Source organism: Lepidothrix coronata, unplaced genomic scaffold, assembly GCF_001604755.1.
Source record: "Lepidothrix coronata isolate B3197 unplaced genomic scaffold, Lepidothrix_coronata-1.0 Scaffold133, whole genome shotgun sequence".
NCBI lineage: Eukaryota > Metazoa > Chordata > Aves > Passeriformes > Pipridae > Lepidothrix > Lepidothrix coronata.
This window is the reverse complement of record NW_016690313.1, coordinates 461,810-533,898: the sequence shown is the minus strand read 5'-3', so window position 1 is coordinate 533,898 and position 72,089 is coordinate 461,810. Positions and strand designations below refer to the sequence as shown.

At 40.9% G+C, this 72,089-nt stretch overlaps 1 protein-coding gene across 1 annotated transcript; it reads left to right on the top strand.

The window, feature by feature from the left end:
* The first annotated feature begins 54,199 nt into the window (after positions 1-54,199).
* On the top strand, positions 54,200-69,162 carry RCN1 (reticulocalbin 1). Its single transcript, XM_017827033.1, has 6 exons — positions 54,200-54,417; positions 59,176-59,369; positions 60,909-61,087; positions 61,629-61,689; positions 64,631-64,830; positions 65,728-69,162. The coding sequence occupies exons 1-6, from the start codon at positions 54,200-54,202 to the stop codon at positions 65,833-65,835; spliced, it is 960 nt and encodes a 319-aa protein (XP_017682522.1). The 3' UTR covers positions 65,836-69,162.
* Positions 69,163-72,089: the final 2,927 nt, after the last annotated feature.

Below are 72,089 nucleotides of genomic sequence, written 5' to 3'. Positions count from 1 at the left end.
GCAAATCCCTCAAAATGGGCCCTTACCTTCCTTTTGAGGAAGAGATGGAGGGTTCCCTCATCCTTATACCCAGTAGCTAATAGAAGCACATCAGCTTCTGAGGGAAAAGACCATTTTCAGGGGTCCTTACTTCTATTTAAAGTGAAACACAGCAACAGGTGACAGAACAGGAATAAATGACAGCTTTGAGGAAGGCCTATGGGGTTGGACATAGCAATGTGTTACTGTGGCTTCGTGGCTCCTGGACCACAGCCAGCCTGGGTTTCATCTGGGACACAGACTCTGCCCCTAGAGAAGCCTCATATGCCAAAAGGGCTGTGTGAATATCTCACAAATCACCACAGAGCCAACCTCCTTGGAGGATGCGCTCTTTATTTTCAGCATGTTGTCTTTCCTGACTACCCGATATATTCAGGGGAGCTGTGCCAATTCATTTGTTACAATCAGAAGTATAAAGCAGCATTATTAAAAGATATATTTTAGGATGTTTATTCTATTGTTTTTAAGCATCCTCTGGAGATGTGAAAACATGGCTAGAAAAATAACTTCGATGAGCTGCCCCATTTCAACACTGGAGTTTTGCCTTGCATTTTAATGTGTATATTTTCATGCCTCAGCTACACTAACTATACTCCTTTCCTGTTTCTATTTATTTTGGAAGCAATATATGTTTACTAAATCAGTTGAAAAATGTTAATGATCAGTTCATAGAATACTAATGTGGATTCAAATTACTTTCACATGAATCAAGACAAATTAAAAAATACTGTTTGATCATAGACTGCTTCAAATCCATGTCACAAGAATTCTAGTATCTTGAAATAAAGATTTCTTTTTTTTTTCATTTGGTTAAGATCTCATTAGATATTAAACTGATCAAAAAGGTGTGGGGACAAGAACACATGGATTATCCATGGTTCATGTAACGAAGAGAATGGATAAACCCTCAGTGTGTGTGTAAGTGTGGTAAGGGGGAGGGTATCAAAACCAGTTGCACCACAAGCAACGTCTCTTCCATGTGCCTGAAAAGGAAGAAAGAGACATGTAAGTGCAAGCAAGAGTTGTGACATGGATACAAGCCAGCCCTGACTGGTAGCATATTATTCAGCCCTGAGAAATAGATGTGAAACCTGAAGACTGGTAACCTACATGGACAGTGGGTCAAAAGGTTTCCAACAGAAATTTTTATTGCATCTCATCAAATTCACTGAAACTGAGGCACACTCCGAAGATGAACCAATTCCGGTGACACTTCAGCTCGATCTTGTCTTGACCTGAAACATGGTTGTGTTTCAGAACTGCCTTTCAAGTGTGTCTTACAGTCTAAAGGTAGGAGCTTCCAAACTATGAAATTCCTACAGGTTTTAGTGGAGGAGAATAACCCAATTTAGTGACCTCCACTGGGGAGAAGCAGACGACTCAGATGTTGCAGCACACGTGCTGTTTGGGAGCGGTGTGCTAGCTAGGAGCATATGCTGTGCCCAGCGGCCATACCTACTCACAGGTGACAAGGAACACACAACCTCTGGCAAACCAGGCTTCATAGTTCTGCTGCTCACAGAAAGCCTTTCCCCCCCACCCCCATCTGTAAAAATCTGCCTTTTTCCAGGCTCCCAGAAGTTGTGAGTTAACCTCTTAGTGCTTTGTCACACAGGAATACACGTGCAAAACGCTTCTTACATGGATGCATCATGATAATGCGCACGGTGGCTTTGCTGAGCGGGTCAAACTAGCGTCACTGAACAAATCAATATTGGAGGGGAAAACCAGCCTTGCTAGGTAAATTGCAGCTGTACCAGGGCGCCTTCTAGACCCCAGTGCAGTGAAGATGCACAGGCAGAGCAGCCTGTACTGTAGTACAGGCCAGTACTGGGCACAATGATCTCCTTTTCCCTGGTAGAAAGCAGAAGTTTACAGTAATGACACTAATCATTGCATAGACCTTGTATGCTGACCCATGAGGGGCTAGTGGTTGCTAAGAACTTATCTCTGCTCACCTTTTCCTTATTCATGAAGGGTAAAAACATTTCCTTAGCCATGGTTGTCGTGAATTGGCTTTTAGGAATGTAAGGCAGGATGCTGGGCTGGGTTTGCCTCCTCCACTATAATTTTGCAGAGGCCGGGTAGAACATTCAGCTGTTTCTTTACTTTTTAATTTTCTTCCTTTTTTTTAATATACAAAAATTTACTTTATCGTGGATATTTTATGCGTGACAATTAAGACTCATCTAGGAAAATATCGGAAGGAATAAGCTCTCCAACCTACTCTATTTCATTCAAGACAATTTTATCTAACCGATTTTTAACAAATTTAAAACATTGCCCACATCTACTCTAGCTATGAGGCACTGGTAATCAAGTCAAGCACCATTGACTATGAGAATAGTGAACTGTATAAAATGACTTCTCAGCATTATGTAGTGTCAGAGCACGATTTAAATAACACGTTCATTATTCAAGGTCTCATAATTTGTACATATAGAAATAGATACAGGGAGCTGAAAGAGGCTTTCAAGCTTTCAACAGTTAAATAAATAAGCAACCTGTGTCATTACAACTATACTGTACGTTCTTTAAATACCTGATAGGTTGTTGGAAAGCCTTTTTAAAATGAAATGCAATAATACAAAGTGCTAATTTAAGATGAGAGATGCATATACAGTAGTGACGGCTGTTACATGTTGACGTTGCTTTTAAAGGAATGAACAGAAGATTTGAGAGCAACTGTGCTTTCTGAGTAGGAATCTCAGACATTATTATTATGTTGATGTACAAAAGGGTTCTTACAATTGCAATTACAGGAATCTAATATTAAAGTCATGCTCTTTTCTGTAATTTTAGTGGATGTTGGTGTTTGTTCCTGTGCAAGATGGAATTTATTGTGGAGGTTATTGTCTGGATTTTCATATGCATTTAGAAGATTTCAAAGTAAAATTGTTGCAGTCACATTCTACCTGACACTTCTGGTAGAAGCATAGTTGAAGAAGAGTATTCTACAGTTTTTTTAATAGTACTCAAACCCAGTCTCAGAGAATTTCCTGTAGCTCAATAATTTCATGTTATACTTAGATGAATGAGATTTACAAAATATAAATATGATGTGCCTATTTATATGGAGGTAAAATTTATAGATATATTAATCTGAGCTGTTTATAAGCAATTTTAAAATAAATTTACCAGTTTAGTACTGTCTTGTGTATTTTGTAAAAGACCAATAAATTTGACAAAAACTATTTCTTCACTATGAGGACAGTAAAACAATTGAGCAGGTTGCCCACTCCAGAAGAAGGGTGGCTGCCCCATCCCTGGAAGTGTTCAAGGCCAGGCTGGATGCAGCTTTAAGGAACCTGATCTAGTGGAAGTTGTCCCTGACAAGATGAACTAGATGATCTTTAAAGTCCCTTCCAACACAAACATAGCTATAAGTCTGTGATTCTATTTAACAAAGACAAAACAAATGACAAAAAGACAAACACAAAAGAAAAAACAACCAAGTTTCACCCATCAATTCTCGCCAAAGCAAAAGAATTTCATAAATCTTTCCTACACCTGACACTTGCCCACTTGGGCCCTGTTGTCTTTGCCTGCTGAATTTAAATTGTGAGAGAGAGATGAATTTATGCCATGCTGTTAAGCATTAAGTATCTCAGCAGAAAACATTTTTCCTCCTTTTCTGAGAAGGTCTGTGTCTCTAGACAGAGCAGGGCAGACAGCTGTGTTCCCCTCCTTTCCGAGGAACAGATGAGAAACACTGTCCTCTTCTGACTGGCACTGGAGTAAGCCTTTCTTTTGGAGACCTGGCATTTCTGAGGCATTTCTGAGCTTACCATTCACTCACTGTTGACCTCACAAAGCAGCCTTCCCAAAGGAAAATGCTATTTCCCTCACCTCAGAACACATAGGGGGGTCCATGTGTTCCTCTTTCTGAGTAGTCCTCCCCAGACATCCATTGAGCACTAGGCAAGGATTGAAAGTATTCTTGATGCCTTATAAAGCTTCACTTTACCATTTGCCATCTTCATTGATACTACAAGCCTTGTCCTTTGTCTTTCAGTCCCAGACATGAATATGTGGGCTGCCCAAATCACTCCCTGTGTTTCAACAAATTCTATTGCCTTGTTCAGTCCATAAAACAGCCAGACAGCTGGAATCTCTCCACTGCCCTTTCCTAACTTTCTTCCTGACTTTTATTTCACCATAGCACATAGAATTTGCTCCATAGCATTATTACCACACCATGTCCTATATTGAAAGCATCTTCTCTTTCTTAATACTTCTCAATGTTAGCAAGCTAGTGAAGCTTTAATCCAGTTTTTAGGCATTTCTACCACTGGTTCATGTCAAAACCTCATGTAGAATTTTTCTTCCACACTGATCACTTCTCCATACACAATCCTTCCTCAATACTTGTTCATGACTAAGAGGGAGATATTTCGTATTTACCAATGGATAAGAGCACACACAAACTCTCATCTACTCCAGCAGGTCTTGCAGTATCTTGCTTATATATGGTTGTTTTACTTCAGCATCTCAAAACATTGTTTGCCAAACATAGATCCTTCACAGTACGTCCTAATCCCCCCTGGGAATTCCTGGTGCAATTTAGCTGCACATTTGGATGCTGTGCACCTTCCTTTGTACACCCCGATTTCCTCTAGTAGAAAAACTGTCTCTGTGTAGGGAGGATGCTACTGTATTTTCCACAAAGTTCCGCAGACTGAATGGTCAGGAGATCATGACTCCAGACATGCTGTGGAAATAAGTTTCCCTATAGGGCACCAGCAAGTACCTTAGTGCTGGTGTAAACTGGCTTTACTGAGGTCAGCTGACCTGCAGAAAGTTGCAGTGGATTTGACATTTAGCATCATCTGGCTATTAAAAAAACCCACCAGGCCACGTCATTCATTCGGTGAGCATATCCCGCATCCCTGTGTTTCTTCTGCTGTCTGTGATGCTCTTTTGGGTAGCTAGCTCTGTACATGAACCTATCCCTGTAGGTCAGGCTCAGATCCATCCTTGCCCCGTGCCCTGTCTTTGAGCTATTAGTAGGAGATTCTTAGAGGACAAGAATAAGAAACAGGACAAATCAGAAATCCCTGTGCATCTCTCAGCTTCCAGCAATCAGCTGCTCGGAGGACCTTGAACCGGAGTTTGCCACAGTACCATCATGTTAATAGTCCCCCATGGACCTATCGTCAGCAATACATCTTATTTTTTTGAACTTGTAGCATCCTGTGGAATGAGTTCCACAAAATAATTATGCCCTGCATGACGAAAGTTTGTTTTAAATTCCCTGTGTGATTACAACATTGGAACTCCCTTAGGTCCTGTATTGTCAGAAACAATGCATTAGTCACTCCCTAATCGCTTTCTCCATGACACTCATTACTGTGCACATCTCTGTCTTTTTTCCCTTAGTGGATCCTCTGAAGGGTCTAGTTTGTTTACTCTATCTGCTATATTTCTCTGTGCCTTTCTATCCCTTTGAAACACAGAAATCAACCAAATAAAGGATGCAAGATAAGGCACATTAGATATGTCTGTGACATAGATTTTAACAGTTTGATTTGACTTGCCTTGGTTGTGACTAAATGGTAGTTAGCAAGTAGACCACCAGCACAAAAATCCAAACAACAATTAAAATAGCATTGGCTAACAAATGGTAGTAGCAATAAACAGATTAGTTCCTCAAGGAATAATGTGAAACAAAACAATAAAATAAACAGGTGGAATAAAAAAATAATCACAAGATAATTTCCAAAACTAAACAGCCAGTTCTTATCCCCAACATCTAGTGAAAGCTCCTTTGCTCGGGGAGGAAATTCCTGAGGTTTACCACTTCAGGGGAATGAAAAATAAAGGGAAATACAGAGTTGACTCTCGAGGTCTCTGTGATACAGCAGACAATTGCATCTGCTCTGCTATTGACCCTTTGAACAGGGTTTCAGAAAATCCATGCATTTAAGAAACACTACATGACAGCTTATTACTTCCTAGAACTGTCACATCTCTGGCTGCAAGTGACTCAGCTGAACAAATATCAGCTCATACATTATCATGTATCTGTGAGCAACAAGATTGGTTTTCTTATGCATGGTCAGCACAACACTTTTTCTCTTCTGAAGGAAAAAAAAAAAAAGAGATATTTAGGCTGAACATCTCAGTATTTTCATAAAACGCCTCTCGAAGCAGCTGCATCTCTGGACAATTTCAAAGCACCTGGATAAGAATTTGGGTTCCTCAGCAGTGCTTGCTTTGTACTGGCAAACTCTGACATTCCTCTCTAATGCCATTTCTCTCTGCCATCTCTTCCCTAAGACAAAGAATGTTTGCAGTCACAATTAGCCAAGGGGAGGCAAAATCCCAGCAAGGATTCGACAGCCTGTGACTGGTTCAGTCCCTTCACAAGCTGAATCTCACACAGCCTATGTGACCATTGCAACCTGCCTTGTTCTCACATGCTTTTCTCTTACTCTTTTCTCCCTGGTGAAACAAAAATTTCTCATTAAAAAAAAAAAAGGCTTAAAAAAAGGCTTTTATACAGCAGCCAGTAACCAATTTAACAGCCAGTAATTGAGGTAACATCACTGGGATCTGGAATGGCCTTCTAACTAAGAATTAGTACCCTTAATGACCTATGGAGTTAAGCAACCAAGCCCTTGTCTGGTGCACAGACCCTGTGCAGGTGACAGAGATCCAGACAAGCTGTCAATAGTTATGCAAGAACATACTCCCACATAACCTGCCCAGCTTAACAGAAAGCATTGCTCTTTTCTTTGATCTTTTAAGTCAGTGTATATTTGGATATTCTTCGAGGAAACACGAATATGCCAAGTCTCCTCTGTTATCATTAAGAAAACATTAAGCAGGTTAAGCAGGTGCCTCTTGTTCTGCTGGCTTTACTAATCTAAAGGTTCATCTGTCAATTGACAGGCAGCTATCGCAAAATCCACGAAATATGTGTGTGAAAACAACTTCTCTCCCTATGCTTCCAAATAGAGATGCTGTTACTTATTTGTTACTTGATCAGTGTTTCAGATTCCTTCTCGAGCAATAGAGAACTTGCACTTCACCCCAGTGAATATCCACCCCATGGCAGATGCAAACCCCAAGTGTTGCCATTTCCTAAGGGCAAAATGCACAGCTGTAAACCTGACTGGACTCCAGGGCCCTCCTGCTATCTGGGCTACCTCAGGTTCATGTTAAGGGTCCAAACCAAGAAGAATGACTTGCTATCTATAGAAGGCATCCAGCCAGAGCTTTAGGTTGGAAAAGACCTCTAAGATTGAGTCCAGCTGTTAACCCAACACTGATAATTCCACCACTAAACCATGTCCTTAAGTGCCACATCCACATGTCTTTGAAGTACCTCCAGGGATGGTGACTCCACCACTGCCCTGGGCAGCCTCTTCCAATGCTTGATAACCTTTTGGTGCAGAATTTTTTTCCTGATATCCAGTCTAAAACTCCCCTGGTGTAACTTCAGGCTCCTTCCTCTTGTCCTATTGCTTGTTACTTTGGAAAAAAGACTGACGTGGAAGAAGACATCTCTTCCCTGGTGGGAATTTTAAAGAGACTTTTACGGAATTCATTCACAGAGTGTGGTGGAAGAAGGCAAAGAAAGATTGCATAAACCAGTCTTCATGCTGACTTGTGGCACGGAATATACAGTGATGCAGGGAAGGAGGAGAAAAAAAATTCTGCTAACCATCTGAATTTAGGTGGTCAGGGAAAGGGCTTAAATACAATCTCCAAATGGCAAAGGTGGAAAAAGCAGCTTTTCACCTGGACAAAATGAAAGAGCTGCAGACACAGAGAAATTCACAGAGTGGGGAAGGACCATTTGGATTAGGAACTGTGGCTAAGGTGACTCTTTGGAGAAGTTATCATAGGTTAGAATAAAAAGAAATGTTGAAAAATGAGAGCATAATGCCTAGTCAGTAGATGGGAAGCATATTTTTTTAAAAAAAAGCTGACAGAATTTTTTTATTTGTCAAAAATTCAGTTGTAAAAAATAATTTCATTTATATTTTGAGTTCATATTTTTAAAAGATTTTGCATCACATTCTGTTAAAGAACAACACTACTCAAAATATGTAGGAGTAAAACATATTAAAAACTGACAAAAGCATTGTTATTGGTCATCATATCTGAATATGGGTGTATCAAATAGTATTTCCAGTGTTTCTATTATTTTTTTAAAAAATGCCTTTTGACTACATTCAGAATAGGAATTATGAAAATATATTTGTCTGTCCAGGAGAGAAAATACTTCAAGTATTTTAAACTGGCTATTTTATAGATATGTAAAGGAAAAAATTTCATCAAATAACCATTGGAGGGATTGTGAATGGTCAACTATAATGTGCTATTTGAATCAGCTTGTAAAATGAAGTAATATTTTAAAAAATTTTAATACAGGCAGACACAAAGTCAGATATGTCAGAAGAGAGAATGTAGGTCAGACTAACAACACAGAATACCATATCCTGAAATGCAGTGACACTGAAAAGGACTTCAGAAAATCAATTTACCATGAATTCCCTATGCAATCTATGGGCTAAGGTTAATGCAATACTTGCATGATTATGCAGGAGACCATGATATTACAGGTATGTATCACTGATGGGACCAGCATGGCTATGTCCAGTTCTGGTATCCAATTTTCAAATAATGATGATTCTGGAATACTGCAAGGGAATCAAGAATGAGTCACTAAATAATTTGAAATTGTGGAAGCCTTACCTGTGCATAACATACTGCAGATGGCCACCCCCAGGAAAAGGGCAGGGATAACTCACCACAGGGTCAGTGAAGTGCCGGGAAGGGAAAGCCCTGACAACAGTGGACTTGCAATTAGGGAGCAAAACCACTGAAGTAAGTAATTAAGAAAGAGAAGGCAGACAAATTCAGGTTGGAAAAAAATCGTGTGTTCTTTTAAAAAGTAAAGTAAGGATTAGGTTAAAATTAAGTGCTTGAGAGCACTGGATATAATAAGCTGATGTCTTTTCAGTAAGAATGAGTGCCCTTATAAAAGATACAGTGCAGCTTGTCTGGGACCTGGGGCTGAAATCACATGACTGGCATGATACAAGAAATAACACTAGATGTCCTTAATAACCATAAAGCCTCAAAATCATAACACATTCACTAGAGTATGAATATTTTGACACAAAGAGGAAGGAGAAATCAAGGAAAAATAAACATTATGTTTACGTGGTCAGCTGTTTACCAGTTAGCTTTCAAAGCAGAGGAACCCCCAGCAGGTGAAACCAAAACAAAAATACACATGCTACTGTCTTTAAAAATGCAAGATAGAAACTGGGAAAAAAGGTCTGGGAAAAAAAATATTTTTTGACTATTTGCTTGTGAAAAAAGCAAGACTTTCTTACATGAGGTAAGAAAGAGGCACATAGCCAAGAAGCAGAAGGACTGAAGGAGGAACAAATGAGTATTTAAGGATGATATGTTCAAAGATCCCAAATATTTTATTTACACCTGTATTCAAAAGAGGATTTTAAGCTGTCATTTCAGCACATTATTCTCCCATGTAAGGAAAATAAATCAATATTAAAGACTGTTACCAAGGCAGTAAGTGCTACAACATTTGCATTTAGGAGCAACAGATCTCCAGAACTGGCTTGTGTGCATGCAAATATTTTCAAGGAAGTGTTGAAGGAACTAATTAAAAACCCCTACATCCTTGCTCATTACCATCAGCTGCTGGAAAGCTTAGCTTTAACAAACATGTTGAGCCAGCCTTGAAAATTTCAGCCTAGTAAACTCTACCACCAGGAAAACAAAACTCTTAAAACAAAAATAAAGTATGAAAAGAACCAGACTGTCATTATATAAAAGAGAGAGAATAGTGCAGAGTTTTTAAAAAGAAAACGAGGCTCAGAATGTAACCAACTGCCTCAAGTACAAGCATATCTGATTAATCTACTGCTCTTTCTAAAAACAGCTGATAGCCCTCATCACAAAAAGTGACAAAGGGAACAAAACCAACTTGGGAAGTAAAAATCACCAAAGAAGAAGAAGAAGAAAAGGCTTTCAACTGCTTTGACAATGAGGTGACTCAGAGAACTGTGTTAGGTACAGCGCTGTTTAATATGTTAGCAAACAGGGGAAGGGGCTTAAAAATCCAGCTGATAACACTGGAATTTGATACAATTATTGAGGCTTGTCCAATATTATGAGAATATTAGGAACCACTTCAGAAGGACCAAATAAACTAACTAAATAGGCAAAGCGATGGCAAACGAAGGTCACAGGAGAGAGAGACGTGAATGCATATTAGAAAGAATTTCTCCCATGCATCTGTGCTAAAAGGCCAGCACTGCCACCGCCTTCGAGCTCACACAAAACCGTGTTTGTGGGCAGTGCTATTGACAGGGCTGGAGGAGCTCCGGTAGGAAACGAAATGCTTGTCTGGATCGGGACCTCCACTGAATCTGTGACCGTTGTGGGGGGAGGTGGGATGGAGTAAAACCGTGGGCAGCTGGCCGACAATCTGTCCATGTGCAAGAGCAGGCAAAGAAATAAAGCAAAGCAAAACATGTTCCTTCTGCTTCACCATAAACAACTCGGCCACGAAAAGAAAGACGAGGTGCAGACTAAGCTAGGAAAAAGGGAGGCCATTACAATTTCATTTTGTAAAGGAGTGATTTGGCCTTTCTGCCCAGCATAGCCCAAGGAATTGCAGAAATGAAATGGGTCCCAGAAGAGGCCACAGAAATGATTATCTTGCTGAGGAGAGAGCAGAGGGAGGCTCACCCCCGGTGACGCATCCGTCCGCTCCCTGCAAGAGCCGAGCTGGGATCGGGAGACCCCGGTAAGGAGCTGGAGCAAACTACCTGGGGAATTACCCCGGGGACCCGGGAGGGGTCGGAGGAGGTGCGTGGTGGAGTCACGTTTTCCTGCAGTGCTCCCAGCCCCTGTGGAGAGGGCTTGCCCCAGGGAGACTGCAAGCCCTCACGACCCCAGAATGGGCATCAGGACCGCACTGTGAGGACCACAGCTCAGAGAGCTGGGCTGGCACGGGTGTCTCCATCCCCTCATGCAAGAAAGACCTGCCAGCACAGGAGATTTTGAAGCCAGGGTAAGGGCTAAATGCCTTAAGCACTCCACTGCTGTAGCCGAACTCTAGAGTTTCTGGAATAATATTGGCTTCATTTATGTGAAAAGGAGGGGCTTTGTGCAAACCTGGATGTCTGACTACACAGCAAGTTTTAAGACTAAACAAAAAAGATTCTATCTTCATAATGGAAAAAATAACATTTTATCATAACTAAGTTTCTGAAGATATCAGTGACAAACCACAAATTGCTCAGTATTTTCTGCTATAACAAGCAGATACAGAACAGAATAGGAAAATATCTGCGTGTTTCACATTACGCTTTTATGTACTGTGCGCTGAGCTCGCCCAAGAGCTAAACAGCATTTGATTTGTGCCTAACAATAAATAGAAAAAGGATTGCCAATTAAGAATGTGGGGCAGCTATTTTTAACGAAATGTTTTTAAACTTTTGGCTAAGTACGAGAGAAAGGCAGTGCCATCTGTCGGGGAAACGCGGCCGGTTCAGGGACCGCGCGGGCTCGGCGCTGCTGCGCCTTGGGGAGAACAAAAGCCCGCTCAGGCTCAGGGACAAGCCTGGCTTGACGCGGGATAAACTTTTACTGACGAACAGAAAGAAGGGGTAAAACAATCTGGATGGATTCAACGCCGGGCTGTGCAAACCAGCAGCTATCAGGTGTATTTAGCACCGTCGCGCTCCTTCTCAGCAGCAGTTTCAGAGGCGCGGAGGCCGGACGTGGGACACGGGGTGATGGAGCGAGGAGGGCAGGAGAAGCCACATCAGGGTAAATTCCACCCCACTTTGGCCACTGCAGCAGCCACGGAAACGTTCCTTCCTTGCCGTTTCATGAGTCAGCACTTCCAGCGTCAAGACTTTACACTCAAATTGAAACATGCATGGGAGGAAGATAATCCGAGCTCCACAAATGGATAATATGGCAAGCTTAGGTGGTTTGTCAAGGATTGGGGCTCGGGCAATTTTTACTCAGCATTTCCATACTGCTAGTGGTTTCACTTTAAATATGCAGCAGTCGAATGTTTGTAGCCAAATGCAGGTTTCAATAGTTGCACTGAATTTGAAAGCCAATGTATTTAACATTTAAATACACTGCATGCACCTTATGAATTATTTACTTACAGCAGCCTTTCCGGAGATGTAGGGATATTCTCACACCCACACATGCATAGCAGCACAAACACATCTATGTACATCAGCTGAGTCTTCCAGCTAATCATGCTTTTCTGTAGCTATTTAGCATGCTGCTATTTTCATTTACAGGTCAGGGTGGGTAGTGGATATCAAATATGGACATTTTTTTGCCCAGTGAGGGACTGACACATCGGCTAGAATCACGTTGATGGTTATTCAACAGAACTGCAGTAGCCGCTATTTTTGCTCCATTCCCACAGCAGCAATAAAACAGTAGCACAAAACAGAAAGTGACACACCAGATACATTGAACAGCAGCTGCCCTTAAAATCCGAGCAGTCCCCATGGACTGATTTGCCTTTTGCAAACGTTACCTTTTTTTTTTTTTCCCCCACCCCTACTAAGGGGGTGCAATTAAAGAAAAAGAGGGGGGAAAATGGGATCATACGAGCAGTAAGAGCAAAGAGTAAACAGTGAGACCAAAAATAAATGATCGTGCTCTGGGAGATGTATGGTGCTTTATTTAGTAAAAAATTGTCATGAATAGCAGGTGGACAGATTCCTGCTGCACTGTCCAGTCCTTGCCTTGATTAGTAAAAAAATTCATTTTGTAGTTGATACCAAAGTAAGAAGTTGTCTATGAAAGCCACGTAAATAGTGAAAGCACACATCAAATGTGCCCTTGGACAGGATTAATGTACAGACAACATTTTGGAAAAGCATATTTTTCTTTCTTAAACAGATAAGTGTATTTTGAACAGGAAATATTTTGTACTTTGAAGCAGGAAGACTTATTTTTATGGTGTTCCATGCTGCCTTGTTTTAGGTATTGCACATCCTAAGATATGGAATGAAAAAAGCACTTCTCTGGTGCCAAAGGGGAGCAGGACTTGAAAGAACACAAAAGTACCACTTAACTTGTAAGAGGTGCACTCTGAATTTTTTTTTTCCAGCTGAACTCTGTAAGTGTGCAAAATCTGAGAAACAGAATATTAATCTTTGATGAAGCAAACCTAAAACTGTATAGGCTTGGATTGCAGTTATAATGATATTGTATTCAAATGCCAGGGCTCCCTTCTGAATAAATTCCCTTAAAGTATTCTGTAGAGCAATATTCCATGGGGAGACTGAACTAACCTCCGCTTTCAAACTCAAGATGATACACAGGCCAACCAGAACTAGAACTGAAGCTAAAAATATTCAAAGGCCCTATCACTGCATAGCTTGTGATAGTAGTCTTTTTTCCATAACATATGTTCACAGATATGTCATCATCATCTGTTGTCAGACTACTGGCAAATAAAGACTTGCAAATTTTCCTGCATTTTTCACATCTCTGCTTGTTCCAGCAATAACATTGCCTGCTTGCCTTTTATTCACCATGTCTGGCATGTTCTAGTAATTCTCTGTCACACTAAGATCTTGTGCCCTCAATATTTGTTTGCTTGGCTTTTTAAAATAGATGTACAGCAATTTCTCTTATTTCTGCCTCCCCCCTTAATATCTACATTACATTTATTTCTTCTGATTTAGGTAGGACAGGAATCCATTTCTATATCCTGCACACACCCTCAACAGTTTAAGACTCGAGTCATCCTTTTATTTAATATCAACAAACAAACCAGCCAAATTTGATCCTGGATGAAAACACAACTATTAGCATAGTAAAGCTCAGCTAAAAAGACCTGTCCCCAGTACTTCTAGCCATGGGATCTGGAAATACTTCCAAGCTGCTATGACTGTTCTGCCTGCATGTCAGGATGAGCCCCAAGACTTAATCTTCTTTTATTCTTTGATTTTCACTGGGAGAAGGCCAAGGTGTGCAGGTTAGGAACATGCCAGAGCATGCTGTAAAAGGTCTGGATGATCTGAACAATAAGGCACTGGGACTGCAGGGCACAGGCACAGAGTATGATACGGATTTTGCTATTTGCAGCACTGAAATGGGGCCTTTTTTTCCCAAAATGTAGGAATTTTCAGTACAGAAAATTAATTTCCAAAGGGTGAGAGCAAGTGAGTATTAACTAACATTAGTGGCTGGTACCCACTGCTAGAATTCTGTCATCATACCCAATAAGCCACAGTTTTTCTCCACAAGCTATTATTCTATGTACTCAGGCCTAGAACAGCAAGGAAGGTAAATAAATATGTGCAGAACTTCACATCTCAAGGGGATGACCCCAGAGAGTAAAGACAGAACTGTAGTAAGATGTGTACTGTCAATGTTCACAATGCTCAAAGCCATCCACTACTAAATTCCATTTACTTAGGGAAGATACACCAACCATGCAGATTTTAAGGCTATGAGTTAGTTTCCCTGATGCTGATGGGAATTTTAACCTTAGTCAAGGAAGTGTCTGGGCCTGAAGGAGCCTGAAGACACCAATAATCACTAGCAGGTGATGAGTGTCTGTGTTGAATGATCCCATTTAAAATCCTGCCAGGCATCTATTTGCCTCTTCAGCTCCTTAGTTACTTTTGTGTATCTGGCCTTTGTTATTTGGAGAGTCTTTGGTTTATTCTTCTTTCTATAGTCTTTTGTCTTTGAAGGATTGATTTATTGCTATCTGATATGAGCTACATAATCCAACAAAAATGCCTTGTCTGAACAGTTTATAGTTCTGCTTAAGATTTATGTTTCATCCATCCTTCCTTTTTCTTCTTTACGATTTTAAAGGTTTGCCTATTCAGAAATAAAATCCTCTTCTAGGAAAGGAAATTAACCTAAAGTCTGATTCACTTTAAAATCTGAGATAGCTCAATTTAGGATGTGCTTTTTGTAACATAAAAACCATACACATTCCCTGCTATCCGTGTTCCCCAGTACATTTTTCCTAATGCACTTGAATTGTTCCTACCTCTAACTCCAGCTCTTCCTCAGAAATTTCTCATTTTTCTCCAAACTTTTCTTTTTGTTGTTTCACCTGATTTAAAACACTGTGGCCAACACAGTTTTTACTGGTTTCACCTTGTCTTCAACTTTGTCTTGAATCTCTTCCACACCTTGGGATGACTGTTCTATCTTCAGCCCGTGCATAATTGTTTCCTTAATTATTTAATCTCTTACCCACCATCTTTCACTCATCCTGAAATCCCTTTCTTCAATTCCCTCCTAATAACGGATTCTGCATTAAAATCCTCATGAAAGCAAATGTTGGGAAAGCTCCTGTAACAAGATTGTTTCTGATGCAATAATGAATGCTGCAGATTAACATAAATAGCTATTTTACTTCTCAGTAAATGATTCTATTAGAACATCATAAACATTCTGCAAGGCACCTCATTGGTGCACCCTGAAGGGTGCACCTTGCTACCAAATGCAAGATATGGACAGTCCTGAGACCAGCAGTTTTATGCCCACTTGTGTGGGCAATTCAGTCTCCCAGTTGTGGAATTGCCTGGGGAAACCATAAACTCTGTAGCTCAGTGAGCTGCAAGGGTGGGAACTCCAACCAAGGACTTATCACCTCCTTCCAAAATTGCACACTGCCTAAACTGTTACCTTGGTTTGGAGCCCTCAGACTGCTGGAGAGTTGTAACACCTTCACAGCACCATTGTACCAAGGACTGGGATCAAGAACAGAACATAGTCCTCTGGATCTGAGTGTTCAGGAATCAAAGAGGCTGTGGGGGGAGAGTGGGAGAGAGAAAAGGGGACATGGCCTGGGCTTCTCTTCTACAAAAGTTCTGGTCTCAGCTGTTGTGTCTGGAAGGATTTTGCTCTGGAAGACAGTGACATTAGTGCTCTGATAATCCAAAGTATTTTTCAGCATCCTCCAGTTTGTGGATACACTCCTAAGTTAATACATAAGAATGCAGTTTTCACACCAACGAAACTCACAGTCAAAGTGAGAATCCTGTGGAAATTAAAAGCTTCTGAAAAATCAGGTGCCCTTTATATGGACCCCTTGACTCGTGTTTAGCAATGCTTTTCTTGCCTCAGCTGCTCTTCCTCAAAGGTGTCAGAAGTTCTGCAGCCTCTACGCACCTCAGCAGAAGGCACAGGGTGCTCAATGTCTCTTAATGATCAACCCACTAATTTTGATGCCATTGACCTCTGCAGCAGTGCTTACTATACACAAAATATGATAATATTAAACATTTTAAAAAGGAGGGTTTTTTATGTTTCATTTCAAACCAAGTATTTCTGATTAAGGGAGTCAGTTCAATTCCTACCACAGTTTGCATCTAAACCTTTTTAAGGGTTGTAATAATCTTCTATACCTAAAAAAAAGAGCGATGACTAACATTAGGTGTGCAAGCAAATATTTTTAGCCCCAGAGCACAAACAAGGGTGGGCAGGTAGGCTTTGTTGCTCTCAGCTAAGCTACATATGGGATTTCTGATGTGATCATTCACATTTACTATGACTGTCAATCCAACATCTGCTGTTGCCATATTGGACTGTGAATATTTCAGATCAACAACTGAAATCCAGATGTGCTTGTGTCATGAGCTCTATGCACTCTACTTGAAATGATTTGTCTTCAAAAACAGAATTACGGATGCACTCACGCTTGCAGCAGTATCCTGAAATGTTCCTCGTGCACAGCAGAGCTTTTGTGGGAGAACTCAGACACCTGGGTCCCAACTCTCTGACACTCTGGGCAAGAGGCGTGTGCAGACGGGACTCCCTCCCTTCTCGGTGCAACAGCTGGAGGTAGAAGACAAACCAGCATCACATTCTGTGCCATTATTATCCCCATTTCTAATTTAATTCTTTTGCACTAACACCCCCCCCCCCAAATTTTACTGTGCAGTCTCCCTTCTAAGGATAGCGTAACATATGGTCTCAAAATCAACAAAAGCCATGCTTGTTTTTTTCCTCATGTCTCTCTGCACAACTGAGTAATTTCAAAAAGAAAAGGGTTGTTACAAGCAGTACATTTGTGACCCTGTCTTGTCTCTTTTTGACTGCTCGAGTTGAGGATTTCCATCCTGGTTGCTGGCTTCACCTGCCTTCCCTTTTGTAGGGGGACTGGAGGAATGAGAGCTGTAGGAGAGTTGGAGGGTTGGTGAGCTGTAAGGAGGAAAAGAGGCAGGATGGGCACGTCACATAACCCGGGGGTACGGCTATGAGAATTTTTCAGACTGACTTTATTATGAGAACCAAGGGGTTAATTTAAACACGGGGAATTCTGCATGTATCTAATACTTCAACATCCTGCCCCAAAACAATGGATATTTCTTGTTACGGCAGAGGAAGGCTATTGTTAAGGCTTAATTCATATCAGAATGTCTTCAGACCAAATATGAGTTTTTTTCTGTTTTCTCCTCTCACCAAGCCTGGGTACTAACTGGTGCTAGAGGTGGGGTTCACATACACACATGAAGAGCCACACACCAAACTCTTCGTCTGTATGGGAATCAAACATGGAGGCCTGGAGAGCGGCCCTCAACTTCCAAGCAAAAAACATTCACGGATTTGACCAACTCTGGAGTTTAAAGTATTGCTGCTTTCAAAGGAGTACAGAGGACTGCTCATTTCCCTGTGGTAAAACACGCAGAACTGCTCTCTGTCCACCATTAGCATGGTCCAATGTGGCTTTCAAACTCCCTGTGACATGGTGGGGAAGCACAGGAGTGCACACAGCTACACAGCATCTCTCAGGGCAGCTGTGCACAGCCTTGCTCGTGGCTGCAGAGAAACATATACCCCCAGGACAGAGAATGGACTCACTCTGGCTAGAGCCACACTTCAGGACTGTGCCACAGAGCTGAAAAACACTGCACTGGGGAGAGTAAAAAGACAGGAAAGAGGTACAGGGAAGTGTACAGGGAACTTACATTTACCCATCTGAGCTACTAATGCAGTTTATTTTCCTAATTCTGCTCGTTAACAAATTTATTGGATCACTTAGTTCAGATGTGTGTAACTTCGGAAGCATGTTCCTTGTTGTTTGTACATGGCACTTCTCATCTTCTAAGCAGAATTTATATTTTTAGACACAAGCCAAAGCAAAGGTGCTTTTAATGAAACAATTACAACCGAGCAGGAGTATTCTGACAAAAAAAAAACCTCACTGGAAAATACTGATTCATGGAAGCCTGCCTTTGCTTTTTTTTTTTTTTTTGTTAGGAAGAAGGTCAGAGAAATATTTTTCAGAACTTTAACTTTTTGTAAGAAAAAGCTGTAGAGAATAAACACATTACTGCATTCACCTGAGACACAGGAGACCCAGATTCAACTTAGAGCTTTACCTGATTTAATTTTGGCCTCAGCAAATCCCCGGTGAATGTTTCAGTCAAGTGCATACATCTCAGCCTCTGGTATCAGCCCAGGGAATTTATGGAGTCTGGGAGTGTAAAATGTTCCCTGGATACTCCTCAAGAAGGCATGACAATGGCAGGAGTGGAACCCAGACCTGCAAAAACGCTGGGAAAGAAAAACACGTGCAAAAACAAACTTGCCCAAATGAAATGAAAAAAAATCTCAATTTACAACATGTCAGTCAGAAAATGTGCTAAAACAGTAAGAAGCTGAGCTCCTCTACCATAAAACCTGGGAAAATTGAATGTCTTCCATGAGGACTGAAATCCCCATTTTTGGTGATAAATATGCTTTAAACCATCCTCTTGAAACCATCCTCTTGAAAAAATTCTGATATCCTTAAGTCAGAGGAAAATTCCCAGTGACTTTATTAAGAATTTTGTCTTGATGAATAGAGATTTTGGAGTTCAGGAGGTGGCCCTGAAATTTCAGGGTCAGATCTTCAGCAGTGCGACTGAACACAAAACAACCAAGCTCAAAAGAGTCACCCAGGGCTCTGAAATCCTTCTCCTCCCCCTAAGGCATCGTGCAGCAACGTACAAGTCACGAGTGTGATGCGCAATTTGCCTTCTATTTGCCAAGTTCTGGATTCCTTTTCTGATCCAGACTACTGTGCTATCACACTGAATGCCACTGCAGGCTCAGGAAGTGCCATAAGATGCAACAAGTCCATGGTTTCTCAGACTCTGCATTTCCCACGCTGCTTGGATTTACTTGTCACTATTTTCCTGCTTGATAACTGCAGGGATGAGAATATCAGGAGTGGCAGTCTAATCAGTGACCACTCTGGGCATTCAACCTGTCAGAGCTGAAAACTCATGAATGAGCTGCAGTGGGTCAGTGATGTGCTCACACATCAACCAGAGCAGGAGGCTCCTCTACAATAAGGCTCTTCCTCATCATATATCCAAAACAGGAATGGAAGCCATAAAATAAAATAAATTAAAAGAACCCAAGCCAAAACCAAGCAAGGATCAAAAATCACACAATAAAGATCTATTTTCAGCATAGAGAAAACATAAAAAACTATTTGCTTGTCCTTTAGACACAGTATCAGACAGGTGTTGCGCTAAAGATGACTTTTTTTTTTTGCAGAGTCATAGCAGAGATCTGACCCTTTCTCATACACCGAATTCAAACATCAGATGTGCACAAATCCTTATAAATCTCATAAATATAGATATTTATATTTATATAATTTTTTTTATATGTATCTCAATCAAACCCCACAAGTACAAGTAAATGAATTCAAATGTACTCATTGCTCAATTAAATCTCATCCAGAGATGGGTCTGGGCAGCCATGGCCCCAGTTCAACAAACCACTTAAGCATATGCTTAAAACAAGCTCTGGATCAATTCCCAGTGAGGATTAATGCATATTCGTAAATGCTTCGGTCCTTTAGAGACCACAGAATGAAACATTGCTGGAAAAGCCTTAAAAAGTAAAAGCACAATTTTAGTTGCTTGTTTTTAAATTAGCTTCAGCCACACTGAATATTCCAGACTCAGCAAACTCTCCACAGACAAATGTTTATTTTCATTCTATAGCACCTTGTGCAATGAAATTAAAATTTCAGAATGCAGCGCAGGGCGGCCAGAGGGAAGGATGAGGACAGAAGGTGGAGGTTAATGCAGAAGGACTGTCTGAGCTTTCCAAGTACATTGTAATAGAAAGCACATGAAAAGGATGGCTAAGCTGGTAAATAATGATAGATCAATCTACTGCTATTTCTGTGGCTCTGCAAGATGTACATGTCCTGACACTCCTCCTTATGTATTAAATTGAGAATGTGAATTGATATAAAGTGAAATGTTTTCTTTCCCTCAAGCTCCTTCTGTGCCTAGATGGACTGATGTTCACACTCCACTTTTTTCCTTTGGTTAACCAAAGAAATAAATTCTTGATTAGACCCACATTATTCATGTTTTGCTGAGAATTTTTTGCCTACACATACAAGTCCTGCTGGGGTAAGCCAGCAGAGACCTATTGACTTAGTGTCGTAGCAAATTACATGGCCTCATAGTCAGATGAAATATTAACTCAAGGGACTGATATTTTCACTGGATCAAAGACCAACTAATGAGAAACAGAGTACTGGTTTTCAAAGAGGGTTTAAAAAGTTAGAACAAAACACAGATCATTTAATATACTGCAAAAGTTGCAGTAACTTCCTGACAGTTTGCTTGCCTACAAACCTCTTAGCCCTGATTTATTAACATTAGCTGCTGTGCCAAGTTCATGTCATAAAGGATAGATGCTGTGTGCCCACGCTCTGCTTGGAACTGCATAAACATGATCATCAACTAGATTTGACATCATAATCAAAACAATGAAAACAAGCTAAAGGTGGCAGGCAATATCCAAGAAACTATATTAAGAAGCTCTGTCTACATTATGAAAAATAAAATTTGTCTCCAATGATGGAGGGAAGGACCTGTTTTTTAAAGGAATTCAGGTGCTTAAAGGAGCAGATGGGTGCACAGTGGGATTTTTAGAAGCTCTTTGATGGCAACTCCCACTGAAATCACTGTGTATTAGGCAGCTAGGTATTTCGGAAAATTCACATTACCTGCATCTTTAAGCACCTAAATACCTTTAAATATTTGGCCCAAAGACAGCTTACTGTAACGTCATAGGAAACAGAATAGTCCCTGCTCAAGGGAAAATAGTTTATTGTATGGTCAATTAATTTTCAAGCAAGAGAAATCCATGTAAGCAATTTGTAAGAGAAATTAGGCCAGAACTCCTGAGCTATGACTTCTGAGTGGTATTTTGTAATTGAAATAAGAGATATGGCACACAAAGAAACCTTGGACATTTTTTTATTTTCAAGATTATAACAGCAATGGTACGTGTACGGATAAGCTGCTCCTCTTAAACTGGAGCCCATCCGGAATGTTTGGGCCTCAATCCCATCGAAGAGCAAAAGATAAATGTGGTACCTTGGTGCTTGTGAAGGGAGTCAGGGGCTGGTAAGTGCGAGGGCTACAGGAGGGACACACACCCTGCAGGGAAGGCAGGCAGATGGACGTAGGCGTCATTTGTCTCTTTGGTCTGGGAGAAAGACATCAGCAGCTGCAGCTTTTTGTCCCAAGGAAGCCCTGGAATTCCAAATGGGAACCTGTAAGATTTTTTGGGACACTTATGGCCAACATTGTGAGGGGAAGAGGGCACTGCAGGTGTCATGGAGGTGAGACACTGCACCTAGACTGGCTCACTGCCATTTAGTTTTCTAATTCCACTGGTCCAAGAACAAAGCAAAGAGATCTAAGATAGCAAGTCCTGCACGTATCCTTTCACTCCTGCTTCAGGAGCGGGAGCCATAAGTAAAGAAGCCCTTCTACTTGCTTGCTTCTGGCTACTGTCTTGCATCCAGGCTTTGCCCTGTTAGCCTGAGGTCTAGGAAAGCAAACAAGTTTCTTGGCTTACCTTTTACAGAAGAGTAAAATAACAGCTCTAGTGCTGCATCATGCCACCTTTCAGTGGCAGAAGAGGATTTCTCCTTCATCACCAATCTGTGTATCCCATCCAAGTCACTTCATTTAATGTGGAAAAAACAAGCAGTGACAGAACAGGGCCCTCAGAGTAAGGCTCCCAGCATAATGCAGCCACAAGAATTTAACAAGTGGGATTTACTTAACTGGTCACTAAGTGTTAGGATTGCTTTAAAGATATATTGCTGAAAGTGTTTCTCTGGCTATAAAGAAACAGAACCAAGGGAGCAGAGAAAATGCCTGGCAAGCAAACTCTCTCCCTTTTGTTTAATAGCTCTCTTCAGATTTGTAAGCCCAGAAAAAGCTTCATTAAAGTTAATGGACAAATCTTCCAGGGAAAAAAATTAAGTACTTAAATGTTACTAGTTTGGGTCTGAGCACACAAAATTTCTCTTTGTTGCTGGGCTCACCCCAAGATAGCAATCTTCAGACAGAATTACATAAATATTGACAGCTTTCAGACTGGCTTTTTGTCTCAGACCTTATAAGTGACTGGCAGAGTTCACGGGCCAGGTTCACAAGCCTTGTAAGTGGGCACAGCTTCACTGAAGTCAGTGGGAAGCCTGCACACATTACAGGAACCTTCCATAAATAGAACAGAGCTGTGTCCATTTGTACCAGAAACGACTGCAAATTACTGCCAGAAACATTACAGAGTACATTTTTCACTCCGTAGACTTCAGGCAAACCATTCCTGATGACACTGTATGAAAACACCACTCCCGAGTCACTTCCTCAGCTATTGCCATGGCACCCTTTCCCTTAACATTTAAAACCTCTCTAACACACCAATGCCAATTGCTATCAACCTTGCTACACCTCCAGTGTGCTACTATGCTTACTTTTCAATAGGTGACTCAGGCACAGATTGTGACCTTCACCAGGACCCAGTGAGTTGATGGGGAGACACAGCAAGGTGCTGGGACAAAGAAAGGTGAATATAATCCCTTATATAATGGATTTAACACTCAGTCTTTACTCACATCAGGCATTTCGCAGAAGAAATGCTTTAAATAGCTTCTTTATCCACTCACAGTACAGGAAGAAGTAAACTTACCCTGCTGTATGCTTCTAAAAGGCAAAATTAAAAAAAGCTTGGTTAACAATACATGCTGCCATTTTATATCTTAGATGAGATTTTAAATGGGTAGCCATTAACAAAAAAGGCTGTGGAACTTCCACCCTAAACCAGGCAAAACTGCGACTAAGAATGGGATGCTGCACAGAGACAACTGTGTTCTAGTACCACACCTGAGGTGAGACATAGCAAACATAATCTGCAGTTCCCATTTGGGTGTTGAAAAGTGTAAAAACAACATTTGAGATGTCCTGTTCTTGCCAGACATGAATGATGCAATCAAAGATAAAGTATCCTGCTGTGAAGCCTGCAGCTCATACAGGGAGCAGAATGTAACAGAGACCACTTACACAACACGAGACTTCTGACTGCCCTTGGAACAAGGTTGGCAGAGACCCCTCTGGATGAACAAGGAGGAGTCATTTCCCATTAATAGACCGTTCCTAAAATTTTTACGTACTATCTCACTGATATTATTGTTTATAATATCAGTGTGATATTGTTATCTGCTGTTTGTTCAAATGAATACAGTTAAAAATAGAATAATGGATGGGGTTTGATGTATAAGTGACTTGTTTAGGCAATTTTCAGTAGCACATGAGTAAAATGCATTGTGTCGTGGCTTCTTTAGGCAGAGTCAAGTGCAATAGCAGAAAAATCAGTAAAATACTCCAAAGAGATTTTAAAATTCGGAGAGAATTTTGAGGGATCTCTTGGCAGCACTGTCAGGCTGCTCATGAAAACACACATTTTAATACAGACTGTCAGCTCTCCAGCTATAAAGCAGACGCCAAAAAATATGGGTCTGAGGATCCTCCTGTAAAAGCCAGAAGACTGAACACTCATGTAGTCACAAGGAAAACTGATAAGGCTATCTTTGACAGAAAAAAAATTAAAATTCTGGGAGGTCCAACTTGACAAACCTCATGTTTTTCCCATCAAAATTAAGGGGCAGAAATCCAATACTTCACTATGCAAACTTATGAGTCCAGACTGACAGCACTATGTACTGTACAGAACAGAATGGGGTGCACAGGGACCTGATGTTTGTGCCTTTGCATTTTGACCCACAGCATCTGATGAGGATTCTGCAAAGCTATTCTAATTTACTGCCCAAAACACACTGGCCTGAAGAAAGTTGAGTGAATACCTGCTTTTCAAAGCTGAGCTTCACATTTTAGGCACAATGTATCCCCAATGCATAATCTAGTTTATGCAGATTCCAGCTTTTTCATGTTTTACTTTCAAATCCAAAAACTTATTAACACTGACTTATCCTAAGTTTTAACAAAATGTCCATCTTGATGACACTGTAATCCCTGAAATAAAATGCCATAAGGCTTCAGAGCTCCCAACAGTTTTAAAATATGGAGACAAGTAGTACATATTAGCCCGTGATACACACAGGGAAAGATTATTAGCTAATAACAACTTTCCCTCTCTGTTCCAGCTCATGACTTTACTCCTTATGCACAGTCATGGCTGCTGCAACTTTCGTGTTTGATGTTCCTGCAACTTTCAAGCTGCACACTTCTCCTGCATGTCTTCACCTGAGAAGCAGCCCCATTTCACACCTCCCACTCTCCAAAAAGTTCTATCTTCAGGTATTTTTCACCACTCACTAGTTTTCAGTCCTCTTTGGATTAGACACCACAAAACTACTTCCCGGATGAATCCGTCATCTGTAATTTTGTATTGAGCTTATTTTGGATTGAGAGCACCCTGGGGTAGGGACAGCTTTTTGTTCTGTTTGTACAGCACCTCCCATAAGGGCTTTCATAACTGAAATAATAAATATGTAACCTCTGTGTCATTAATGAGAGTCATTGGCAAAAGGAGGAAATGAGTAAGTGCTAATACCCATGACGTTAATCTGTGCAATGTGCTGCTTCTTAAAACCACGGTGAGCCAATAGAGTAATTAAAACTGATCAGTGCAATTGTTTCAACATTAATGCAGAACTCAAGATCAGAAACTGAGCAGCTGCAGGGATTGCTGGAAAGTCGGTGTAAGTATCACCATCCTTGCCCGTAGGTGAAGAGCTGAGAGTGAAGATTAATACTCTGATTCACAGCATGGTAAAAGTACTTTACTCCAGCATTTTCCAGTGGACTTCTCTGCAAAGCTACCATAACTAAAATGAACTTGAAAAGGTGTTCTTTAAGAACTCTGTAGTAAAAGCGAGATGGGAAGGATTTTACTGCTTTTTCCAAAGTATGCTAGTATCACTTGACAATTTTTTGTCACATTGATTCAAATTCACTTTTTCCCCTGAGAAGTATAAGAATTCATCAGCTTTCCCTGTCTGATTTCTGCTGTCAAACACATCAGGAAGCATGTACCTCTCCATAATTCAAATTCTTTCCTGCCCACCTTAATTGTGTGTCTCTTTTCTGGATGTAACATAGCAAGAATGGGCTGTCTCGAAGGGAGACTTCCCCTGGATGTCCTTATAAGGCAGGTGTACATGATCGCTGAAGGATAAATCCTACGCATAATTCTTCTGTCATCAGTTTACTTTACGTCTCCATGCTTCATGACAGCCATTTTGATGGCCTTGTCTACAGGGAATATTCCCATGAACTTCCTCAGACTCTGCAAGGAGTGAAAGCAAATTGGTACCTCCAAGTATAAGTCATTCCAGCTGTTTCAGAAGAAAGGAAAATGGTAAATTCATGCTCTTCAGAAGCAATAAAACAGATCCTGATTTAGCTAATTGTCTTAACAGGAGCTGGGGAACTCAACAGTTTCTGTGGAAGCCAGCTAAGGTCTCACCTATTTCCATTCACCTTTAACAACTTGCAGTCAGCTGATAAGTTGCTCTGTTGATAACAAGAGGTTGTTGTGACAGACAGTAATTGCTAGAAAAGAGTAGATGATCATGTCTGTGCTTCAGGATTCACAGAGCTCTAACAGGCTGTAGATTCTGGGGTTTGCATGTGTGTGGATTTTTGGTTATACTGACTGTCCCCAGTGTTATGCAGAAGGCATTTGGGTCTCCAAATGCTATTTGTGCTACATCTTCAGGGATTAGGGCTTGGCAGCCCTGCATCCCTACCCTTTTAACTCCAAATGTCACACATTGCTAAGGAAGATCTTTAAAAATACCTAAAATTTGTTTTGCAGCACTGGATTCCTTCAACACAGTAGCTTTTTGAAATACCTTCACCCTGATACACTGAGGGTTATAAACAGTACTAGACGTAAGGAGAAAAAAAAAAACCAGAAAAAAAAGTAACATAAAAATACTGAACAAAAAGAAAAGAGAGAAGGATGACAAGATAAGTAAGACAAGCCAACTGTAGTGAAGAAAAATTTTCTTACGCTGATACTTTGGGGACTTCTGCAAAGAGTTCATAACTCAGTGGTGTGAGAATATGTCAAGGTTATTGAACCCAAGGCATAGGTTGCTAACTAACTGTTGCTTACTTTGCTTGACCTTTGAGTCTGCTTACCCAGCTTCCCCAGGACTTTGTGGAGTGTACAAAATGCATCCTTTACACTAGATGGCCAGTAATTTGGGCTAAATTCCCATTGTTTACTGTGCAGCCAAAGAGCTGTCCCCTTGTTCTGCTCCCACATTTAAACCAACCCAAGAAGCATCATCTCTAAACTGAAAACGTATGGATGCCTCAGAATAAAGTTATATACAGTTACACATACAAAGGAGGTGCTAAGCTTGTTTCTTTCCATGCAGAATAAACATGGTGGAGGGGAATATATGCATGTGTGTGTGGTGGTGGGGAAAATACAAAGCTCTGTCATCAAATATCTTAACTGTCAATCCTTTCAATAGGAAAAAAAATAAAAAAAGGAAAGAAAGCACGTGACAAAAGTATTTTCATTCTTTTCCCATTCTCTCAACATTTCAGAATATCTACAGTGGAGATTTATCATCTTTTAAAAGAAGAAACTTCCTAAGACATCTGATTCTATGAGGCCTTTTCAGGCTTATTAAACATACTCCCCCACAAAACCCCCCCCACAAAAACAACATCCCAAAACCTGGAAGAACAGCACCAGTAGCTGTGGCTTGAGAGATGCTACTTTTGCCTTTCTTTTCCTTGCAGTGTTTAGACAGATCCAACCTTGAAATAATCCTGCCATTGCCTACTGCTGGCTGGAGCCCCTTTTGTTAAAGTCAGAGAGAATCAGAATAAGGTTTGCAAAAACCTGAGAATAAAAATAAAACAATCACCCAGCAAACAGAGTAAAAAGAAATTGTAAGCAAGTATTTGTATCAGTAAACTTGAAAACCATCATCTGCTGTCTTCGCTTAATGTCAATAGTTACTGATGTCTGCTCTCATAAATATCATCTTGTAACTGGCTTTTCATCCCTTTCCACGCTTGCCACCCCTCCTCTTCAACATAAACTCAGTGGTAATATACGGAAAAACTGAGCTCTGTAAGTAAATTCCAGTCTGTATTGGCAAATCTCAACAGATTTCCACATAGTGCTGGCAATTTACACTCATAGCTAATTTGACCCATTAAAGAAGTTATTCTGGTCAATGAATTAGTTTGTTTACCAGTAAAATGAAGTAGTAACTGTGAACTAAAGTGCTATTTGAATATTCCTTATTTACAGACTCTGGTTCAGCAAAGCTCACACTGTGGCTACATTTGATTAGGATTGATTCTGCTGTGCAACTTGAGCACAGGTTATTTGATCAGTATCTAACTAAAATAACACATTTTATTAATAAACTGTAATACTGAACTCTACCTCTGTTCCTCCAACTCTTTCAGAAAAAAAAATAAAATCCATAAATATACAAACATTGTTCATATGCCTGAAGGCCAAGTGAATATACTTAGTGCTAGTTGAAATAAGACAGTTGACTGCTGCTGAAATCTTACTGAAGTAGCTTGCAAAAGGCCTGAGGAACAGAACACAATAAGCGTTCAAAAACATCTCACAATGTAATAATCAATGTGTAATATGAGCTAGGGGTTAGTTAAATAAAATGTGAGAGCTGTATTAATGAACCCTTTTGCTGTCCAACACAGCATTTCATTTTCTTTCATAGGCTGCATAATGCAGGGCTTGGGAATAAATTATAGATGAAACCCCCATCATATGTTTATAAATACACTAACATTAGCATTTTACTTCCTCATAAATCTGCACCAAACATTCAGGCACAAGATAGAAAGCCCTGTAAAACAATGATATATTCTCTGCTTGCAAGACTTGCCTAGTGGCCCATTCATTTTTACCGCTGTTCTTCAAACATTACTTTCTTCACTCATGCCCCCTCATTTAAAATCCATTTTAATTTAAAGATGTTCGATGCAGTCCTAGTGGTACATTTACTCATCCTGGTTATACATCATGGAGCAGGGAAAAGAAAATTGTTTAATCTAGAGATACGGTTCACTGTGGTCACCACTGAACAGTGGAGTAATTACCAGATCAGCTCTGCTAAAAATGCACTCAGGGTGTTCTGTGACCTATCATCTTCTAATCTGCATAGTGAAGTATAGCTTCATAACTATAAATTGCTGACTTAATTAAAACCAGGACCTTTCTGTCATTTAATTACAGGGAGAAAGGTTATTGCTTAAATGCAATTTTCCAAATGTGATTTCTTAACAGTTATTAACTGCTTCACCATCATTTATTGTTTCAGATTTTTCAATTTGAAAATAGTCCCTGTGACAGAAGTAATGACTTCATGAAAAACTCAATCTAGATGGAGCTGAGCAGACCCATTTGTTTCTCGTAAGTGGAGCAGACAGAAAACTTGAAAATGTCACAGGAGGATCCTGTGATTGCTCCACTTTACAGGAGTAATTAAAAACCAAGAGGTTGTATTAAAGGTGAAGAGAGGGGGTTTATGACAATCTCAAGGTTTTTCCCCTTACCAAAATATTGTGCTTGCCTTTTCAACTCTATTAGGAAAGATTTGGATTAATAATTGATAGTTTATCCCAATCCAATACACAATGCCAATACACTAAGACAAGCCACTTCGTTCTGCAGCTTTTCTATTCATCTTCCGAGAGTCACCTTAATTTGAAGAAAAATAAGTTCCACATAATTTCCCTCTGCATATAAAGCTTTTCCCTTCTAAGAACTATTGTTTTCATGAAGTAAGTGCATCTTAACTAAAATTTGAATAATGGCTGTCTAAAATAGACCTTCTCATTCAAGAATTAATTTGATTCTGCTAAGCCACTTTTATATCAGTTTGAGTCCAGTGAGAAAAAAAGTCAGCATCAAGACCTCCATTGCAGAGTTCTCCATGAAATTCTACTTGAAGGACAAACCTGGCCCTTTTAACTCAGAGGAACAGCTAAAGCCTATACAGCAGATACAAGGTAAGGTCCCTCAAAAAAAAAAAAAAAAAAAAAAGAAAAAAAAAAAAAAAAAAAAAAAAAAAAAAAAAAAAAAAAAAAAAAAAAAAAAGGAAAAAGAAACACAGATGCTTGCTGTTGCCAGGACGACAATTCCTTGCTCCCCATAAGAACACATTTTTAATGTGAATTTTCCTTGAATCCCCTTTTGTCTAATTAACAGCCCTTCCAAGATGCAGGTGAATGTTACATGAAAGAGGTTTTGCAGATCAAGGGAAGCTTATTGTTCAAGAATACCATAGGAAGCTAAGAAGCTTTCTACCAGCCAGTCATATATTTATTCCTTTGCCCTTGTGGTGAGACTCTACATTCACATAAAGCTTCACTGGCATCACTGGCAGGGGCTTTAAGGTATTGGAGGAGCTGGTAATGGATACAATAGGCAGCACTATGGATCCATCCATTTCAAACATCTTTTTGATCCCATAAGTGTACCATAGTCTTCAACTCATTCATCCTCCAACACCCTCATTAGTAAGGGGAGAGCTGCTACCCCCAGGTCACTGGAGCTGAGGGACAGAGGCCACATCACTGTGGTCCAGAACCTTCAGCTCGGGGTCAGGGCCTGGAGAACAGAGAACCTCTTCTTTCCTGAACAAACAAGCCACGGGGATTCATTGTATGTCCAGTTTTCTGAGGCATTCAGCTGTATATGAACTATGAAACTAGAACCCGAAACTTAGTGGGGACTGTTACTTACTAGGTAATTCTGCTGAGCAGTTTGCAAATGTTCACTGTAGGCACAGCACCGGCTGCATTGCATGAGCCATGTGGCAGTGTTTGCTCTCCCTGCAGCAACACAGCTGAATATTGCCCATTCAGAATTTGCTCTGCTTTTACTATTAAGGCAACACCCAAAATATTTTCAAACCATGTGTCACCTCTGTTCCAAACTCCATTGCTAAGTGGAATACGAGCTTTTGACTCTTTTTTTCCCCCCCTTCCATTTCTTATTGTGAGGACAAATCACGCTTTTGGTTAGTCACCAAACATATGTGCTATTGGTTTTGTTCCCTGACTGGTAGACTTGCATAACTTAGCAATGGAATCAAAACTGTAAACAGACAACATATGTGCATGTACGATGTGCAGTTTGCTTTCAGCTAATGATCAAGCACTCTGGGTTACAGTTTGCCCTTGGCAAGTATCTGTACCAGCATAGCTGGAATCCTTACATGTTTACACTCCACACTGGCAGGGGAGTGGCAGTGTGGCACAGGAAATGGCACGAGGGAACATGAATTATCTATTTTCGAACTCTCTGGAGATGCCCTTCACGCGAATAAAAACTACAGAGAACAAAAATGCAAGAGAGAGAGAAAGAAATGGAAGAGTTTAGCAGAAAATGGGAAAGATAAAATGCAGCAACCATAGAAAGAGAACAGAAAAAGAGACAGTGGATACAGCTGCATTCCCTGGAATGAAAATACAGCAGCTCTGAGCAGAAAGCATCAGGTATAGGCAGTCTTGACAAAGACTCCGGACTATCTTACCAGGCCAAACCAATATCTTAGTGATATATACTGTGGCCCTACCTGTTTATTTAGAAAGCAGTGTTAATGCCAGTTCCATGGAATTACATGGTAGGGTTAATAAATTACATGATTTTTGTGACCTTTTCCTTATACAGAGGAAACCCTCCCTTTTTGCCAAGAGATCTGTCAGAGTGCAAAAGTATCTCCTAAAGAAAACCATACACCTTCTTTCCCCATTTCAAATTAAGCTAGAAATTGTACTCTAAGGACACCAGTGCACTAGAGGAGTTTGGTAACAATTTCCAGTCTCAGTTCTACACTCAAAACACTTCTGTGTCCTTCTCCAATGCCAATAGCTACCCTGCAGGTGGAGGAAGGAAAGCCTGTGCCTGACACAGCAGACTTCCTGCTGGGTTGTGTCCTGTGCAAGTTGCAGCAGAGCTCCTTACTATCACATCCATGCTGGGTGTGAGTTTTCATAAAGCTCTTATATTTGTACAGAACTCCTAGGGAACAGACATTCCCTAAAAGGGCCCAAAAAATGCTTACAGAATATAATGATGAGTATCTTTTGTCTCCAACCTTTCTCAAATACTTTTTTATCTCTGATGCCATTGTAGGTGGGACTAATCCAAGAATCAGAGAAAAGTTCCTAATAGTAGAGGCCAGGTCCCCTCCAAAGGAGAGAGAATATTCCAGGCTTTGATCACTCTTACCCAAGTTTAACTCACATTCAAAAGGAAATAAACCTAATAAATTCAATGTGGCATTTTTTTATTTCCCCTTGCAGCTGCTGAGGCTCACAAGGCAATAGGGCACATACCACAGTTCAGAGAATTAGAAGAATGTGCTGAGGATAGTGAGAGTTACTTCACATATACTTTTTGTGAGCCCACTAACATCAAAGCTGTTTCTTCTTTAACACCTGACAGATTCTCATAGATTTTTGTAAAGTAGAGACTCTTTCAGTGAACACTAAAATAGTAGCGGATGCCCTCAGGTCAGTAAAATTCATTGTTTTACCTCGGATATGTTGGGGGCCAGTTGCCTGCTCTGAAGCAAACTTGTCATGCTCACATATTCAGAAATATGCAGTCCTATTTCACAGGCAGAACTGGCTTGATCACGTGAAACAAGACCCACTGTCTGTGGGGTCTGACAAAGCACGTGCTTACAAAAATCATCATGCCATGCCTTATGAGCTTTCCATGCTTTCCTATGAATTACAAAAACATGTACTCTCAGAGAAGCAACACACGAATTTCAAAGAACACCATTACAACAGGACATAATGGCCATGCAGGTTAATAGCCTGAAAATATAGAAGGAGCCCTTTTTGTAATTTCCTATATTTTGTTCATTTGATTAATTGAGCCCATTCGATTTCCATTTAAGACTATTAAGAAGTCTGTAGCTCCAGCTATTTTTGTCTGCGAGACTCAGCCTGGAGATTTCAGAAGCTTAACATTCTAGCTGCATGTCACTGCCACCATTGTCTCTTGTCACAATTCTAATTCTATGTTCTGATAATAAAATTTCATTAGTGTCTGCACATCCTTTGCCTTACCTTTGAAGTACTGTCTTGTGCTGAAACGATTAGCAGTACTTTACGTCATATCACTTGACTGTTTGACAGCCATTGTGAGTGAGCTAAACGGGGAGAAATTAAAATTTCTGACAATTTCCATTACATCTAAATTGCTGAGAAATTAAGGGATATTTACTTTTACAAATATTAAAGGTTGTTTAAAATGTAAACTGACTTCATTTTATTAGTAGATTCCACAATGTGCTAATTCAAAATGACTACGTGGCCTTATGTGAATAAATTACCAACTCATTTTCCAAAAGCGAAGGACATTTCCTCCAGGCTGCTTTTTGACTGTTTGTGTCAGTAGAAAAAGAAAACAAAAAAACTTATGAATATTTCAGAGCAGAAGATATTCCTTGATGCCTGTATTTCTTGCTTCATCTTAACAGAATAATGAGGTTGTTCCTGTATGATAGGGTTTTTTTAACAACTTAACAAAAAACATGCCATGAAGCACTGAGTTTATCATATGATGTTAATTTATCTCGGGAGGGGTCCCTCCTTAATCAGTCTTTTGAGTCCTGCTAGTCCAGACCATCACACCCCACATGCCTGTCCATACAACGACTGAGCTTAATTTTAAAACTAGTTTAGGTTTTCCTGTTCCTGAGAGTTTACATGTTTGGTGTCACGATTTCTTCCATGATTCAGTGTTTCCTCCAACCTAAGTGGTTATTGTCCTTGCAGGCTCCAAAGGGACATAAGCAAAAGGGAAGTTCAGCACACCTGCATGGGCTTGTGGGGTGTCACCAGTCAGGTGCCTATTTCAGACTCAAATACATGGCTGAAGTCTTTTAACCATTCATTTAACTGAGCTGACTGCAGCTCAGTCCTGCTGATTTAAAAGCTAAGTTACTATAGCTGCCTATAGTTATTTAGGTTTCAGGTTGAGAATGAGTGTTGTTAACAACAGTCACGACTTTCTTTTATCTCAGCTGAAGTGCTGAAGTACTATGGGGAGGCCAGACACTCCTTTATATTTTGAATTGCAGACTAAAATATCTGGTCATGGCTCCTCCACTCTAAAACATTTCCTTTGATTCCCTCAGACCCTCTTCCACACTATCTTTCTTTCCAGACTGATGAACCTTCATTTCATCATTTTTTAGGGTTTTTCACCTTGATTTTTTTACCAAGACTTTTCTTGGTTTCTAATCACAGCTTTCCTCACAAACATTTTTTTTTTAAAGGTCTCTGCACATGGCCCAAAGACAAACACTGCTCCTAAAAGTCCTAATGCTTTGCCTTGTAGGTTCCTCTTTTATAGACTCCATTGTAGACAGCATTCACATGATGATTCTGGGATGAAACCCCCAATGACTGCTCATAGTGTGCTGGCATGTTGAATGCAGCTTATTTCACGAAGTCTGGGGCCCATAAAATGGGTATAAAAGTTACCTACCACATAGGATGTTGTAAGTTTTAATTCATTAGTGCTGTAAAGCATTTTAGACCCTTAGAAGAAGGGTGTTATGAAAACATAAAGCACTATTGCCCTAAAACATTTGTCTGGCTGAAAACCCTCACTGGTCTGCCTGCAAAACAAAGAGAGAGAGAGGGAATCAATGTCTTACCAGGCATTTTCCATTAAGAAAAAAAGTACTGCTTTCATTTATTTGCTGTCAGCATGCATATTCTAAGACTCTTGGTGATGGAGAAGCAGGAAGAGCAGTGAGTAAGCTTTATTGCATAAAGCATTTCTATTTGATTAAAAGATTACTAGGACATGGAAAAGCATACGAGCTGTTTCCCATCACCTAAGCACATTTACAAAGAGAAACAGATCTGCAGATGCAGGAACTTTTAAAACTTTAAATCCTTCTGATTAAAGCAATTCATTATGAATAATGCAAACTGTGTAAGAAATGCTGTGCAAGGATGTGAAAACAGAGAAAGATTACAATATTTTTGGTGGCTTGGTTGTGGGTTGTTTTGTTGAGATTTTTGAGAAGCAAGAATCTCAGCAGTAAATGCAATCATGTTCAGTGGCTGCCACCAAAGCTCACTGTGTCTGAAATTCTTTCTTACATGCTTTGCTGAATCAGGACTCCAGTACATGAAATATACTTTGATCTTGACAGTGGTTCAAGTCTTTTCCTTAAAGCCAAAGCCATTTTGGGTTTTTTTGCTTTGATGCACCATCAAGCTCATGCGCATTCTTTGTCAAAACACATCCATATAATAGGGTTATAATAAATAGTTCTTTTAACAGTTCATTTAGGATTCCAAAATGATGAGGTTTGCAAAATGCAAAGAAAAAATCACACAGATTTTTTTAAGCAAATAAACTGTAACAATCCCTGAATTAATACTACAACCGAAAGAAAATTAAATCTGAGATAAGTTTATGTGCCTAAAGGCTTTGGGGCAGCACACAGCAATATGCTAAAGACAGACTCATAACCACAAGCCACATTTAGGACTCAAATCACATATGAGTGGCACATTTCAAATGTTCTTCTGCTCCTTAAAATAGATATGTGCTCACCAGATGCTGACAAATGGCTACCCTATAAATGGCTAAAGAAAGATTTCTCCTTGTTCATATTTAATTTTCTCTTGCATTCTATGTCATGTCCAGCTTCTGCTCATATGCTACTGAGTCAAAAATAGAGCTATTCCATGATAAATGTTGATGTATGATATTTTTGATCTGCCCAGAAGACAATACAGCATGTGACAGCACATATTTCATACAAGATTTTCATTGAGTTCAGTAGAAACCCCCATATAGGTGCTCATAATTTGGGCTCTATGTTTTGATTCCAAGAATCAGAGGTTGTAAATCTCAAGAGGACCTTTATGATCCTGGGCTGCCCTCTGGCAAAACAAACACCAAAATGTTCCTCCAGGAAATTGGAAGGATTCAGAGGAGCATCTCAACTTTCGGAAATATACTTTGATCACACTTCCAAACCACTTCCAACAATATAAAACCAAAAATAATACTGGCAGGTGCATCTTTTGCAATGTCCTGTTGTATAAAAATCATGGGTCACCTAATTGAAGTGATTGGAAGTCAAGAAGATAATCTAAATATATACAGCCATTCTGTGAAGTCTGCTATGTTGTAACCAGACTTCCAAAAAGTTTGCTATGAAACTAGTAACAATATCTAAAATTAAACAGCACAAAATGAGCCGTACTTTTAAATTCTGATGACATTTATGACTGGGACTGTAAGACACTACAACTATAGGAATGAACTGGTGCAAGAATAGCTTGGGTGAATTCACCATGCAGTGATCAGCTCCACAGCAGAAGCTGGTCTGCTCTGTGCTCGCCCTCACTGAAATGTGCTGAAGCTGCTCTATAGATAAATGTGTAGATCAATGTGTACTCCGTGCCTCACCTGGCTGCACAGTAATCTGTGTAAGCATGTCTGGAGAAGGGCTTATCATTATGATCACGTCAACAAACATTGACCTCAAGGCACTTACACAGAGGCTACTCGTTGTTAGTAAAACCATGGCTCGCTCCAGCTTGAACATGGGATATTTCACCACTGGAACAGCAGCAGTGCAGCTCCCAGGGAAGCTGCAGAATTTGTGTCCATGTGCCACCACTCAGCAAGTGTGTGCCTCAGTGACGTTAGACCTCTGACAAGAGTTTCTAAACTGTGCAAGGGTGGGCAATTCTGCCTCCAGGCCACAGCCTTTCCCCTTAAAGTACTGTTAAACCAGTTTAGCCCACAACTTGGTTGGGGTGCTGCCTTATCACCAGTTTTACGGTGTCACCTCTGCCTTTGTTTTGTGTGGACCAATAAATTTAAGACCCCCTCCCTCTGACTTCAGCCTTGAAAATTTCGATCTCAACAGAGCAGTTTCACTGATTGCACAGTGGCAAATGGGAGATTGTCACTTGTTTTTAAAGTGCTTGCTTTTTACAGTGCAGAGCATGAAGTGTACCAGCAACGTTAACCTTCCAGAAACACACAATATTTAAATTACACTGCTCAGAGCACAGTAATTGAGCCAAACAGACATAAGTTCACATCCACTGAGCCTTCAACGCAGCAAATGCTGCCATCAATCCCCCTGAAGTGCCCGAAGGATGGTTCACATGCCCAGAATGTTGTGTATTTTTTTCCATACTCTAGCAGTAGATTTAATAAACTAATAACTTCCTCTTCCAAATCGTACCTCAGCCATGTAATCTAGGGATAGTCAGATTGTTGGCTAACTCAGACCTTTCTGACACGCTTAGCTAAAACCCTGAGCAAACAATGAAATACCACTCTAAACACTTTGCCACATTTTGAGTGAGCAGACTGACAGGAGGCCATGCACAGGCATGATCATACATTTGTTAAACTGCCATGTTTATAAAGAGTCCCCACCTTATTAACAAGCATTTTAAGAAGAGATTCAATCACTTCAGAGTCCCCTATTTGGTTATGACCTGTACCTAGTAACAGAAACAAGACTTTTCACAGACCGTCATAATGCTTCATCCTTCAGAGGTCCAGATTCCTGTTCACCAGCCCTTACTTCATTACTTGCAAACAGAAGTACAAGAAAGGATGAACTGCTTGCCTACTGAATTCCTCAAAAAAAAAAAAAAAAAAAAAAAGAAAAAATTACTTTCATTGCTTTTGCAATTTTCCAAACATCTGAATCTACTTTGCACTCACATAAGAGCATTACAGACACCAAAACACTTTGTTGCCACACAGCTGTTGCTGCCAGATGTCTCAGCTTGGGTGCTGCTGCATCCCAGGATAAGTGAATACTAATGTTCCTAGAAAGGGAAAGAGGGTCTTGCCAGTAACATTCTTCTTACTTGTTACATACCACCGTGATGACTCTGGCCTAGCATGGGAGGTACCTCCAAAATGCTTTACACTAAGAAAACAATTCAACTTCCAGCTACTTAGTATCATATGTGCTAGGTAAAACATCATATATATCTGTATGTCTAATGTATAGATATAACCCGTGGTCATATTTCAAAAGACATAAAGAAATGCAGCAGCTACATTGTTCTCTTTCCTCTTTATTTTGTACGTCTTGCAGTGAGTTTCTGGACTCACTGCACTTTGTGGCAGTCATGACATTTTAAGGTCTTGCAGGGTAAAGAGTAACCTCTGTGGAGAACCTGCACATGGCGTATGAACCACTACTGTGCCTCCCTCATCTTCAAAGCAAGGTACATTCACCCCATCTGAGAATATCAAAAAGTGCTGTGCTCTCTCTGCTGGGTTACACAGGCACAAAGCAGATCAGGCAGAGACACAGGCAAACACATTTACTCATCTAAGAAATCCAAAATCCTTTTTAAAAATTAAGGTCTAAACTATCTTTTGAGAGAAAGTGTATTATATTCATGAATAAAATAAACACCTTTGTTATCTGTTAGGAACATGTGGTTAAGCATTTTTTGTTATATGGTATTTTAGAATCTTGCTTTACTGATGACTCCAGCTCTCAATATGCAGGAAATGAGCAGGTGCTCAACATTGTCTATTAACTACCCTATCAGCCTATCAAAATGACATACAGAGGCTTAATAACAGATTTTTGATAAAACTTTTATAAGTCCAGGTGTAAAACACATGCTATGTCACAAATACAAAGGGTTTTGCAAAGTCAGCTGCCTGCTCTGCTGGCTTTTTGCAGAGTGGGTATCTCGAAGAAGCTTTGTCCATCTCAGATAATGCCAGAACTTTAATTCTACTTGCTTTAGAAAAATGTTATATCAACTATTCCCACACTCTCCCAAACCAAATAACACACCTCTTCCCTCTACTTCTGCCTATGCATATCATATGCTATAAGAAGGACTAACAATGCATAAATGCATGCACTCTCAATTTCATATTTCTAATGGATTAGTCTAAAGAATCCTCATAAAAAAAGTGTTTGGGACCTCATTCCAGAGGCAAGTTTTGCTGTTTGGAGTCTCTCCCTACTCCCAAATGCAATGCAATATGTCACACTATGGGTTAACAAACTGTTCTAAAATAAGATACTTGGGGAGATAGTGATCATTTTAACTGTAGGGTTTTTTCTGGGGGAAGAAAGTCTAGATCCTGATTCAGCAACACTCATGTTGACTTAAACGAAGTTGTTATTGAAAACAGGCGTGAGCTGAAGTATCTTGCAGAATTTGTCCCTAAATATATATAAATTAAAGATATAAAAGAAAGCCTTTAGACATAAAAGTGTTTTTCTGCTGCAAAGGTACCCTCATCTGAAATTAAATCTGCTGTGTAAATAAGCCTCACTCCTGATCATTGTGCTCATCTCAAACTCATAAAAGCAGCAGTATAATTTAAGAAAAAGTATCTTAATATATCGTTTATCACCCTGTCCTTTTTACAGGTATTGCTCATTTAAAAGTCTCATTTATTTTCTTTCTTATTCTGGGCAGACTTGTTTATGGTGTTCTCATTTCTAAAGAGAAAAAAAACCCAAAAGCCACAACATAAAATCACCCTCCTCAGTTCTGAATAAAACCATTTCAGGAAGTCTAATTATACCCTTGCTTTTGTAACTTTTTCTCATTCAGATTCACAGAGAGCTCTTGAAATCAAATGCTAGTAAAAGTGAAAGATTAATGTTATTATTATCAAGCACTTACGGTGTGTGTAAATTTACTCAGTGTTCTTTACAAGCAGAGATAAGATATCCTTCCTACCCCAAAGATAACAACTGACCGCAAAGAACTGAGTGTAAAGGGGAGAACGCGGGGTAAAAGAGGGTGATAAGAGATAGGGTAATGAGCACTGAGTCACTTCTAATCCAGACCCAGCCCATATGGAAGGACGGAGCCGCGTCCTCCCCGTCCAACAGCAGGTGGGGCTGCTGCAGTGCCGCCGCCCCGGTGGGGGAAAGAAGCCCTGGAATTCCAGGCTGACCTGTGGAAAACCGACCTCTCAAATTCAGAACCGCAGTACGAACGGCCTGACTTTCAGATAACTTAATTTCATTGTTCCTGTTTGCCTCAGCAAGCTTTACCAAAAAAGCTCCCGAGTGTTTTTCTGCGTGTCACTAAAACACCGAATCAGAAAGATCCAGGCCAGACCCTTGTCCCAAGTCTGCATCACATCTCTCGTGGCAAAGCTCCTCTGGCTAGTGATACAAAGTCAGTCTACACCTGTGCAGAGCACACCTGAATGACTCCTGAAAAACTTCAGTGCATCTCATTTAGAACACATATTGCAGACCAAAGCCAGCTCTTTGTAATATAAGGGTCAACTTGCCAACTCCTTCCCATAGCCCTATCAAAATTAGCAGCATGTAGAAATGATTTTCAAAGTAGAATGCAAGAAAAACTCCTGAGGACAAATCTTGTTAGCTGAAAGACTGAGATTATTTTCAAGTCCAAAGGTCTGGTTCTGCTGGACTGAACAGGAAGCTGAGCCCTTTTTCATGAAAGGGAATGGGCACAGAAAGGTGGTATCTGGTTTAGCATCCAAAAACCACCTGCAAGGATGATAGAACCAAATTCTAGACTTCACCAAGCAGGCACAGCTCAGTGAGAAGTACTGGCTGCCACTGCAGAGCCCAGACAATTAGTTCAGCTCTGTGGACCTTCCTCAGTCTGACAGCTTACATAAGCCATGCCACAGGGTAAAGCAGGAGAGCCCCAGGGATCAGTCTGTGGCAGGTAACATCCGGATATCGTCATTCGGGGTTTGAGGCCCAGTTTTCATGCTCTATTTCTACCACTTCTGAGTCAGTGGCAGGTTGTTCTGCAGCATGACACAGTCCCTGTCATTGTTTTTTCAGAATCAAGCACCATGGGAGGGTTTTAACAGTCCTGGTCATCATTTTTCTGGCATGGGTTCATACTTCCAGCACTGGAGTGGAAACACTGCTTTGTCTCCGTCCCTCCCCTGACATGCCAGCTATTATGTTGTTCTACACAGGAGTCAGTCTTCCCTTTGTTTGCCTCATTTTCTATCTTCAGTCTCTTAGCACTGATTCCATATGTGCTGAGGGTGTCTCTGGATGAACATTCGTACTGCTCATCCAAGATGCTATCACTGTTTCCCGCTCACTAAAACAAGTGCATCCCATCCACAGCAGCATGATACTCAGGACAAACTGCAAAACTCACCCAAGAAGCAGCATAAACTCTGTGACAGTCATTTAAGCTAGCCATTGCTAAGTAACAATTCACTCACTGTGACATTATTAACAGCTATCTCAGGGTATCTCTGCAAGCAGCAGTTGTTGCAGTGTCAACATACCCTGAGATATACACACAAGTTCTCTGGAGACTTTATAACTTGGTTGCTGGCCAGTGCTGCTGCATCCTCACTGCTGCTATTACCTCTGCCAGTTAAATTAAGACAGGCAAACATGCTGCAATCACACCTTCATTTTGCCAGGTAGACCTGTGGAGATAAAGACAGACCCAAACCAAAAGAGAATCCCTGATTACAGGGAGAAACAGATGCATAAAGACAGCTCAAACTGTACTTTTTCTAGAGAACATAGAAATTCTGCTCTTTGCTGAGCATCACACAGAACCAAAATATGGAAGTGTGGGGCTGGCCATGTCTCAGACATCACTGAGGTAGATACAGCACCTCATCAGGTCCAGGGTCCCTGCCAGCCACCCACAGTAGGATAGCAGGGGGATGCAGGGAGCAAGAACTGTAAGACAGCATGATGCCAAGTTAAGGACTCCCTGATTTTTCTTTTTTTTCACTAAATGATGCTACCTTTCTGCACCTTTCCATCACCTGTGTGATGCCGCTGCGTGTAGGGCCATGCAGAACTCCCTCATGACCACAGTGTCTGAAATTGGAGGCACGGCAGGGTTTTCCACTCACATGGGAAGAAATGGCCAGGTGGAAGCATGAGGAACAGTCAAAGGAAGAAACAAACAGTTAGAGTCACCTTCAGAAGGAAAACAGACAAAAGAAAGCACTGCTCTTTACCCAGCCATTTCTGCACTCCCAGTAAAATGCCTGGCTACAGTAGAGGTGCTTCCCTGGGAGAGGAGAAGGAAGGTGCTGTCTGAAGGATGGTAAGTTCTAGAGGCAGAGCTTCAGATTTGCATCCACCCTCCTTTGACCAGTTCCTGCCTCACAGTCTTAGCAAATTTGCTCCCTCCAACACATGGCCTATTTTCTCACTAACTTTTATTGCACTAGGACTGCAAGGACCCTCTGAAATCAGAGGGGCTGCTTCTTCCCCAAAGCTGCTTTTACACCAGGCCAGTTTCACTTTTTACAGCAGGCTTAGTCCCAATTTGCACTTTGCTTGAGAGCAGCATCTTTCCAGATGCAGAGATGCTGAATTATAGTGTGAACATTTTTCAAGAAGCATCATTCCAAATAGATGCCTTCCCCTCACAGCAGAAGGGCACACTCTTAAATGGGGTAATGAACAGGCAGCACTACAACAAATGCTGTAAACATTAATAACATGAAATCTTTACCAGACTTCTTGCATCTGCTGGTAGCAGGTTTGTTTTTCATGGAAGACAAAGCAGTGACTGTGTGTAAATTACTCTCATGTCAAGTGCTAAAATGCAATAATGCACCATCCTAGAACATGCATAGAAATGACTGCTTTGCCATGCATTTTGTACTAAAAGCAGAAACCTAATCATCAAAGTAAAGCTGAATGGGCTGTTACACACCCTCAGCACTGCACAGGAACTCTTACATGTCATGATTCAGAATCAGCAATTCACGTTTTCCGCAGAAAGACAAGACCAAATGGCACAGAGAAACTTCCTCACTCACATCAGATGAATGCCTGCAAAGAAGCCCACCTATACCACCTAGAATGATGTCCCATGTTTAGTCCCTGCAGCAGTCAGGGCTGCAATATCCGAACAACAGAACTGGTTGGCCACTCTCTATCCAGCTTGGATATTGTTTGCCCTACCTGTGCTGGACAAGGAGCTTCATCCATGGACAAAATTATGTAGCATTCCTGCCTCACGACACTCCAAACTCCTTTGTGGACCACTCTAATAAAGAAATCCAAGATGAGGCCTTAGCAAACGGAATTTTTTCCTTCCCATCATTTGTGATATGAAGCAGTAGACACAGTCTAAGCCAGGTTTGTTGTGAGGAACCTGCTCTAGTGGAAGGTGTCCCTGCCCATGGGCAGGGGTTTGGAGCCAGATGATCTTTAAGGTCCCTTCCAATCCAAACCATTCTCTGGTTCTATGATTTGTTAGTGTAACAGCTCTCTTTGTCCAGGTGTTTTGTTCTATTTCTCTAACTCTGTCCTCCAGAGTTGCCCACACAGGACAGAGATTTCTGCCACTTATCTGTTGGGGAAACCCCTTCTGGGAAGGGTGAAGTGTGGTTTGAGAACTGGCCCAGGCAGCATCTGACATTTCCTTACTGCGGTCACCCTCTCAGGGGGAAGTTGACTTTGGCTGGAGCACTGTGTGTTCTGGCTAACCCAACTGGCAGACAAACTCCCAGGGAGTCCTGGCAGTGTGAGCCAGAGCAGCCTGAGGCTGCACTCCTGCATTCAGGAAAGCCTGGGGCAGAGACACTGAGTCCAGCACAGAGCCCAGCCTTCAGTGCCCCCATAAAAGCCTGAGCCAGCTCACAGTGAGGTTGGTGCCAAGGCTCCTGTACGAAAGGGAATCCAGCTTGTTCAGAGCAGCGTCCTCTGTGTCACTGCCAAACCCCCCAGGATCTCAGGTCCAGTGTTAGTCATGCTGCTGGTGGTAGTACACATTTATGGGGTCTCTTGTTGAGGCTCTGCCATTTACTGCTTTGTTCATTCAAGAAACTCAAGTTGGCTTAATCTTATCGTGTTAATAGATCTAAATATGGACATAAAGAACTTGAGCATACATAAGCACAATGAATATGAGTCTCTCATTCATTCCTGCACAGTACACAGTAAATTGCCAGTGTGGCCCTTTCAGCTTATTAACATCTTTAGACTTGGCCTCACAAAGATTACACTCCCCACTCAGCAATTCAACCTCCTTCTAATACTTTTAAAACAGAGGAAAGGTCAAGACCCCTAGGGAAGATGCCAAAGATTGAATGGTTGGCCCTGAAAGCAGATGAACTGCAACAGCCAGCAAAGCAAACAGGCCATGCCAACAGTGGTGCTCTCAAGGAAAGGAAGCACAGTTTCTGTTCTGGCATCCACATAACCCAAACACTTACACACACAATGCAGATCCCTGCAAGGCAACAGCGAGTATCTGCTTGGAAAGGGTCTTTGCCACTTGGAACTTTTTCAGGTTTTCTTAACGCTGTGGGTTTTCTTATGATTCCCTCACCCTTCTGGTCATTTTGGAAAAAACAAGTTCACTGCAGACCAGGCTCCCACACTTACTGGACCCCAGAAAGCTGAAACAGCTCAGGGCTGGAATATACTGGGTGATAGTTTGTTTTCTTTCTAACAAGAAAGGACTTTCATTTCGCTCTGAACCGCAGTAAGCACACATCAGGAAACGAGCATTTGCAAGGATGAAATCTCAACATCGAGCATTATTTAAATTTGTAGGGCTATTTAATGTTCATCACACATTTGATCCTAACAGTGCAAGTGATTTTCTATCAGAACATTTTTTTTTCCACTTCAACAAGGAAAACTGCCCCTCCAAATATAAGCACTGCTTGTTATTTTGAGGCAGTGAGGCAAAACATACAGCACATAGACCACATTTGGCTTGCTTAGCAGATGTCTACAGATCACTTGATGTTAATTTCAACATAAAAGCTATTATATTTCTGGCCTTGCCCTATTAGTTGTTAAATAATTATTTATGCTTGGCAGATAAATTCTAGGAACCCTGAATAAAGCCCATCAACCCTACTAAACTAACCATATTTGACACAACAGTTTTCACTCATAGAAGACCCAAGATGTAATGTTTGTTGCCTATATGATTCTGTCTCAGAATATATATGGGTTACCTTAAAAGGTAACCCATATTTATATTTAAACCTAAACTGCATATAGGATGTGTTTCAGCACTACTTCACAGGCAAAGAATTAGCTTGTTTGGTTCACTGACATTTGCAGCCATGTGCTATAGCTAGTTTCAGTTCATAACTCAGTTTATCTAAATCACTTCACAATTCTGGCACTAGTTAATATGTTTTTCCATAGGTGTTTTGGCTTTGGCTATCTAGTTTGCTATACTTGTCATCAGCCAGGCACTGGTGTGCTATGACCTTGATGGCTACAAAACAAAACGATAACTGGAAATGTAGGCTTTCCTTAATTAATATATTTAAACAGCTAACCCTACCTACATGAGTGCTATTTATACACATTCAAAACTGCAGTTGTTGTGTATTCTGGTTGAATGGTTTGTAAATTCCAAATAGCCAATCTACAAGGCCCTGTATGAAAGTCTTTCAACCAAGTTTTGGACATTCATATGCTGTTGTCTGAAGAAATTTAGATGATGTGCTCTCCTTCATGAGCACATTTTAGTGTAATTATACTTCTGTATCCTTAACAGACAGGTTAGAATTTAAAGATTTGGAAAAACAAGGAATTTGAACATTCCACTGAGGAGAACTCACTCAATATGCCTATTTCTATCTCATCTGTCTGGTTAAAAGAGCACAAGTTCTCTATTATCGTAGTAACGTACATTATGTCTGCATTTAAGTTTATGTGCAGTTTATGATTTTGTGTGATAAATAAAAATTAGTGATGCAAAAAGGAGCAAAAGGAATTCATATTGCTTCCAGCATACTGCACTTCCTGCCCTAAAAGCTGTGTGGCTTTGCTTTGCATCGTTGACAAACTAAACTCACTAAAGTTACAAAGATGTTTTCAGCTGATTTTGGTGGACATTGGACAGACCCATTTTGTAGCTGGGGTGCCTCTGTCCTAAGGTAGCTTAATTACAGTGGGCAATTTTGTTATATATTATTAATAGAAAATGTCTAGGCTTAGAGGCAGTGTCCCACTTTGATTTCCAAGCCAGCTCTGTTGTGCTTTTCCCAGAAAGCCAAGCTGCTTACTGAGAGGTGAGTATTCATGTTTCTCCCCACTTAAGCCCCAAATCCCAGAGGTCTGAGCCTACAGCCCCTCTGCTGTAGCTGCCTTTAGAACTGCAAGCTATTTTTTCAGGCCTCAACGTTTGTCAAAACAAGGACCTTTATCCAAGCAGGGAAAGAACTATCCAAGCAGGAGGTTGTGAGATAGGAGAAACCTGGAGGTAGCCACTGGAGCAGGTATCACACAGCCATACCAGCCTTTCAGAAATCTCCACAGGAATAATGAAGGAATCCATGTGTTCCTCTGGAAGTGAACTGTTTACCAGGGCTTCTTGTGCCATTCCTCACCTGCAATAACAGACACAAAATGATCAGTCTTAACCAGAAGCTTGCCATTTAATGATGCCCTAAGAAAGAGCTAGGAAAGAGAGCTGAGATCCTCCATTCCCCTGGATACCTCCATTCCAGGCTGCTCTGCCGGGATGCACTTACAGATCTCTCATCCCTGTGATAAGTCTTGCCTACACTGAACCTTTGCCCATGGAGATTTTAACTGTGGGTTAAAAATGACCAATGAGAGCTGTGGGTTGTGCTTCACTTCTGCACACGGGAGGCAGAGGTTGTGGCCAAAAGCAGGGTTTTTTTGTAGGGTTGGTTTTACAATTTTTACTGATGACAAGCCAGTTTCTCCCTGTCGATGTTTGCTGCATGTGACAACACAATGTTGCCTTGAACATCATGTCATAAACTAGCAAAGGTGAGCAACTGCTGAGGCAGAAAAAGTGAGGAGAAGAGACAGTAAATAAAAACATGCACGTAAAATATTACTTGTTCGTGCTGGCAGGTTCCCTTAGTTTGGTTTTATTAGCTAGAAGAAAATTAAAAAAAAGTGGATGCAGCACATGGAGGAAGGCAACACTCTTGCTAGAGCAGGGAAACAGAGTCATTAAATCCAACATTAGCCCTACATGTGGCATTAACCTAGACAAATCTTTTCTCATGCACACTTTTTTCCATGTGTTGGAATGGTGTTGCAGCTCTGAGGGAAGCTCTGCAGCATCAGCAGTTTCTCTGATGAACTTTTAAGATCTTCAATCTGTGCTACAAGTTTCATTAAAAACTGACACCATTTCTCAGACATTCCTAAGTTACTTGCAGCCTTTTCATTTTTAATCATTGTTAATCATACCTCACTCTGTGATTAAAAGCAATAAATAGAAGCCATATAGAGACACACTTTAAAAACAAGACTTCCAGGAAACAAAAAAATATGCCAGTGGTGATCCCCACTACCTCCTGGACTTACTTAGGAAGAGGTCAGTTCAGTCCTGAAGAAGACATCCTAGCCATGGAAAGCAGAAGACTGGATAATTGCAGTCAAGTCTTGTCTGGCTGTGATACTGGTCAGACAATGAAACTGGCACGTAAACAGGGGTCCAGGAGGTCTAGCAGTGCAGTTATCATGCATTTTATTTTGAAGAAGTGTGCATTTAACTTGCTGGGGTCTCAGTTTGGCTATCCCTGTAATTCCAAGGCATCTACTGTTCTCTTCAATGTGATACGGGATCTAAGGAGAGGCCATCATCAGACAATCACATGCTGAAAATAGAAATGACAAAGAAACACCTATAATATGCAAAGCAGGCAGACAGACAAAATCTCCTGCAGATAATTAGGCTCAATAGTTTCTGCCAGATGATTAAAAAGCCTGACTTTATATATTTCTTTCTGCTGCAGTTTGTTTTTCTCAGGTAGATGTCCTAACTAAATATGGCATTTTAAAAAAGCCTCCAGTGTAAATTAGGGATGCCTGCAGCTCCAAGCACTGTTGCAAGGTTTAGCAACAAACTGGATCACCTGGATATGTGTACCTTTTAAATTCCACTACCATCAACAGCTATGCTGGGCAGGGTGGCACAGCTGAACAGTGCTGCCAGTGCTACGATTGGCTATGTATTGAATTGTTAATTCACAGAGAAATAAGAGGGGAAGAGATTAAACCTTACAATCTGGGATTTGTAGGCAGACCTGTAAGAGTGGCAAACACCCCTGTACAAATACCAAGGGATACAGATTAATAGAATTTTAATCTCCAATTAATTAACGTTCTCTACATCTGCTACCTCTAGCACAAATAAAGTTGCTCAAGGCCTTCAAAAATTTTGTTTCCACTCCCCACCATGGTTTTGTTTGAGAAAGACTATGCTTTTATGATGAAGACAATTCAGTGCTGGCCTAATGAATAGCACAGCCTGCTTTGGGAACACTTACAAACTGGGATCTGATTACATATGTGCCTCTGGCTGCCTGGACCATCTTTCTCTGACTCTCCACAAATCTCTACTCTCTTTTATCAGAGTATTTCCTCATTAAATGGCTGGGGCAGTGTAGCTTTTTGTAATCAGTAACTTCAGCACAGATTGCAGCCCTAACACCAACATTCCCACTATTTAACTTCAAAGCAAAAAAAAATCAGCAACAATTTCATTCTTCATTAGAAAAACAAAACCTTTACTTAACCAATTTTCTTGCCTGCTTTTTTATATCTTTAACAAAAGACTCTAGTTACGGGTTAGAGGCTTATCTTATTTTCATACCTCCAGGGTTCTAAGGTTACACAAGGACTAGTGTATATGCAGAACAGCATTCCTGTAGATTTTTTTTGTTGCTCTTGCTTATGACTAAACAAGGGATAACTGTTACCAGCATCTTCTCTGCTGTTTCCTCATTTCAGTAACAATGCACTGACCCTGATAAGTATTCAGCCAGAGCATGTCTGCTTTGAAAGACAAAGCTACTCTCCCATATCTTCTGTAAATGATTTGAGGAGGTCTACACCTCAGTCCAAACATCTGTGGCTACAGTTCCACCCCTACATGCTCACACTTCGTGTTTACAAATGCAAGAACTTGAGTTTAGGCACAACACAGCCCCGCAGTGTATCCAAGTCTCTAGACTTTTATGCCCTACATACACTGTGGAATTTCCACTGTGCATACAAAATTATTCATGACAGAAACATTGCAGGACCACCCTCCCCCTCCCCCTGCAAATATGAGTGAGAAAAATAGCAGGAGGTTTCCTTTTGCTTTCTGATCATAGTGAGGAAAGGAAATTTTAAACCAACATGTTTTGGGGAAGGAAAGGGAGAGTCACTGCAAAATGTTGAAGACCAGGGGTATGAGTACATACTTGTATTAACATCTTCCATCCCTGGAGCTGCAGTAATTTGCATGACATTATCTACCTGGGATGTTGCTATGGTTATCACCATACATAAGTAATTACCAGGGCAAATTGCACATACAGCGCACGGATTCATATGCTGTCAGAAGCAAGGGATCTGCTTATACACTTGAAAACGTAAATGTTTGAAAAAACACAAATCACAAAGATTCCCAATAAGCAAAAAACTTCAAGACTGCTTCTGAGTGATGCAAAATTGTTGTTAACTATGCTTATTGACATCAGTACCTCAAGGGACAACTCAGACCACGTCCAAGTGAGCAAGATACTGCACCTGTTCAGTAGAAAATCAGTAGAAACAGTCACCAGTAGTAGTAACCAGAAACCAATCAGTAGAAACAGTAGAAAATCCCTGCCAAAGAGTTTACAGTCTAAGAAGATGAGAAAGGCAAGGAGAAAGAGAAGTGGTGTATCGTACAGAGCAAAGAAGGTTGTCAGCCTCACAGTACTGGTGTGATTATTTTGGGCAGATTATATCAAGAAACTTGCTTCTGGCAACCAAGCCAAAGATGAAGAAAAGAGAAGGGGCAGGGGGTGATGCAGGTTACATCCATGCTAAGAAAAAGACAAGGGACATGATGGTGTGATGAAGCAGTCAGTCAGGACAAGCCAAAACTACGTGTGATCAAAGTGGTTCTCTGAAAGTTCCCCCATTTCCCCTCCTGCAATGTTTCTGCTGCTATTTGCTGGCTGGGGTCTGACTGTACTCTGATCTCTTCTAGTTTCCCACAGGAGTCAAGACAAAAGTTACAGTCCATCTGCAGTTGTACACCCAAGCTGAAGAGAGCAATTAACACCCAGCAGAATTTGGCTGAAAGTACAAATACAGGGTATCTAATGCTAGATTATCCAACATAAGTTAAATGTTAAGGGCTCATTCTGCAATACCAATACAGTTGCATTTCCAATAAAATACAGCTGCACTGTATACAAAGAGCTTGAGCTGCAGTCTATTGTTATCCATGGAAACTTTTCAACAACTTTGATAAAGGTGTTCTGTGTCCTCAGGAAAGACAAGGCTTTAAAAATTAGTGCTGATACCATGACCTGAGTGAACCACATTAGCCCAACTGAAATGTAAAATATAATTCTGAAAAACACAAAACGGGTTACTATAATTTAATTTGAGGTGACATAGGTGAGTCTCATGTCCATCCAAACCAACCATATGTTCTGTGTACAAAGGAATATTGTAATTTAGTTGTTCTGGACTTACAAAGTACAGTAGAATCAAGGAGAAAAGTTATTATGTTTTCCATTTATAGCTTCTCTGAAAAACAAGTTCTTCTGCTTACTTAGAAATCATCTGCTTCTCACAGACATTTATTTTTACCTCCTAGTAATACTAACAGAGTTATCATCAAAGATCACCATTCTCCCTAACTGAGCTGCAGAATGCGTTTTTTCAGAGTTGAAATAAGACTGTAATCCTAGACCTAGCCTTTCACAGTTCTCCATGGGAAACCAGGCAGTCTGCCACACTGATCCCAAGAATGATGGTACTTCCCCACATTCACCACCAGTAAGTTGAGCTCACTTGTGTTTCAGCATCAGGTCTGTGAAAGCCATCATTCCCTGATAACAAAGGGCCACCATGAGATCCCCAGACTACTCAGTTAAACCTACTCTCTCATTCCTCCAGGTTGCCTCAGGAGACTGCTATTCATAGCTATGTGAGACTCTGAAATGAACTCGATTTGTTGATGAGAAAGCCAGTGAGTGCATCCGTGCTTTACCTCTTTACAAGGGGATCTCTGCGTAAATGCAGCCAAATTCCATGAGGTACCACACGTGAGTGGGAAATACACAAAGGAATTTTGTGAAGAACAGAGGAATAAAAGTCTCAATGTCAGGATAAGTATGTCTTTGCGTGATAGTTAGGAATGCTGCACAGATTTAGAGAAGGCAGAAGATTTCAAGAAGTTCTGCAGGCTGACTTTTTAACTGAAGGTGTACTGGCACTCTAACAACTGTTGGTGCCACATCACTTTTATTTTTCCACCATATCCTTTCAAGCCAAACTATGATGCAGTCTTTAGGCCTGAACCTCATTCTAGTTTTAATGTGGACATCAAATGTAAGTAAGAGTACACAAAGGCCCTTACTTAGAAAGCTACACTATGACAGCATCAAGTATTCTGACTATTTTAGCAGATGGGACTCAAAAAACATACTGATAGAGATATGCTCTGAGAAGAGTTTTGCTACTGAAAATGTGATAAGATCAGGTGTTAGCCAGCAGGCTGTCAGAAAGCACAGTATCCCTCAGGGGTCATTTACCTGGCCCCAGGGAAGTCACAATTAATGATGCCCAGAAATACTGGCTAAAGATGCAAGATATGTGTACCCTCGTTAGGATAAAGGCAGACTGAAGTCAAAGAAAGATGTGAAACAAGTAATCTCAGGCTTTATCCAGGTAACTGGATGCCCACAATGACAGGTATATTGTAGCTGTACGTATATTTCACACAAAACAGTTGGTTGATGATAAATATATCAGTGAAAGGGAAAGTAAATATGTGAAGAGCAAAATGCAAGACGGAAGAAGTGAGATAAATATTGTTAGATTCAGGGGAAAAGCGCTATAAACAGTAAGCAAAGCTCTTTGATTTGCACTGTTTTCCAGCCCATAAAACCCTAATATCTGCCAGTGTTTCATTAAAAGCTTATAAACTACCCAGCATGCCTGCTGCTGCATAAATGTATTGCTAAAAAACATTTTTGATGTTGCAGACTGCTCTTTTGCAATGTTACAAAGAAACCCTACGTGTATATAACTCACACATTACTGAAAGAAGTGTGGATTGCAAAAATAGCACCTTAAACTCTAAATCTAATTAATCATTCAGTAGCAGTAGGTTTCTCTCACTGGAGATCTTCATACTAATACTCTTAAACCAGAAAACACAAATATTTCAGGGAAAAAAACCCCAATATTTTAGGAAACAGGCATTTTGGATAGAGGAGTTAAGAGAAAATTACCATTTTGTGAATTGAATAAACAGAGTAGAAGACATATCTTCACAGAGGATTGAGAGTTCAAGGTCACCACAGTCCAACAGCAAAATCTGTAAAAGTTAATCCGAGTGATACAAAGATCTGGCAACACTATGACTGACCAGATCAACAACTGTTTTGACTGAATGTGCTCCCTATTCTCAGCATTAAAATCTAAGACTTCAGCCCTCTAAGGACACGTAATCACAATATCAGTCCTTTTCCACAAAAAGTCATATTGAATCAATCAAATCTTTATTGTTATTACCAGTGGTCCTGAACCAAGACTGGAGGGATCAGAACATTCATGGTTTCCCATCTCTTGTAAGATCACTACATTTCAGGGCTCGCTCACACCTGAACCCAAACCCAGGGCAAAATTAAAATGTTCCAATGGCCAGAACCCATATCCCCGAGGCAAACCCTCCCAGTGTCTGGAGGCTTTCAGATGAACGACTATGTAGGCACTTAGCCCATTCTACATTGCTGTTACTGTAGCTTTTCTCACAGAAGTGGCTCCAAATTGTTCTGACAACAAAACACACAGATTCATTTCCCACATCCCTCAAACAACTTCATGTTCTTCTGCATATTCCACAGGCATCAAGCTGATGCTTGATTACAGCACTGATGGGGTGAATGGGTAGCAAAGCCTACCTGTTACTCGTGCAAATGACTCATCTCTGAACTAGCAGCACAATCCAAGACTTGTGGATCCGGAAGCCAAAAATTCAGCCCCTCACCACAGCCTCAGTTCTGGGAAAACATCAGAAACAATATTATAGATGTAGGAATCAGGGACAGGAATTTCAGAAGACTGAGGCACAAAAAGAGTCATATCTGAATTATTGCACAAATATGAGATTCTTCAATATGTTAACGAAAACTTTGTTTTGCAGCTATATGCTTTACAAATAAATAAATAAATAAATAAAGCAACCAAACCCAAACACAATAAAAGGATTACATCTCATTAGCTTTGTAAACTCAAACACTGCTAATCTGATCAGCTGAACCATTTTCAAGCTGCCACATGCATATCACAGCTCTCACCAACAGCACTGAAGCAGTTGCTCAGCTCTGGATGTACAAACACACCCAGAAGACAATCTGCCCAGACCTAAAGCAAAGGGCAGCTCATGTGACTGAGCTGAAAGGTGTGCATTAGTGTTCCATGCTGTCTAATTAAGCAAAAAACCAACATATTTGACTGTTTAAATGTTTGAAATCTGCTACTGTTGCCAATGGTTCTGAGGCAAAATCAGCACTAGCCCACCATGGCTCCCATTCATACTTTGCAAGAGTCACAAAAGGCAGAAAACAACAAATGTGGAAGTCTCCACTGTCACATTTCTGCTGTCATTACAAGCAACTCCTGTGCCAAGCACAGTTCAGCTACAGGTTTAGGTCAAACGGATATCTACCAGGGTAACAACAGTGCAAGGGGAAGTTGTGGTCTGGTTCAGCATATTGCATGTCAGCGTTACTGGCACACCCAAAGACCACATCATAAATGTGGTTTATATACCCTGTGGACCAGGCTGACAAACCAGTCATTGCAATTTGGAACTACTGATACCCTCAGGTCCAAAGCAGCAATGGACAGAGCAGCCCTGTGGGTGGTGCACACTGTGGCCCTACAGTTCATCACAGGATGAACTCAGCAGCACGATCATAACCTGCAACAGGCTGCATACATTGACAGTCCTCTCTACAGTGTGATTTTCTGACTGCGAATTAAGAGTGTAACACAGGAAAAGGAATCAGGCAAATTTCAATTACCTCTGACTAGAGACTTTTACAGCTGTGAGCAAAATAACTTGTAATTTAAGCAAAATAGAACAGAATATAACCCTTCTCTTTGCTAGATGGTTCGGGCTTTCTCCCTCCTGCATTTTCAGGATACCAAGTTTGCTTCCCTTCCAGTGACAGTGACCCCATCACCGCAAATATCCTCTGTGAGAGTGCTTGCAACCTTTTTTCCCCCACACACTGCGGGGATATCAGGCTTCTGTAACACTCAAGAGTCTTGACTGAAGAGGGGGGATTTTGTTATTGTTTGTTTGTTTATTTTTGTTTGGAGGTTTTTGTTTTTGTTTGTTTTTTTTTTACTTGTAGCTTTATTGTTACTTGCTATGAAAAGAAAAGAGAAAAAAAAAAATCACGCTTCTGTCCTCTCCTAACCAACCAATTCAGGATGACAGCAGAGACCCATCATCAACCTGGCGCTCCGGGTGACCGAACCGCACCGAGGGAGCACAGAGGGACAGACCCGCCGCGCCGCTCCGCGTTCACCAGGGCGGGCCGGGGTCGCTCCGGCGATGCCCGGTCCCAGGGTCCCCCCGCCGGGCTCCGCTCCGTCGCTCCCCGCGGCCCCGCCGGCCGGGCCCCCGTGCGGACGTGGCGCCTGCCGGGCCGCGCCGGCCCCGCCGCCAATGGCCGGGCCGGGGGCGGGGCGGGCAGCGGGGCCCGGGGCGGGGCGGAGGGGCCTGGCGGGCGGGCGGGAGGGCCGCGGAGCGGGGCTGCGGGAGCGGGGCTGCGGACCCGGGCCATGGCGGGCGGCGGTGCGGGGCGGGCGCTGCTCCCGGCGCTGCTGCTCCTGGCGGCGGGAGCGCTGGGCAAGCCCACGGCGCGGCAGGAGCGGGCGCGGCCCGGAGCGCAGCACGAGGACCGGCCCGGCTTCCAGTACGACCACGAGGCCTTCCTGGGCAAGGAGGAGGCGCGGAGCTTCGACCAGCTGAGCCCGGAGGAAAGCCGGGAGCGCCTGGGGTGAGGCGGCCGGACGGGGCGGTGGACGTGGCAGGGGGAGGGACCGGGGCCGCCTTGCCTTGGTGTCACAGCGCTCCGTGCACCCTTCTCACGCTCAGGGGATCGTGCAGCGGTACTCTGTATCCCAGTGCAGTACCCTATACCCCAGTGCAGTACCCTATATCCCAGTGTAGTATTCTGTATCCCAGTGCAGTACCCTATACCCCAGCGCAGTACCCTGTACCCCAGTGTGCTGCCCTGTATCCCAGTGCAGTACCCTGTACCCCAGTTTGGTACCTTGTACCCTGATGTGGCAGCAATACCTCTGAGGTTTGACTTAGAGTCGTAGAATGTTAAGGGGTGGGAAGGGACCTTGAAGACCATCTAGTCCCAACACCACCCCTGCCATGGGCAGGGACACCTCCCGCTAAGACCAGGTTTGCTTAAGGCCTTATCCAGCCTGGCTTTGAATACCACCAGGGTTGGGACATCCACAGCCTCCCTGTTCCAGTACCTCACCACCCTCAGAGGGAAAAATTTCTTCCTAATATCTAACCTAAATTTCCCCTCTCTCAATTTCTGCCCACTGCTCCTTGTCCTATCACGACTATTCCTGATGAAGAGTCCATCTCTGGTTTCCCTGTAGGCCCCTTGAGATACTGGGAGGTTGCTATGAGGTCTCCACGCAACCTTCACTTCTCCAGGCTGAACAGCCCCAACTTTCTCAGCCTAATTCTCTCATACCCTGCTGGTTTTGTAAATGAGCAGCCAACAATTCATCACTTTGGTGTTTTTCTCTCCTGCCTTTCCTACAGCAGTAAGCCTAGTGGAGGGAGCTGCTGTACATAGTGCTGAGCCTGGTTGCTCACCCGTTGCTGGAGGGCTTTGCTGCTACAGCTCCCTAAGTCTGGGTTACTTGTTCCCACCATATCAGTGTGAATCAAGTTTAAATCATTCCTTACTTACAGCTACGTTTACAAGTCCACTTGAAGCATCTTCCCATAGCTTTTCCACTTGAGACATCTTTGCCCACTGTGTTTCGGTGTTGCTCTTGCTTCCATGCTGCTGCCAAGAACAGAGACCACTCCTTACTTTACTGTTTCTCCCTCCTTTACATCTACAGGAAGGCAGATCATTAAGCAGAGCTAAGTTTAATAGGAATTAAAGAAAGTTCCTTTAATGTAGTTACTAGCAAGAAGATAATTTGAAATATCTGCACGTTCTCGCTAAGATTCCCCTTGCCTAGTAAAGTACCACAGGGGATGGTACTTACTGATTGTCTGTCTAGCTCCATCCTAAGACCTTAGTGCAGTAGCACTGTAATCTCACTGAATGACCTCTTGATCCTTCTGGAACCTGTCACTACTATTTATGTGTATCTCAGTGACTGGACAGATAAAGTAGTTACCAGAAATGACCGACTTCATCCACATTGTTTCAAGGAGGAGAGAAAGGAACCATGTTCTCAGCGTACGCAATTTATGACCTAGATTCTCACAAAGTGTGTCACTAAAATGGACATGCCTTATTAAAATTGGTCTACACCTACACCAGAATAGATAATTCATTTGGGGCTATGATTTAACAATACGGCTGTTTTTAAACAGTTTTTACAAATGTCGACTCAGCAAGGAAAGAAGCTTAGCTTGTGGTGATCTCACTGTGTGTCCCTTGGAGAGGTGACACAGGCATGTTAAGCTACAGCCACAGTCAGTAACCTTTTAAATGGAGGTGACAGGACTGTCCCTCGGAGGACCAAAGCACAAACTGTGGGGTGAGCATTGTGCATCAGAATATCAGAGATGTGGTTCCTGAGGGGCCCTGTGAGAGAGTTTCATAACTTTCAGCATTTCCCAACCTTGTGATTTTGGGTAGCGTACTGGGAGGTTAAGAGAGGGTTTTAAAAACATTTCATGTCCTAATAATCAGATATGCTGGCACCCCCCCTCTATTTGTAACCCTGTAGTGGGTTACAAATAGAGTCACTTCTCAAGAAGTGATTGGCTTTTAGGAAGAAGACAGATTTAAATAAAAGCTATTTCTGAATGATTTCTGGGGCTTACAGTCTGCTGCTTTAACCAAAGTGCATGCTGCTGTATTTATTTTACCTTGCTTAGGAAGGGTGGCAGCACATATGTCATCCCAATGACCAGTGCTGGGATTGGACTCCCAGGGCTAGGCATCATTAATGCAAAGCCACTCTCACCTTCTTCCAGCAAACAAAAAGCGACCAGCTAGTATAGAAAAATAGCCCTGCAAACTCTACCTGCAACCTCAGTGGAGGAGCAGCTGCACAGTATGATCTTGGATTGAGATGGTGGCACATACCAGCCCCTAACTGCATTGTGACCTGGGAGTGCACCAGCTGCCCTGATGACAGATGCTGTGACAGGGGCATCCCTTCTCCCTGTCCTCCCACCCTGGATCGCTTGGCAAAGGAGGAATCACACATTGCCCATCCATGTGCAGTACTGCAACTCACCTGGCTTTGGAGAAGCGTGACATAATCCTGGTGCAGCATCTGAGGACTGCATTAAGGGACTGGAGGTGGGCTGAGGAGGAGGGGAGCGGGGCTGCAGGCATCTGAACCTTCTCCCTGCCATTTGTGAGGGGCCTGTCACTTTTAAGAGAACACAGAAGATGGTTACAGATCCTCACAAAATAAACATTTCTGCTTTATGTACAGACCAAAGCCAGAGTTTATTGGCGTACAGTTGTACTCACATCAGGTGCAGAGGGGAAGCCTTCCTCTTTGAGCCACTTGGTAGTAATGGTTTCCTTGCCCCAACTTTGTTCCATCACCAGATGTCTTTACACACTGGCAGCTTAAATGTGTGTGGTAGAAAGTTGTGTGTACCAACTCATACTGGCTGTAATACCACTTCAGATAAAGGGAGAAAGTAAACTTTCAGGTGTTACACACTTGTGCAAGTAAATTCCTGTTTATGAGCTGGCATTTTGTGTCTTTTAACATGCTCCTTGAATTTTTTCTGTATTTAAGAATTAACCATTTAAACCTGAGGCACTAAAGCTTTTCAGACTGATCAACATGCATTAGCTCCACTACAAAGCTTAGCATGATCCCAAGCCATTTTACAGGCAATTTATCAGTATAAAAAGTGAGGTCCACAGTCCATACAGTAGCTTGTTACCTGTGCCTTTGGGAACCTGTAGGCAAAACTATTTCATTGTCCCTGTCTTCAGCTGAGAAGCAGAGTGAAACAGTGCACATGGATGCAATGGACCTATAAAAACAGGTGAAAAGGAAAAGGCATGAAACATCTTCTGCTAAACAGTCCTGACTTCTTTCATGTTAAAAATAGCCAAGAGCTACTGGCAGAATCATTTATTATGACTAATACATTTAACAACAGAAGGAAATACCATATAAACCAATTGAATCAGATTCATTGTGGGGAAAATCTGTTGACAAATACAGTGCATCACGCAGTGAAAGGGACCATTGGCAGTCAGTTCTCCATGAGATTTATGCAAAATAGAAAAGGTTTTTCTAGTCAGTTAATTCATACTTTACTAATTCAGAAGGCAAATTCAGCAGCCCCTTTCCTCCCCCCCAACAGCTCAGAAATAGCATGTTTATAAAATCAGTCTGATACTGTTGGACTCACACAAGATTGCTGGAAATTCAGCAGAAGCTGCTGCTGTTATTTGACTACTTACCACTTTCATAAGTAAGGCTTGTGAAAGGACATTCCTTCACTGGTCAAGCAGTTCCAGTTGGCCAGGGTTGGTTTCTTTGTGGAGAACCAAGATGTTGAATTGAAAAGAATACTTAAGGGTGGAGAACTTCTCCATGTGTCCTTTGGCAGCCTGGAGGTTTAGGAAGCTCACCTGTTGAATGTCAAGTCAGGATTTAGATAAACCAGCTCCTGCTTTTACTCTTTTCATACCAATGACATGTAGGTATTCCATAGGCGTGGCAAATCAGCATTGCCCTATTTTTATTTTTTAACATAGGTTTTTCAGGTCAGTTTTATCTGCTGCTGTGTGCAGAACGTTTCAAATATGGGAGTTTCCCTGGGAGTACACCAGTACCTTTCACTCCTGATTTCAACAGCACTTGAGGGTGGCAGCTTTACACAGGGCAGTGGTTTATGTCCCAGCAATGACTGGATACTTGCTGCAGACTAACAGTGCTTTAGCAAGTAACAGGCATTCCTGGCAACACCAGCAATACTGCTTCTCATTGGGAATGGAAGAAAAGAAACAGCAGTGGAAGGACAGGCATGGAAGGGAAGACTGTACATGATGTACATCCCTAGCATTATGCAGTCATATAAGTCACTCAACCCAAGTGTCAGTCTGATGGAAAGCCAAGGGAGGAACTGCAGGTGTCCACCACGTCCTAGATTTTTGCCCTGGTTGCCTCCAGCAAGCTCAAGTACAGGCTTTCTCCTGTAGTGAAGTTGGTGTCTCCTGCTCTGAGCCAACATGGCCACTCCCTACTGACAGTGAAGAACAGGTGCCCCTAAGAGAGTGGACACAACCTAAGATAGCCAGGTATTATCTGAGGTTCCCTTTGTCCACTAATTTTGATTGCACAAGCTCCATTTCAGTTATTTGTAGCGATACTGAATAGAGACATATCCCTTCAGATAATCTGTAAAATGCAGGAAAGCCTTAACCACTAGGGCAGCTTTATGAGTTTTGGGCACTCCTTCTTTGTGGAAATCAGAGCCAGATAAAGATTACTAAAAGTGGCCTGACATGCAGTTTGTTTTTCTGCCAACTCTTAAGGATGCTGATCTCTTTTTACAGGAAGATTGTGGATAGAATAGATGACAACAAAGATGGCTATCTCACAACAGAGGAATTGAAAACCTGGATTAAGCGGGTACAGAAACGCTATATCTATGAAAACGTGGCTAAAGTTTGGAAAGACTATGATCTAAACAAGGACAATAAAATTGCCTGGGAAGAATACAAACAAGCCACATATGGTTATTATCTAGGTAAGAGAACAATTTCAGATTGTATGATCAAGGATTTTGGAGATTATAAAGTGTGATTTCTTGCTTTACAGTCAACAGACATTTGGTGTCTCATTTAAGTCTCTTGAAACTCACATTACATTTTATAAATGCTCAGAGGTCAAAAGCACTTTTTAGTTAGTTATTGCAGCCCACCAGCACACAGAGGGTTTTGTAGAGATATCGTTAAAGGTACTGACCTGACACAGCTGAATTATAGTCTCCTCCGGTTAGAAATATATTATTTTTTAATATTTAAAATGGTATTTTAATTTAAAAATATATATTGTGTAATTAACTGTATTTGTTAAGTCACTCTCTCTAAAAATCTTAATTCTAAATGCTAGATTAAATCTTAATTCTAGATGCTAAAAATTGATTCTAAACCATAGCAAAGTTATTGATTAAAATTGTTTTGGAGAATAGCATGCTTCAGATTGTGATCCACTGGAAATGAAAATTCTTTACAAATCAGACAAAAGAAACATTTATTAAAAACTATACCTGAATTCTGCCCCCACCCGTTTCCCTTGCTTTTTGTAAATTAATGAAGGGAAATGAGGAGAAGAGATCACTTAAGCTAAAGGGCAATACTGACAGAACAACAAATCAGTATTAATTGACCATTTATATTTACTGGAAATGAGAAGACAATATTTACCTACCACAGAGACAGTTTCTTGACCAAGCTTCCAGTAGCAATAATCATTCCAAAGTCTACCTGAGATTAAAATGGAGCCTTTGTGGAAGGAAATATTTGACACATAATCCCTGCAGCATTATCCCTGGGAACCCTTCTCAGCCCTTTGTCTTTGCTCTCTGTAATCCCCAGGATTTGGAGAGCAGATACTACACTGTGGGCTTGTGTTAATGAATACTTAAAATTCCCATCTGTAATTCCTGGCCTCGTCTTTTTCGCCTGTGTTTGTCTCCCAACATCTGAATTGTGAAATTGTTATGAGTATTTTTCATGTTTGAAGTCAGTTTAATGATCCTATTAAAAAAAAAATTATATCAAGTATCATTCCTTTTATGCCACTGAACACCCTGAAAGAATGTCATTGTTTTAAACTGAAAATAATTGTTAGGTTCCCTGTAGCAGTTAGATAATTTCAGACAGTCTGCCACCTTCTGAAACCACCTTTCCTTGGTTTGCCTGCTTCTTGAAACTGAAAAGTTGTGTAGATCATCCTAATTCCTAAAGAAGAATAAAACTTCCGTGAATGAAATCTACCCCAAATACTACCTCAGTGGTGCGTGTGAAGGCAGATAAAATTTAAGTATGTGAGGATTAATATATAATACTGCAAAATACATTATCCTGGATTTCAATAGAAGAAATTTACTATTGTCACCTTTTAAAATCAAAACATGTACTTGACCCCTGAATTTAAAACTTCGCAGGAAAGAGAAGGAAATAAGCCTTTGTATTTCTAGACTCAAACAGCAAGTTGGGGAGCTTCATTGTGCTAGTGTGTTTTAAAGGAAAACACTTCTGAGATCACCTTGATTAATTTGCAGAAAATCCAGAAGAATTCCAAGATGCAACTGATCAGCACAGTTTTAAGAAAATGCTGCCCAGAGATGAAAGACGATTCAAAACTGCAGATCTGGATGGAGACTTGGCTGCCACTCGTGAAGAATTCACTGCTTTCCTTCACCCAGAGGAGTTTGAGCACATGAAAAACATCGTTGTCCTAGTAAGCAGCGCAAAATCAATGCCATTATTTTTACTTTTATTTTTATGGATGAGCTTTGAAGTGCTTCTCTAACCTTTCCAGGCAGGGTTTAGAAAGAGACACACACATAATAGCTAAGTGGGGAACAGAAAGGGATGCCTTTCATGAAATCCACTTGATTTAGAACTCTCGATATAAAAAGGACTTGTTAAGTGCACTTAGACAGCTCCTCAATGGAATCAAGAAACAATCTTGGGGCACAGACTTAAACCAAAATAAAAGGAAGGGTATGCTGACATGCAGCACCCAAGTGTTTCATGCAGGCTTGTATCTGGCCCTGACTTAAGCATGGTATTCAGTTCATTCATACAGGAAATTTTTTCAACATGAAAGGATATTTGTATATTCATTGTATAAACAACAATCACACTGGAGTTAGTAAGAGTACATTCACTTGTGTACAAGGGTAGGTCAAGGCCTCAAAACATTAAATGATCGAAGAGGCAAATAGTCAGAATTCTCAGTTCTTTCTTGGTTACTTCGATGCAAAACTATTTTCCAGGAAACCTTAGAAGACATAGACAAAAATGGGGATGGTTTTGTGGATCAAGACGAGTACATCGGTAAGTGTTGACACTTGTTTCTTATATAATCTCCAATCCATTTTTTCCATCTTCTCTCACATTTGCAGCAGCATCAACAACCCAGGGATAAACAGTTCTGTGTTCCAGTTCGACTGTTTTGTACCAACCATCCAACTCAGATGGTTGGTACAGCCTAATTTCATTTTAGGCAGATAGCAACATCACCAGGAAAAGGTTCCTCACACTTTACAGCATAAGATTCTCCTCATGTTCTCATATAACTCAGCTAAGAGTTATATGAGAACAAGAGAAGAGGATCTGGAATAATATCTTCCATGAGAGGGATATTCTGTGTACTAGGCAATGTTAACAGCTGTTTGAAAGTGTTTAGAAATGCAGGAAGATTAGAAAGTGAAATAGTCTTTTCCCGAGTTTGAATGTTACTCAAATATACAAACCAGCTAGGAAGCACACATTGCAAAAAGAGAAAATTCACCTTTTGTTTCCACTAGGTTTTTTCCTAGTCTAATTAGTAAGTAAAGCCCCACACTTCTCTAATGGTGATACCACTGTATTTCTCCTAGAAATAGAAGATACATGAAAAATGAACTGTGTTAAAACCGCGCTAAGATTTAAGATTCTCAAAGAAGTTGTGAAATGCGTGAAAGTTAGCAGTGCATTACTGCAGTGGCAGAAAGAGAACAAAGTGGGAAACATCCTCAGCAGATCAGTCACAGTTAATTTACACAAACTTAGTCACACCAGGCAGTTGGCTGCTGTCTTGCACTTAGACCTATGAAGACAAAACAGAAGCGGGAGTGGAGAGCAGCAGTATATGATACATTTTAGCCTTTTGAATCATTACTCCGATACCAGAACCCACCTTCTCCACTGCACTCGTTTTGATGGGTTTTAAATCAAGAAAGTAGCACCAGGAAAGCATTAGTGCAAACTTGGATGAATCTTTGTTTCAAGTGGTGCTGTAAAGATCGCTTCACACAGAATCAGGAACAATGTACACACGTTAATTAATGGCAGGGGGTTCTGTTCCCTCTAAATTATATTTAGCCCAGAAAGTGAATGCTATTCATTTATGACTGAAATAACAGAGCAGCATAATTTCCACAGTAATTTCAGTTCATTCAGTGACATTACCTACGTATAATTATAAGGTAATTGTCAACATTTGTTACCATGTGAATGCTGGTTTTTCTTGTCTTCTATAGATAGGAACATAGAATGTTCTAGTCACGATCACCCCACATTGGCAAGGATGATAAAAATCAAATTGACAGGACATGTCAGTTGCTTCAAATAAACAATATAATTTGCACTTTAAAAAATGAAAAAAGAAAGTGAATGTGTTGTCTGAAGTTTCCTTCATGAGTTGAGAAAACTATGCTTAAGATGTTCTTACTTCCCTTTTTCAGATAAAATTATTTTTTAATTTTGATGAAGTCGGGGTTAAGAAACCAACAGAAAGCTAAATCTCTTCTTTGATAGTTTATGGTTGATAGTTTATACAAAAAGAAGTCCAAAAATGTCAGTCTCTAGATTGGGTGTTTGATGGGGAAATCTGCTGAAGGTTATCACATGATTCCTCCCTCCTTCTCCTTCTTTCCTCCTATTTTGTCTTTTACAAAATTTGTTTCAAATTTACACAAGCAGCAGAGCAAAATATCCCTAATCACGTTGAGCAGAGAGAACTGAATTCTCATTGTGCATGGGCAGGTGACAGAGTATTTCAGGGACACTGTGGACAGTGGCAATAGAGAACTTCAGCCTAGTGTACACACTCACACTGCAGAGTCAGAGGAGGTTACTCCTAGCTTTGAAATCAGCATTTATGTTTCCTATGGATACCAGCCAGCCTCTGGCCCTGAGATCATCCTCATGGGGTGCACTCTTCCTTAGCACATCCTTGACAACCAAACACAAAAGGCATAGGAGAGGAGTAGTATCAAAAAGCAGGCTTTAATTCTATTTAGAAAAGTGGAAGGCTAGAGAGACAAAGAGCCCTGATGAGCAAAAAGCGATTAGCCACAGTGACCAGAAGAACAAAGTGGACACACTACTTATCATTTGGAAGGCCTGTGATGCAAAAAACCAGTTCAGTTACAAATCACTTGCTTTTAATAATCACTGCTCCCGTCCTAACTCTGTTTGTGCAGATAGCAGCTGCCACTGTGGTGTTGTCCTGCCGATGCTTCCTAAATATAGCACAGGACTGATGTGATCTCTGCATCCTGTGTCACAAATGGTGCTCCATCCCAAGGTACCAACCTATGACAAGTGCCCTCTGCCTGTGGTTTTTCACAGAATGCACCACTGATTCATGACTTCTCCAGCTCATTCTTTGTAGGGGAATATCTTCTGCTGGAATATGCTACAGCACTGCATGGTTAAAAGAAGACTCATCTCTTACACAGACCTCTCTAAAAGCAGGATAAAAGCATGCAAGTTCCATTTAGCAATTTTTGTTTGCCTAAATTTCCCCTGTGCCTTTTTTTCTTTAATCACTCTCTGCTGGCTGGAGTTTGATCTTATCCACAAAGACATTTGCTGGCAGGGACAAGATAAAATGGCTGGGTTCCTTTCTCCCCATGTGACTGAGCCTAGCACTAAAGCTTGTGATTGCTATTTAACTAAAGACCCTTAGAGAATTTTTTCATTCTGAAATTCAGTGATGATGGCCTTTGAACACATTCACCTCTCATGTTAGCCTGACCAGGAGTGCACAGTTGTGAGACAAGGGTAATGTAAGAAAGGACAGAATCACCAGCAGTGAAGAAATAGGCCTGAGACAAGATACACACAGCTACTCTATTTACACCCCACATTTCATTTTCTGTACAAAGAGATGCTGTGCAAAGAGTGAAAAGTTTGGTCTTCCTCTGAGGAACACTGTGCAAATGTCTTTAGCCTGTGCATAATTTGCAAATTAAAAATGACTCGAGTGAGACCTTTATTTCCTCTCCAGCTGATATGTTTGCAAATGAAGAGGGTGGACCAGAGCCTGACTGGGTGGTTACAGAGCGTGAACAGTTTGCAGATTTTCGTGACCTCAACAAGGATGGAAAGATGGACAAAGATGAGATTCAGCACTGGATTCTCCCCCAAGACTATGATCATGCCCTGGCTGAAGCCAGGCACTTAGTCTATGAGTCTGATGCAGACAAGGTACATAGTGTTCTACTGTAGTTTTTAAAGAAGTTACATAAGCTGTTATGGTTTTTTTTAAATATCAGCTTGCAACAATTTATTCCTGATAACTTTTCTTATTAGTACACTTTAAATGGAGTTTTAGAGGCTAGAATTGCTCATGCATTAATGTTTCCATGCCAATTTCAGTTGGTAGGGTTAGAATCACAAAGTAAAAGTAGTAAAATACAGTTTGTCAGCTTGAGAAGTTCCCTTGGCTATCATTAGGTGAGAAAAGAATCTATTTGTCATCATTAACCTGGGTGTTTTAACACAGTAGAAATACTCTTTTCCTTTAAGAATGGTCATGCCTTTTTATGTTAATTTAGATTACAAGAGGAAAATAAAGACCTATTTACATAGGGGGTAGCAAAATCACCCTCAGTTCTATAATCAAGCACATACCTTTCACTAAAGGCTGACTCAGTACATCCACTTCCTCTGGTGTGGGACACTAGATTCCAGATGATGATCTTCACAAGTGTAACGTGAGCAAAGTCTGAACCTGAAAAGCCAAAATACTCTCTTACACAGAGAGTGTGTAAATTGCTGAGATAGGAACCAACTTCAGCAAAGTACACCAGAGGATTTTCATTCTTACTGTCAGGAAGGCAAAACCAAACCAGAGGGCAAAACTGTGTACCAGATAACCCATGTACTGTTTGGCAGAGAGTTCATTACAAAGAACTTTCAGTTGGCAGTTTGACCCAAATGAAGCCACTGGAGTCCAGATTTCACTCACCATTAAAGCTACAAATGATTCCTGAACCTGCAGTCTGCTGCTTTGAAGAACTGTGTGCTTCCCAGGGCTCCTGCACGTGTCTTTTACTTAGCTTTGAAAATGTTCTTACAGAGGTTTTGTTTTCCTCCTGCCAGGATCAAAAACTAACAAAAGAGGAAGTTCTTGACAACTGGAATATGTTCGTTGGAAGTCAAGCTACTAATTATGGGGAGGACCTCACAAGAAACCACGATGAACTATGATACAAATACCAACCAGTGTGCTACACACCTTTTCTCCACTTTACTGAAATCACTGTGTCCATCCCTTCTTTCCGGGGGAGATGGGCAAGGGACACTCACAACTGAACAACTTGCATTAATATATTTTTAACGTGCCAGCTTATTACCTCAGAAACCGCTTAGAAATAGCTTTTTACTCTTTCCACATGGTTATATACAATATATAGTTACTACAGGTTTTATTTTTGAAAAAAAAAAAGGTAACTTTTCTGAGTAGATTAGAGCCTGACATGGAAAAAGCACTTCTAAAAAACATAATTGCAAGGATGTTTAATAGTGAAATATTTTCTTCAAATACCCTCTTTTACCATAGTGAAATGCAGCTAGGGTTAGAAAGAAATCTAATGTTTAAACAGACTAAGCTGTTTAGTTGTCTTTTTTTAATAGCAGATAACAATTTAAAGTTAAGACTTTGAGCCAGAGAAGAGGTTTGACACAACCTTTGTCTCCACACAGTTTTTGTCTCCCACTTTGGGTCAGAGGTGCTGCAGAAGTTATCCAGCAGCCCTCTGGTTCAGAGCTTTCCAAGTTCAACACGTGCAGCTGGCCCTTCTCTCTGACCCCCATCACGGAGCAGAGGGGATGTGGAGTTCAGAGGGGCAGCTGCTCATTCCGATGGCGGGGTAACGCACAACTCTTTGGGGGCTGTTGGTTGGGCTGTTTCCTGGCAGGAATTGTGCCACACGGAGCAGGATTTACCTCGCGCTTTTCGCGCTTTACCCGAGCCGTGCTCTTGTTCGTGCAGTGTGAATGGCAGCAGCTCTGTGATGGAGAAGGAATGAGACATATCACCCCTCTGGGCCTTCTGCCTCCTCTGCCACGTAAGAGGACAGATTTATGTGGCTAAAGTTCTGGTTTTGTATGTATATACGTTTAAGTACATGTTAGTGAAGCAACTCTACGAAGACAGCTCTCCTTGCCAAAAAGGGGGTAAGCTTTCCACACAGGTGCTTTCTTTTTTACTGTATAATGTGAGTTGTTACATGTATATTTTTATATACCCAAGTTAGATAAGTTTGGTTGGTTTTAAATGTACCGGTTTTAAAATAAGCACAATAAAACCAATACTTCTTTTTGATACTGTGAAGGTGCAATAACACTAACACAGACTAACACAGACTAACACAGAGAGATGACGTGAAAGCACAAACCAAGCCTCTAAAGCCAGTAGTTCCCAAAGGACTGGGTCATTGGCAACTCCTGTAGCACTGGGTGGTCATCTACAAACAGCAGCTGGACATACAGCACCAACTGTTTCTTCTTCACCTCATTAAAAAAAAAAAAAAAAAGAAAAGCTAGAAAGAAGTCCAATATACATAGTTGCTATAACTAGAATTGTTTCTGAACAATAATAACAGGGAGATTAGGGCTCCACAGCAGTCACTGGGAGGTTCCTTGAAGGTTTGGCCTACAGCATCACACGCTGGAGGTCACATAACCATCCAGAGAGGAGCTTTGAGACTCCCGGGTTGTGATACACTTCAGCAGTTCAACAAATCTGTGAAAATCAGCATGAGACAATGCAGAACTGTGACCTTTGTAAGCAGGGTCATTTTCATAAGGTCATACAAGAACTGTGGTGGAATATTTTACATCTTCTCATTGAAGATAATTAAATCTAGATACCAGAGTCTGGCAGAGATTACATGTTCTTGCTATAGCACCATTACTGAGCTTTTGATGTGCACTTCTTATGACATTGCCAGCAATGTCTCTGCAAAGTCCCTACCTCTTCCAGTAACATACAGTAGGACAAATGTCATAAGACATAAGTGAACTGGTTTTGCTTTTAGAGTACCCTCAAGTTAAATAAATGCCTAAGTGCAGTGTTACCTGAGAAGCAATAAAATTGTATCTTGGCACATGTAAATGATCATCTGGTTTGTTTATGGCTTGAATTTGGAAAGGTTTATTGTATTCAATAATCCTAAAAATCTTGAGAACTTTTTTTTTAAGTTCTTTCATATCAAAATTTAACATATTTTAGTAACAGATTTGCAGTACTCTGTCTGCACTTCTGCTGTTTCAGGAAACAATACCTTAAAAGACCTCAAAAAAAGCTTGTTTCCTGCAAGGGAAACTGCAGCTCAGGCTGGATACTAAGCCAGGGATTTTCACTGAAGCCCAAGGGAAGGTTGTTTGCTCACTCTTGTTGAAATTCAGTGGGAGTTGGGTGCTGAAACACTAAGCATTGTTGCCTTCAGCTAAACATGACACTTGCAAATGCACTATGCACTGTCCCAACAAAAAAACACATCTGTGCTTTGACAAGCAATCACATTTCCTTCCACATTACTAAATGAATTTGGAGTGGAATTAGCATCACACAAGAGAGAAATCATGTTCCCCTGTTTGTTCTTGATTCCTATTAATGCTTGGTACACACAGGCATTTTCCTGTATAAAACTATACTTACAGGAGTAAGAATGCTGAAATTAGAGGAGTTGTTAATGTAAAACTGGAAATTTAGACCCATAGTATTTTACTGTAAAAAACTTTTTTTCCCCAAAAAGAATGATACTCAGGTAGCATATATCCAGCTCTGAAAAAGGCAGACATGCCAATTAGAATGAGGTTTAGAATAATCAAGTTATCTATCAATAATGAGTAATGGGGGTGATGTTAAGACAAGGAGCTTTTTTAATAAAGCAGAATATAGAAACATTTTTTTAAGAGAACATAAGTGTCCCTGATATGATTTCGTTCTACAGGCTCCCCTCTTTCTGCAGTTCCTCATAGTGTTTCTCTCACCAACACTCAGTAATGGCACAATACATTCCATGCACTAAATTTTCCTTTCAAGCTCAATGCACTATGGAAGAGTAACTCCAAAAGAGACTAGAGCTTCTGGGTTTAAATTTAACACTATTTAAGGAAAGCAAACCTTTGCTAGGGGATATAACTGCTAACATTGTGATTTTTCAAGCCTAAGGTTTCTAATGGGGTTTGACTGTTCCAGAGATAACATTTTTTTTCCTAGGTAACATATTTCAACTCATATTATGAGCAAATGTTACGAAATTTTAGTGTAATGTGAAATACTGTAATGTCAGATAGCATTATTTATCTGCTTAATATGACTAAAACCATTAATTGCTGGGAGCCATACTTCATCCCAGCAACATGAAAATCCATTTTGTGCCTATCTTGTCAGTTATTGCCGATTTTCTTAATGAATTGTGACGTAGTGAAATTCTGTTGGGAAGCGTGTTTATATATTTCCAACTGCAGGTTCTGTATGGTAACTCTTATTACATATATCCTCCATTAAACTCAATGTTTTCATTATGCCTGTGCCACAACATATCAAAGGGACATTTTTCTTACTTGGGTATCTGGAATAGCCATTATTATTGCACATGCAGTTTTAATTATTAGAGTTTATGAAATGAGCTAAGTGGCTGATGTTCATTGTCCTATAATTCCATTTAAAGATTCAATCAGGTTGAATCTGTCTCCTCTTCCAATCAAGGTGCTGTTCATAACTCCCTGAGGAAAGGAGATCGCAGCCCATCCCGATCTCGTTACACTTACACAAGTATCTTACAGTAGTTGCATAATGCTTTGCTATTTGCAGTGCAGAAGTTGATCTTGATCCCAGTGAAGTTAACACGGAACTAGTTTTAAGGAGAATAAGAACTAGTCTTAGTCTAAGGCCTTAGGCTTGCCCAGAGGCAAGCAGAACAATGGGGTGGTGGGACTGGAAGTCAGAAATAGCCTTATAACCATCAGATCCTGATCTCCTTACTACTGCTACTGAGCATTAACATTTAGGAGTTCAGACTGGTTCATACTCTTGTGAGATAGTTAGGGCATAAGTCTAGTTCATGGAAGGCAGTGTCTGATGTTCTGCTGGTGTGGTCAAGGAGCCTTAGGCATTTTATTGAGCGACAGTGGCGTCACTCTTAGACAGCAAGTTACCATTAGCAGACGAAATTAGTTTTACAGGGGGACAGAAGGATCCATGGAAAAAATCTCAAGGCCAAAAATTTTGCAAAACCGCACTCAACTTGTAGTCCCAACACTTGGAAGCATCCACCACTAATAAACAGTGCCCTTCTCTTTTCATTGCTCCAATTTAGTGTGTGCTATATTCCATTTTATATGTCCAGCAAGGAGCATATTAACCATATTTGCTAATTACAAAGGAAGAATTTAGGGTTATTTTCCACTGAAGTTTCAGGCACCAGTGAGGCTGATGTCCCTCAAACTCAAGTGCTATGTAGATTATTCCAAACATGATGTGTTTCAAAGCAACCTCAGAAGAACAAGTTACCAGCTTTCTAGAGTGTACAAGGGGCACACATTTGTACGTGACACAAAAGGCAATTTCCCACCTGCATTCTGTCCCTCCACAGGATAAAGTAAAATATCTCCAACAGATGGGAGAATCCCTTCCCTGTGCCAGTGACAAGAATACAATTATCCTATGTACACATTACTATTCCTATTGATAATTAAGGAATATCCATCCTCAGCACAAACGTTGGCTCTGGAGCTTAGTTTCATATACTGCATGTTAGTCATTGTCCTTGTGGAATAATTTATTTCATAGTCATAAAGGGTCCAAATATGATCTGGTTGGCTAGCTTTTGAAGTTTTAGTGTTTTTAAGTTGGCCTCACATTTGTGAAGTTGACCACGGTTGTGGTCTCCAACCACCACATACCTGAAGTTCCAGGACAGCTGTATAGAACAAGTCATGGCATGATCCTGAATCTGAGCAGTAATTAAGGGTGACACATGCATTAGAAATGACAATGTTTCATCACATCAACAAGAATTTAGATACGCATCAAGACACTTTCACAGTTAACTAGGAAATATTTCCTTTATATGGGAATAGCCTGACAGCTTTTAAAAAGGACCAAAGGGGGTACAAAAACTCAGTGAAAAATTAGTATAGCTTTTGAAGACATAGCCTGAAGTCCTCAGTAAGGCCTCTTGGTGCTCTTGTGGATGGTGTCACAGAAACAGGAGTTGATAACCCCACAGCACCTGCCACATTCTCAAACAGTTCCAGTACAGCACTGCCCAAGAAGCAGCCATCACTGAAGATGCTGCTTTTGTACCTGACAGACTGAGGAGGTTTTGGTAAAAAAAAAGTTAATAGGCTGCTCCAGCATGCACTACCTTCTCCCACCTGAGGCTGCTGTTGGATTCTGAGGAAGTTTGATGGGTGCATGATAAACGCCGTTTGGGTGACCATGAATCCCACCACTATGTTTCCAGGTAACAAGTTGGTATCAAGGCCACAGTACCTAGGAAGGGGGAAAAAAAAATCATATTCTAATTGTTAACTATTGAACTCCCAAGAACATGGTGTTCTCAGGACTTCTCAGGACATACCTTCTGTGTGGATAAAAGCCAGTGAATTCAATGTTTCAGGAAGGCAGAAAAAAGGGAAGAGGGTGCTTTTATCATTAGATTGGCTGTAAGATAACACAGACATACCAAAAAATAACATTGACTAGATTGACATGTTAGATACATCTCCCCCAAATTATTCCCAATGCCCCCACTCCCAACTTTAAATTCAGCTGAACTGAAGTTCTGCTGACATCGCACTCCCTGCATCTCACAGGGCCTTGGTTGCTGGGACACAGAAAAGAGAGGAATGCAAGTTGAGAACTCATCAAATGGGAAGTGCAAAAGAATTCAGAGAGCTAAAACTTCCTGAAACCTTTAGATGGTAAGATGTAGATGAAACATTTTTAAATCATAGGTGAATTCACAGGCAAATTCCACAGGCAGCAGGAATGAAGGGGAAAGAGTGGCTAGAGAGGTATCCTAGAATCTAACAAAACCAAAAACTTGTCTTCATTCCTGCTCTTAATTTAGAAGATTTTGCATTTATTCCTTTGCCTGTCTTCTTTATTTGTCCTTAGTTTTAAATTCAGTTACCAGTCCAGATGTAACCTTTCTGGGTACCTCCAAACCTTCCCAAATCGCTGAAAACTTTGAAATGTTTTGTGCCAAAGACATGAAATTTTCACAGCTATTACATCTGCTCCAAACTGCATACAGCAAAAATATAGTTAAACAAAACAAAAAACCCAAACCACAAACGCAAGAGACAAAAAATTTATTGTTCCATTATTCCATCTATATTCATAAACAGAAATATATCTAACCCAGAACAGACATATTTAGGGTTATACTGAGTTGGAGTACTTAGTTTACTACAAAATAATTTAAAAGTGAACTCTAGACAAG

Bases quoted from the DNA above. Each gene is read 5' to 3' on its own strand.
- RCN1 (XM_017827033.1), top strand. From the start codon at position 54,200: ATGGCGGGCGGCGGTGCGGGGCGGGCGCTGCTCCCGGCGCTGCTGCTC. The intron at 54,418-59,175 runs GTGAGGCGGCCG...CTCTTTTTACAG, and splicing joins GAAAGCCGGGAGCGCCTGGG to GAAGATTGTGGATAGAATAG. The intron at 64,831-65,727 runs GTACATAGTGTT...TCCTCCTGCCAG, and splicing joins ATGAGTCTGATGCAGACAAG to GATCAAAAACTAACAAAAGA.